The sequence below is a fragment of the Procambarus clarkii genome, chromosome 72 (assembly GCF_040958095.1).
Source record: "Procambarus clarkii isolate CNS0578487 chromosome 72, FALCON_Pclarkii_2.0, whole genome shotgun sequence".
NCBI classification, from domain to species: Eukaryota; Metazoa; Arthropoda; class Malacostraca; order Decapoda; family Cambaridae; genus Procambarus; species Procambarus clarkii.
Window position 1 is genome coordinate 17,393,496 of NC_091221.1, and position 70,491 is coordinate 17,463,986.

At 39.2% G+C, this 70,491-nt stretch overlaps 5 protein-coding genes across 5 annotated transcripts in view; all 5 read right to left on the reverse strand.

The window, feature by feature from the left end:
• Positions 1 to 3,723: 3,723 nt before the first annotated feature.
• Positions 3,724 to 4,497, reverse strand: LOC138356441 (general transcription factor IIF subunit 2-like). Its single transcript, XM_069312592.1, has one exon. The coding sequence runs from the start codon at positions 4,495 to 4,497 to the stop codon at positions 3,724 to 3,726; it is 774 nt and encodes a 257-aa protein (XP_069168693.1).
• Positions 4,498 to 7,872: 3,375 nt separating this feature from the next.
• On the reverse strand, positions 7,873 to 18,552 carry LOC138356442 (uncharacterized). Its single transcript, XM_069312593.1, has 2 exons — positions 16,992 to 18,552; positions 7,873 to 8,144 (listed from the first exon to the last, which is right to left on the reverse strand). Exons 1-2 carry the CDS (start codon positions 18,550 to 18,552, stop codon positions 7,873 to 7,875), a joined length of 1,833 nt encoding a protein of 610 aa, XP_069168694.1.
• Positions 18,553 to 27,359: 8,807 nt separating this feature from the next.
• Positions 27,360 to 28,133, reverse strand: LOC123749778 (general transcription factor IIF subunit 2-like). The gene has a single exon (XM_045731899.2). It carries the CDS (start codon positions 28,131 to 28,133, stop codon positions 27,360 to 27,362), a length of 774 nt encoding a protein of 257 aa, XP_045587855.2.
• A 7,541-nt stretch (positions 28,134 to 35,674) lies between these two features.
• Positions 35,675 to 50,520, reverse strand: LOC138356443 (uncharacterized). Its single transcript, XM_069312595.1, has 2 exons — positions 48,960 to 50,520; positions 35,675 to 35,946 (listed from the first exon to the last, which is right to left on the reverse strand). The coding sequence occupies exons 1-2, from the start codon at positions 50,518 to 50,520 to the stop codon at positions 35,675 to 35,677; spliced, it is 1,833 nt and encodes a 610-aa protein (XP_069168696.1).
• A 15,609-nt stretch (positions 50,521 to 66,129) lies between these two features.
• Positions 66,130 to 70,491, reverse strand: part of LOC123749751 (general transcription factor IIF subunit 2-like) — a 28,878-nt gene continuing 24,516 nt past the window's right edge. Inside the window, exon 3 of the mRNA XM_045731870.2 lies at positions 66,130 to 66,396. Within this exon, the coding sequence (XP_045587826.2) occupies positions 66,130 to 66,396 (267 nt within the window). The remainder of the gene's footprint in view (positions 66,397 to 70,491) is intronic.

Here is a 70,491-nt window from a genome sequence, read left to right on the forward strand (position 1 = left end):
GAAATCAGATTTAGCATAGAATGGAATAGACCAGTAGGAGAAAATTCTGTTAAAGTGCCAGATTTTCGAAAAGCTGATTTTAATAGCCTAAGAAATTTTTTGGGTCAAATTGATTGGAAAGGCTTGGGTATGGGGTGTGGGCCGGTCTTGGAGCGAGACATGAACCCAGCGATAGGTGACTTAAATGGGGATTTCGATGTGGATTCAATATATAACTTATTTAAGAATATTCTAAACAAAGCACAGGAACGTAGTATACCATACAAATTGAATAGATCGTATACTAATGACCCAAAGTGGATAACAAAGACTTTGAAGAACCTTATAGGTAAAAAGAGAGCTTGGTACAAAAGGATTAAAAATGGGGAGGTCACTTTAGAACAGGAATTCGTACAACTGGTTAGAAATGTTAAAAAAGAGATAAGGAAAGCAAAAAGAAACTATGAAGTTCGCATAGCAGGGCAAGCAAAGACAAATCCTAAAGGGTTTTTTCAGTTATATCGTACTAAGACTAGGGAAAGGATAGGTCCATTAAAAACTGAGACAGGTCAAATAACAGATAGTGATGAAGAGATGAGTAGTATTTTTAATAAATATTTTGTATCTGTATTTACTAAAGAGGAACTTAACAATATGCCTTCAGCCGAACAAGTCTATGTGGGTGGGGACGAGGACAGGTTGACGAGTTTAGCAGTTACCAGGGAGGATGTTCTTAAACAAATAGTAAAACTCAAACCAAACAAATCCCCAGGGCCGGATGAAGTGTTTGCTAGGGTGCTTAAAGAATGCAAAGAGGAGCTTTGTGACCCACTGTCAACCATATTTAATAAATCAATAGAGTCAGGCAGAGTGCCAGAGTTTTGGAAAGTTGCTAATGTGATACCAGTTTTTAAGAAAGGAGATAGATCACTTGCGTCTAACTATCGACCAATTAGCCTAACGTCTATTGTGGGAAAGTTACTCGAATCTATAATAGCAAATAAAATTCGTCTTCATCTTGAAAAACATAAATTAATAATTGAGTCGCAACATGGTTTTATAAATGGCCGTTCATGTTTAACAAATTTGTTATCTTTTTATTCTAGCATTGTTGAGGCAGTTGATAGTGGTAAGGATTGCGATGTTGTATACCTTGACTTTAGCAAAGCTTTTGATACAGTGCCACATGAAAGACTGATTAAAAAAATAGAGTCTCATGGTATTGGGGGTGCTGTATTAAGCTGGATTAGGGCATGGCTATACCAAAGGAAACAGAGAGTTAGTATAAATGGAATCAAGTCAGAGTGGGAAAATGTTGTAAGTGGAGTGCCTCAAGGCTCTGTCCTGGGACCTCTGTTGTTTATAATATATATAAATGATTTAGATTCAGGTTTGAGTAGCAACATTTGCAAATTTGCCGATGATACGAAAATCGGTAGGGAAATTAATTCGGAGGAGGACTCACTATCACTTCAAGTTGATCTAGATAGGGTTTTGAAATGGTCAAAGGATTGGCAGATGCAGTTTAATGCTGATAAATGTAAAGTTCTGAGGTTAGGTAATGATGATAGAGTTACAAGATACGAGCTAGATGGTGTTGTGATTGCGAAGTCGGATTGCGAAAGGGATCTGGGAGTTATGATTAGTAAGAATTTAAAACAAAAGGATCAATGCATAAATGTTCGTAATAAGGCAAATCGGACACTTGGATTTATTAATCGCAGCGTTAGTAACAAGACACCTGGTGTGGTTCCTCAGCTATATCTTGCTCTGGTTAGGCCCCATTTAGATTATACAGTTGAGTTTTGGTCGCCATACTATAGAATGGATATAAATTCACTTGAACGTGTCCAGCATAGAATGACTAAGTTAATTCCCCAAATTAGAAATCTTTCATATGAAGAAAGATTAACAAAGCTTAACTTGCATCACTGGAAAGGCGAAGAGTTAGGTGATACATGATAGAGGTTTACAAGTGGGTGAATGGACAAAACAAAGGGGATATTAATAGGGTATTAAAAGTATCAACACAAGACAGAACACGAAACAATGGTTATAAATTGGATAAGTTTAGATTTAGAAAAGACTTGGGTAAATACTGGTTCAGTAACAGGGTTGTTGATTTGTGAAACCAATTGCCGCGTAACATTGTGGAGGTGGGGTCCCTCGATTGTTTCAAGCGTGGGTTGGACATGTATATGAGTGGGATTGGGTGGTTATAAGTAGGAGCTGCCTCGTATGGGCCAACAGGCCTTCTGCAGTTGCCTTTGTTCTTATGTTCCTATCCTTAGTGGCTTAGCACAAATCAATAGATTAGGCTAGATTGAGCAACATTTAGTTGGGCTCCTGCCTAACTACAGTTAAGGTTTGGCAATAAATTTATATACCATAATAATGAGGAGTAATGGAATAGTGCTATGTATTTTGTTTGGTTTTATATAAAAGACTCTTATTTTGAGTGATGTATATATAATTAGTATGGGGTAATCTCTTCAACTCTGGTATTTGATGAGTATTTATTAATATGTTATTGACCCTAACACGAAAATAATCCACACAATTAATTGATAAATTTACGTGAGTGCTTAGTCTTATGGTTGGATATTAATGTGCGCGTCAACTCCGCGGATTTAAAACCACTATTTTCCATGGATTTAAACACAAAATGACGCACTTAATTAATTTAGAGGTGCATAGCTACACTATGCATTATATTTATTGATAATTTTTATTTATTTCCTTACCTGTATTGAGGTTTGAAACTATTTTTGCTTTTTATTCCCCTTCCCTCGCCGTTTGAAACTCATAATCACAACTGTTAAATAATTTGTTAAAAAAAAGCAGTCATCGCACGTGGTAACTGACGCAATTGCACGGTTATGGATTTCTAGAAAACTTCTGACATTCACCTACTTGAAATTAATGGTTAGTAAAATTAGTTTCTGGTCACAACCAATTTATGTTGTGGTGACAGGGGTTAATAATTTGGGTGTCAGGATTCCCAACATATAACACGGCAATCGAAACTAAACTGCATGATGTTAATGGGGCCTAACCAGAGCAGGATATAACTGAAGAATAACACAAGGTGTTTTATTACTAATGCTTTGATAAATAAAGCCCAGTGTCCTATTTGCCTTATTTCGTCAACAGATCACTGTAAGCAGCGATTTTCCATTTTTCTTATATTCTTAGTCAAAACATTGATCTAAAATAGGTTAAGCAAGAAGAAGTTCTGTATAAGTATTTATTTTTATGATATCTATACAATGAACACGTGATTATGATACATTGAATCTGTGATATATTCAAGGTGTCATAAAAGTAAGTTAAAGGCGATGCTGCTTCTATGGTGGTGACAGTGTCGACGTTCATCACCATCAGGGGCTTAGTCACCTCCACCACCTTCACCTCAATCATTACCAGCTGCAGGGCTGGTGCCGTCACCGTCTGGACTGTGACGGAGGTCACGGGAACATCACTGACTTGGAACACGGTGTTGAGGAGGATCTGGTTGATGGGAAACACCACGATCTCTGTGACATTCTGCCACTCGTCCTGATACTGCACAGTCTGGAAGACGGGACAGAGCAGCGGCCGTGGCTTGCAGTAAAGGGTAGCAGATAGAGGCACAAGCACCGCAAGGTAGATCATAACCTCAGACTTGGAGTATGAGGCTAATATTTGCCTGGATCTTTCACGTTTTCTTTACCTTTGTACTGTGAAACAAAGTTTAGTATGAACCTAATCATACATTGAATTTTCCACAGCCTTTTCGGCAAGCTTGTAATGACGGTACTCGGGCTTGAGTTCCCACATATTCTTGTGAGGATTCTTAACATTATAGTTACATAGGTCTTTCAGGATCTCCTTTAGATATGTGATTGGTTGTCGGGTAATCTTGTGGAGATCCTTAATATTGTAATACTGATGCTTTTCAAATGCAGCAAACAACAACTCCATGACCTTATCTTTATCATCACGAATCGTCTTGCCTTCTGCCTTCTTCTTCTGCTCTAAATAAACATTATGTTTATGGTGTGAAATAGGCTTATAGCCGTTGAGGGGTCTGTCAATAAGCTTTACCGTATGAAGAGACTGGGCAGCTTTCTTCACAGCTTCCCTTTTCTGATTGATATAGTAGTCGTCCACTACAGGCTGACATTCTAGTTTGTGGATGACTTGTCCCTCAAAGGACAATTGCTGTGTCTCGGAAACTGCAGCATCCGAGCTGCTGCTGCCGAGATCTGGTTCAGAAAGAACTCCGAGTGTCATTTCTTTTAAACTATGAGAAATTACCTTGTGCTCCCGAGGAATTTTCCCGTCCTTCAAGGTGTGTTCACTAGATTTAAAGGTTATTGTCGGAGGTTTACCAGGCACCTTGGTAATCTTAAGCTTTCCAACGTCATGGCCAGCACAGTCTGCCCATTTGTCCCCCAAATATTTAGGTACCTTGACCAGCCACAGCCCACGGCTGCAATTCGTAATATCCAAGTCCATCTTAGACTGTTGGCTCATGATGGAAAACACGAGAATATATAGTTACTTGACCTCTTTATAAAACGTCTTTCCGACACGTGCTAGTGTTTCAGAAAATATCTCTAATAGGGCTGGTGAAGTTTGTCGATGTGGTGGTTGTTGTTGAATACACCTGGTGATTGGTGGTTGGGAGTGGTGTTGGTAAGGGAACACAGGTGATGGAGAGAGTGACTGCAGTGGTGGTACTGCTTGTGACCAACCTTGTAGTCTGTGAGCTAAATGAGTAATGAGCTAACCCGTTGTGGCCACCGGGGGGTTATGTAGCAGCTATCTCAGGTGACTGATGTTGCTGGATGATGGAACTTGTTTATTTGGTCATTTCTCGATGCCGATAAATATTCAAATTGCTAAGAACATTAGAATAAAGTTGACAATACGAGGCATGTATGTTTATACATGTGCATGAGTAGACTGTTTATGAATATGAATCAAAATATTTTTAACAAGTTAAAATATACGTTTTCTGATATAAATTCACTAGAACACGCCCAGCGTAGGATAACAAAGTTAATCCTGCAAATTAGAAACTTGTCATATGAAGAAAGATTAACTAAGTAGTACAAATTTGCATTCTCTAGAACGGCCAAGAATTCGGAGTGACTTAGTAGAGGTGTGCAAGTGGATGGATGGACACATCAAACGGGATATTAATAGGGTATTAGGAACATAAGAATGAAGGTAACTGCAGAAGGCCTATTGGCCCATACGAGAATAACAAAGTTAATCCTGCATATGAGAAACTTGTCATATGAAGAAAGATTGACTAAGTAGTACTAATTTGCATTCTCTAGAAAGGCCAAGAATTCGGAGTGACTTAGTAGAGGTGTGCAAGTGGATGGATGGACACATCAAACGGGATATTAATAGGGAATTAGGAACAAGAATGAAGGTAACTGCAGAAAGCCTATTGGCCCATACGAGGCAGCACCTATTTATATCTTCCCAATCCCATCAATATATAAGTCCAACGCATACTTGAAACAATCAAGGGATCCTACTTCTATCAAGATATGCGATAATTGGTTCCACAAATCAACAACCATGTTACCGAACCACTATTTTCCCAGGTATTTCCTAAATCTAAACGTAGGAAAATAAGAATAAACGTAACTGCAGATTTCCTACTGGCCCCACACAAGAAAGCTGCTATTTATAACCACCTAATCTCATTCATATATGTCTAAGAACATAAGAATAAAGGTAAGTGTTGAGATTGCGAAGTCGGATTGCGAAAGGGATCTGGGAGTTATGATTAGTAAGAATTTAAAACAAAAAGATCAATGCCTGAATGTTCGTAATAAGGCAAATAGGACACTAGGGTTTATTAATCGAAGCGTAATTAACAAGACACCTGGTGTGGTTCCTCAGCTATATCTTGCTCTGGTTAGGCCCCATTTAGATTATACAGTTGAGTTTTGGTCGCCATACTATAGAATGGATATAAATTCACTTGAACGTGTCCAGCATAGAATGACTAAGTTAATTCCCCAAATTAGAAATCTTTCATATGAAGAAAGATTAACAAAGCTTAACTTGCATCACTGGAAAGGCGAAGAGTTAGGTGATACATGATAGAGGTTTACAAGTGGGTGAATGGACAAAACAAAGGGGATATTAATAGGGTATTAAAAGTATCAACACAAGACAGAACACGAAACAATGGTTATAAATTGGATAAGTTTAGATTTAGAAAAGACTTGGGTAAATACTGGTTCAGTAACAGGGTTGTTGATTTGTGAAACCAATTGCCGCGTAACATTGTGGAGGTGGGGTCCCTCGATTGTTTCAAGCGTGGGTTGGACATGTATATGAGTGGGATTGGGTGGTTATAAGTAGGAGCTGCCTCGTATGGGCCAACAGGCCTTCTGCAGTTGCCTTTGTTCTTATGTTCCTATCCTTAGTGGCTTAGCACAAATCAATAGATTAGGCTAGATTGAGCAACATTTAGTTGGGCTCCTGCCTAACTACAGTTAAGGTTTGGCAATAAATTTATATACCATAATAATGAGGAGTAATGGAATAGTGCTATGTATTTTGTTTGGTTTTATATAAAAGACTCTTATTTTGAGTGATGTATATATAATTAGTATGGGGTAATCTCTTCAACTCTGGTATTTGATGAGTATTTATTAATATGTTATTGACCCTAACACGAAAATAATCCACACAATTAATTGATAAATTTACGTGAGTGCTTAGTCTTATGGTTGGATATTAATGTGCGCGTCAACTCCGCGGATTTAAAACCACTATTTTCCATGGATTTAAACACAAAATGACGCACTTAATTAATTTAGAGGTGCATAGCTACACTATGCATTATATTTATTGATAATTTTTATTTATTTCCTTACCTGTATTGAGGTTTGAAACTATTTTTGCTTTTTATTCCCCTTCCCTCGCCGTTTGAAACTCATAATCACAACTGTTAAATAATTTGTTAAAAAAAAGCAGTCATCGCACGTGGTAACTGACGCAATTGCACGGTTATGGATTTCTAGAAAACTTCTGACATTCACCTACTTGAAATTAATGGTTAGTAAAATTAGTTTCTGGTCACAACCAATTTATGTTGTGGTGACAGGGGTTAATAATTTGGGTGTCAGGATTCCCAACATATAACACGGCAATCGAAACTAAACTGCATGATGTTAATGGGGCCTAACCAGAGCAGGATATAACTGAAGAATAACACAAGGTGTTTTATTACTAATGCTTTGATAAATAAAGCCCAGTGTCCTATTTGCCTTATTTCGTCAACAGATCACTGTAAGCAGCGATTTTCCATTTTTCTTATATTCTTAGTCAAAACATTGATCTAAAATAGGTTAAGCAAGAAGAAGTTCTGTATAAGTATTTATTTTTATGATATCTATACAATGAACACGTGATTTTGATACATTGAATCTGTGATATATTCAAGGTGTCATAAAAGTAAGTTAAAGGCGATGCTGCTTCTATGGTGGTGACAGTGTCGACGTTCATCACCATCAGGGGCTTAGTCACCTCCACCACCTTCACCTCAATCATTACCAGCTGCAGGGCTGGTGCCGTCACCGTCTGGACTGTGACGGAGGTCACGGGAACATCACTGACTTGGAACACGGTGTTGAGGAGGATCTGGTTGATGGGAAACACCACGATCTCTGTGACATTCTGCCACTCGTCCTGATACTGCACAGTCTGGAAGACGGGACAGAGCAGCGGCCGTGGCTTGCAGTAAAGGGTAGCAGATAGAGGCACAAGCACCGCAAGGTAGATCATAACCTCAGACTTGGAGTATGAGGCTAATATTTGCCTGGATCTTTCACGTTTTCTTTACCTTTGTACTGTGAAACAAAGTTTAGTATGAACCTAATCATACATTGAATTTTCCACAGCCTTTTCGGCAAGCTTGTAATGACGGTACTCGGGCTTGAGTTCCCACATATTCTTGTGAGGATTCTTAACATTATAGTTACATAGGTCTTTCAGGATCTCCTTTAGATATGTGATTGGTTGTCGGGTAATCTTGTGGAGATCCTTAATATTGTAATACTGATGCTTTTCAAATGCAGCAAACAACAACTCCATGACCTTATCTTTATCATCACGAATCGTCTTGCCTTCTGCCTTCTTCTTCTGCTCTAAATAAACATTATGTTTATGGTGTGAAATAGGCTTATAGCCGTTGAGGGGTCTGTCAATAAGCTTTACCGTATGAAGAGACTGGGCAGCTTTCTTCACAGCTTCCCTTTTCTGATTGATATAGTAGTAGTCCACTACAGGCTGACATTCTAGTTTGTGGATGACTTGTCCCTCAAAGGACAATTGCTGTGTCTCGGAAACTGCAGCATCCGAGCTGCTGCTGCCGAGATCTGGTTCAGAAAGAACTCCGAGTGTCATTTCTTTTAAACTATGAGAAATTACCTTGTGCTCCCGAGGAATTTTCCCGTCCTTCAAGGTGTGTTCACTAGATTTAAAGGTTATTGTCGGAGGTTTACCAGGCACCTTGGTAATCTTAAGCTTTCCAACGTCATGGCCAGCACAGTCTGCCCATTTGTCCCCCAAATATTTAGGTACCTTGACCAGCCACAGCCCACGGCTGCAATTCGTAATATCCAAGTCCATCTTAGACTGTTGGCTCATGATGGAAAACACGAGAATATATAGTTACTTGACCTCTTTATAAAACGTCTTTCCGACACGTGCTAGTGTTTCAGAAAATATCTCTAATAGGGCTGGTGAAGTTTGTCGATGTGGTGGTTGTTTTTGAATACACCTGGTGATTGGTGGTTGGGAGTGGTGTTGGTAAGGGAACACAGGTGATGGAGAGAGTGACTGCAGTGGTGGTACTGCTTGTGACCAACCTTGTAGTCTGTGAGCTAAATGAGTAATGAGCTAACCCGTTGTGGCCACCGGGGGGTTATGTAGCAGCTATCTCAGGTGACTGATGTTGCTGGATGATGGAACTTGTTTATTTGGTCATTTCTCGATGCCGATAAATATTCAAATTGCTAAGAACATTAGAATAAAGTTAAACTGACAATACGAGGCATGTATGTTTATACATGTGCTTGAGTAGACTGTTTATGAATATGAATCAAAATATTTTTAACAAGTTAAAATATACGTTTTCTGATATAAATTCACTAGAACACGCCCAGCGTAGGATAACAAAGTTAATCCTGCAAATTAGAAACTTGTCATATGAAGAAAGATTAACTAAGTAGTACAAATTTGCATTCTCTAGAACGGCCAAGAATTCGGAGTGACTTAGTAGAGGTGTGCAAGTGGATGGATGGACACATCAAACGGGATATTAATAGGGTATTAGGAACATAAGAATGAAGGTAACTGCAGAAGGCCTATTGGCCCATACGAGAATAACAAAGTTAATCCTGCATATGAGAAACTTGTCATATGAAGAAAGATTGACTAAGTAGTACTAATTTGCATTCTCTAGAAAGGCCAAGAATTCGGAGTGACTTAGTAGAGGTGTGCAAGTGGATGGATGGACACATCAAACGGGATATTAATAGGGAATTAGGAACAAGAATGAAGGTAACTGCAGAAAGCCTATTGGCCCATACGAGGCAGCACCTATTTATATCTTCCCAATCCCATCAATATATAAGTCCAACGCATACTTGAAACAATCAAGGGATCCTACTTCTATCAAGATATGCGATAATTGGTTCCACAAATCAACAACCATGTTACCGAACCACTATTTTCCCAGGTATTTCCTAAATCTAAACGTAGGAAAATAAGAATAAACGTAACTGCAGATTTCCTACTGGCCCCACACAAGAAAGCTGCTATTTATAACCACCTAATCTCATTCATATATGTCTAAGAACATAAGAATAAAGGTAAGTGTTGAGATTGCGAAGTCGGATTGCGAAAGGGATCTGGGAGTTATGATTAGTAAGAATTTAAAACAAAAAGATCAATGCCTGAATGTTCGTAATAAGGCAAATAGGACACTAGGGTTTATTAATCGAAGCGTAATTAACAAGACACCTGGTGTGGTTCCTCAGCTATATCTTGCTCTGGTTAGGCCCCATTTAGATTATACAGTTGAGTTTTGGTCGCCATACTATAGAATGGATATAAATTCATTTGAACGTGTCCAGCATAGAATGACTAAGTTAATTCCCCAAATTAGAAATCTTTCATATGAAGAAAGATTAACAAAGCTTAACTTGCATCACTGGAAAGGCGAAGAGTTAGGTGTGACATGATAGAGGTTTACAAGTGGGTGAATGGACAAAACAAAGGGGATATTAATAGGGTATTAAAAGTATCAACACAAGACAGAACACGAAACAATGGTTATAAATTGGATAAGTTTAGATTTAGAAAAGACTTGGGTAAATACTGGTTCAGTAACAGGGTTGTTGATTTGTGAAACCAATTGCCGCGTAACATTGTGGAGGTGGGGTCCCTCGATTGTTTCAAGCGTGGGTTGGACATGTATATGAGTGGGATTGGGTGGTTATAAATAGGAGCTGCCTCGTATGGGCCAACAGGCCTTCTGCAGTTGCCTTTGTTCTTATGTTCTTATGTTCCTATCCTTAGTGGCTTAGCACAAATCAATAGATTAGGCTAGATTGAGCAACATTTAGTTGGGCTCCTGCCTAACTACAGTTAAGGTTTGGCAATAAATTTATATACCATAATAATAGCGGAATAAACTGGTTGAACAAAACAGGGAATAGTGAAGCAGAAGATTTTCTAGAATTATTTGACGATTGCTTTCTTACGCAACACATTAAGGAAACCAACACGGGAAAATAATATTTTAGATTTAGTGTTAACTAACAGGGAAACGCAAATTAATGACATCGAAATAGGGAGTGAGCTAGGGAGCAGTGATCACAAAGAAATCAGATTTAGCATAGAATGGAATAGACCAGTAGGAGAAAATTCTGTTAAAGTGCCAGATTTTCGAAAAGCTGATTTTAATAGCCTAAGAAATTTTTTGGGTCAAATTGATTGGAAAGGCTTGGGTATGGGGTGTGGGCCGGTCTTGGAGCGAGACATGAACCCAGCGATAGGTGACTTAAATGGGGATTTCGATGTGGATTCAATATATAACTTATTTAAGAATATTCTAAACAAAGCACAGGAACGTAGTATACCATACAAATTGAATAGATCGTATACTAATGACCCAAAGTGGATAACAAAGACTTTGAAGAACCTTATAGGTAAAAAGAGAGCTTGGTACAAAAGGATTAAAAATGGGGAGGTCACTTTAGAACAGGAATTCGTACAACTGGTTAGAAATGTTAAAAAAGAGATAAGGAAAGCAAAAAGAAACTATGAAGTTCGCATAGCAGGGCAAGCAAAGACAAATCCTAAAGGGTTTTTTCAGTTATATCGTACTAAGACTAGGGAAAGGATAGGTCCATTAAAAACTGAGACAGGTCAAATAACAGATAGTGATGAAGAGATGAGTAGTATTTTTAATAAATATTTTGTATCTGTATTTACTAAAGAGGAACTTAACAATATGCCTTCAGCCGAACAAGTCTATGTGGGTGGGGACGAGGACAGGTTGACGAGTTTAGCAGTTACCAGGGAGGATGTTCTTAAACAAATAGTAAAACTCAAACCAAACAAATCCCCAGGGCCGGATGAAGTGTTTGCTAGGGTGCTTAAAGAATGCAAAGAGGAGCTTTGTGACCCACTGTCAACCATATTTAATAAATCAATAGAGTCAGGCAGAGTGCCAGAGTTTTGGAAAGTTGCTAATGTGATACCAGTTTTTAAGAAAGGAGATAGATCACTTGCGTCTAACTATCGACCAATTAGCCTAACGTCTATTGTGGGAAAGTTACTCGAATCTATAATAGCAAATAAAATTCGTCTTCATCTTGAAAAACATAAATTAATAATTGAGTCGCAACATGGTTTTATAAATGGCCGTTCATGTTTAACAAATTTGTTATCTTTTTATTCTAGCATTGTTGAGGCAGTTGATAGTGGTAAGGATTGCGATGTTGTATACCTTGACTTTAGCAAAGCTTTTGATACAGTGCCACATGAAAGACTGATTAAAAAAATAGAGTCTCATGGTATTGGGGGTGCTGTATTAAGCTGGATTAGGGCATGGCTATACCAAAGGAAACAGAGAGTTAGTATAAATGGAATCAAGTCAGAGTGGGAAAATGTTGTAAGTGGAGTGCCTCAAGGCTCTGTCCTGGGACCTCTGTTGTTTATAATATATATAAATGATTTAGATTCAGGTTTGAGTAGCAACATTTGCAAATTTGCCGATGATACGAAAATCGGTAGGGAAATTAATTCGGAGGAGGACTCACTATCACTTCAAGTTGATCTAGATAGGGTTTTGAAATGGTCAAAGGATTGGCAGATGCAGTTTAATGCTGATAAATGTAAAGTTCTGAGGTTAGGTAATGATGATAGAGTTACAAGATACGAGCTAGATGGTGTTGTGATTGCGAAGTCGGATTGCGAAAGGGATCTGGGAGTTATGATTAGTAAGAATTTAAAACAAAAGGATCAATGCATAAATGTTCGTAATAAGGCAAATCGGACACTTGGATTTATTAATCGCAGCGTTAGTAACAAGACACCTGGTGTGGTTCTCAAGCTATATCTTGCTCTAGTTAGGCCCCATTTAGATTATGCAGTTCAGTTTTGGTCGCCATATTATAGAATGGATATAAATTCACTTGAACGTGTCCAGCGTAGGATGACTAAGTTAATTCCCCAAATTAGAAATCTTTCATATGAAGAAAGATTAACAAAGCTTAAGTTGCATTCACTGGAAAGGCGAAGAGTTAGGGGTGACATGATAGAGGTTTACAAGTGGATGAATGGACATAACCGGGGGGATATTAATAGGGTATTAAAAGTATCAACACAGGACAGAACACGAAACAATGGATATAAATTGGATAAGTTTAGATTTAGGAAAGACTTGGGTAAATACTGGTTCAGTAACAGGGTTGTTGATTTGTGGAACCAATTGCCGCGTAACATTGTGGAGGTGGGGTCCCTCGATTGTTTCAAGCACGGGTTGGACAAGTATATGAGTGGGATTGGGTGGTTATAGAATAGGAGCTGCCTCGTATGGGCCAATAGGCCTTCTGCAGTTACCTTTGTTCTTATGTTCTTATGTTCTTATGAATGGACATAACCGGGGGGATATTAATAGGGTATTAAAAGTATCAACACAGGACAGAACACGAAACAATGGGTATAAATTGGATAAGTTTAGATTTAGGAAAGACTTGGGTAAATACTGGTTCAGTAACAGGGTTGTTGATTTGTGGAACCAATTGCCGCGTAACATTGTGGAGGTGGGGTCCCTCGATTGTTTCAAGCACGGGTTGGACAAGTACATGAGTGGGATTGGGTGGTTATAGAATAGGAGCTGCCTCGTATGGGCCAATAGGCCTTCTGAAGTTACCTTTGTTCTTATGTTCTTATGTTCTTATGATTGATTGATAAAGATTAAGACACCCAAAAGGTGGCACGGGCATGAATAGCCCGTAAGTGGTGGCCCTTTTGAGCCATTACCAGTATCAAGAGCTGATACTGGAGATTTGTGGAGGTGCAACTGCACCCTGCGTGACGGGAGATGTCTCCCGTAATTATTAATTTTTTTTCTTTTTTCTTTTTTTTTTCCCCCAGTATTCTGAGTTTGCATTTAACCATCAAGCTGTTATCGTGGGGGAGGATACTGCTTCACAGTCTTTATGAGGGTGTCCAGCTGCTGGACACCTTTGTTGACCAGGAGAGTGGCTGTGTTGATGGCTTCAGGGTGGCCACTGCATGATTCAGGAACTCTTAAAGCTCTTCTAAGGTCATTGGTTGCTTCACATTCCAGAAGATAGTGAAGTAAGAACATAAGAACATAAGAACAAAGGTAACTGCAGAAGGCCTATTGGCCCATACGAGGCAGCTCCTATTCTATAACCACCCAATCCCACTCATATACTTGTCCAACCCGTGCTTGAAACAATCGAGGGACCCCACCTCCACAATGTTACGCGGCAATTGGTTCCACAAATCAACAACCCTGTTACTGAACCAGTATTTACCCAAGTCTTTCCTAAATCTAAACTTATCCAATTTATATCCATTGTTTCGTGTTCTGTCCTGTGTTGATACTTTTAATACCCTATTAATATCCCCCCGGTTATGTCCATTCATCCACTTGTAAACCTCTATCATATCACCCCTAACTCTTCGCCTTTCCAGTGAATGCAACTTAAGCTTTGTTAATCTTTCTTCATATGAAAGATTTCTAATTTGGGGAATTAACTTAGTCATCCTACGCTGGACACGTTCAAGTGAATTTATATCCATTCTATAATATGGCGACCAAAACTGAACTGCATAATCTAAATGGGGCCTAACTAGAGCAAGATATAGCTTGAGAACCACACCAGGTGTCTTGTTACTAACGCTGCGATTAATAAATCCAAGTGTCCGATTTGCCTTATTACGAACATTTATGCATTGATCCTTTTGTTTTAAATTCTTACTAATCATAACTCCCAGATCCCTTTCGCAATCCGACTTCGCAATCACAACACCATCTAGCTCGTATCTTGTAACTCTATCATCATTACCTAACCTCAGAACTTTACATTTATCAGCATTAAACTGCATCTGCCAATCCTTTGACCATTTCAAAACCCTATCTAGATCAACTTGAAGTGATAGTGAGTCCTCCTCCGAATTAATTTCCCTACCGATTTTCGTATCATCGGCAAATTTGCAAATGTTGCTACTCAAACCTGAATCTAAATCATTTATATATATTATAAACAACAGAGGTCCCAGGACAGAGCCTTGAGGCACTCCACTTACAACATTTTCCCAGTCTGACTTCATTCCATTTATACTAACTCGCTGTTTCCTTTGGTATAGCCATGCCCTAATCCAGCTTAATATAGCACCCCCAATACCATGAGACTCTATTTTTTTAATCAGTCTTTCATGTGGCACTGTATCAAAAGCTTTGCTAAAGTCAAGGTATACAACATCGCAATCCTTACCACTATCAACTGCCTCAACAAAGCTAGAATAAAAAGATAACAAATTTGTTAAACATGAACGGCCATTTATAAAACCATGTTGCGACTCAATTATTAATTTATGTTTTTCAAGATGAAGACGAATTTTATTTGCTATTATAGATTCGAGTAACTTTCCCACAATAGACGTTAGGCTAATTGGTCGATAGTTAGACGCAAGTGATCTATCTCCTTTCTTAAAAACTGGTATCACATTAGCAACTTTCCAAAACTCTGGCACTCTGCCTGACTCTATTGATTTATTAAATATGGTTGACAGTGGGTCACAAAGCTCCTCTTTGCATTCTTTAAGCACCCTAGCAAACACTTCATCCGGCCCTGGGGATTTGTTTGGTTTGAGTTTTACTATTTGTTTAAGAACATCCTCCCTGGTAACTGCTAAACTCGTCAACCTGTCCTCGTCCCCACCCACATAGACTTGTTCGGCTGAAGGCATATTGTTAAGTTCCTCTTTAAGAACATAAGAACATAAGAACATAAGAACAAAGGTAACTGCAGAAGGCCTATTGGCCCATACGAGGCAGCTCCTATTCTATAACCACCCAATCCCACTCATATACTTGTCCAACCCGTGCTTGAAACAATCGAGGGACCCCACCTCCACAATGTTACGCGGCAATTGGTTCCACAAATCAACAACCCTGTTACTGAACCAGTATTTACCCAAGTCTTTCCTAAATCTAAACTTATCCAATTTATATCCATTGTTTCGTGTTCTGTCCTGTGTTGATACTTTTAATACCCTATTAATATCCCCCCGGTTATGTCCATTCATCCACTTGTAAACCTCTATCATGTCACCCCTAACTCTTCGCCTTTCCAGTGAATGCAACTTAAGCTTTGTTAATCTTTCTTCATATGAAAGATTTCTAATTTGGGGAATTAACTTAGTCATCCTACGCTGGACACGTTCAAGTGAATTTATATCCATTCTATAATATGGCGACCAAAACTGAACTGCATAATCTAAATGGGGCCTAACTAGAGCAAGATATAGCTTGAGAACCACACCAGGTGTCTTGTTACTAACGCTGCGATTAATAAATCCAAGTGTCCGATTTGCCTTATTACGAACATTTATGCATTGATCCTTTTGTTTTAAATTCTTACTAATCATAACTCCCAGATCCCTTTCGCAATCCGACTTCGCAATCACAACACCATCTAGCTCGTATCTTGTAACTCTATCATCATTACCTAACCTCAGAACTTTACATTTATCAGCATTAAACTGCATCTGCCAATCCTTTGACCATTTCAAAACCCTATCTAGATCAACTTGAAGTGATAGTGAGTCCTCCTCCGAATTAATTTCCCTACCGATTTTCGTATCATCGGCAAATTTGCAAATGTTGCTACTCAAACCTGAATCTAAATCATTTATATATATTATAAACAACAGAGGTCCCAGGACAGAGCCTTGAGGCACTCCACTTACAACATTTTCCCACTCTGACTTGATTCCATTTATACTAACTCTCTGTTTCCTTTGGTATAGCCATGCCCTAATCCAGCTTAATATAGCACCCCCAATACCATGAGACTCTATTTTTTTTTTAATCAGTCTTTCATGTGGCACTGTATCAAAAGCTTTGCTAAAGTCAAGGTATACAACATCGCAATCCTTACCACTATCAACTGCCTCAACAATGCTAGAATAAAAAGATAACAAATTTGTTAAACATGAACGGCCATTTATAAAACCATGTTGCGACTCAATTATTAATTTATGTTTTTCAAGATGAAGACGAATTTTATTTGCTATTATAGATTCGAGTAACTTTCCCACAATAGACGTTAGGCTAATTGGTCGATAGTTAGACGCAAGTGATCTATCTCCTTTCCTAAAAACTGGTATCACACTAGCAACCCTCCAAAACTCTGGCACTCTGCCCGACTCCACCGATTTACCAAACATGGTTGTCAGTGGGTCACAAAGCTCCCCCTTGCACTCCCCAAGCACCCTGGCAAACACTTCACCCGGCCCTGGGGACCTGTTTGGTTCGAGCCCCACCATCTGTCTAAGAACATCCTCCCTGGCAACTGCCAAACCCGTCAACCGCTCCTCGTCCCCACCCACATAGACTTGCTCGGCTGAAGGCACATTGTTAAGTTCCTCTTTAGTAAATACAGATACAAAACATTTACCAAAAACACCACTCATCTCTCCATCACCATCCGCTACCTGACCCGTCTCAGCCTTCAATGGACCCATCCCCTCCCCAGTCCCAGCACGATACAACTGAAAAAACCCTCCAGGACCCGTCCCCGCCCGCCCCGCTATGCGAACTTCACAGTTTCTCTTTGCTTTCCCCATCCCTTCTTTAACATTTCCAACCAGTTGCACGAACTCCCGCTCCAAAGTGACCTCCCCACTCTCAATCCCCTTGCACCAAGCTCTCCCCCCACCTATAAGGCTCCTCAAACTCCCTGTTATCCACTCCGGGTCATTAGCGCTCGATCCATTCAATTTGTATGGTACACTACGCTCCTGTGCTCTGCCTAGAATATTCCCAAACAAGTTATACATTGAATCCACATCGAAATCCCCATTTAAGTCACCCATCGCTGGGCTCATGTCCCGCTCCAAGACCGGCCCACACCCCACACCCAAGACCCCCCAATCAATTCGACCCAAGAAATTTCTTAGGCTACTAAAATCAGCCCCTCGAAAATCTGGCACTCCAACAGAACCCTCTCCCACTGGTCCACTCCACTCCACGCCAAATCTGATTTCTCCGTGATCACTGCTCCCCAGCCCACTCCCCATTTCGATGTCACCAATTTGCGTTTCCCTGCTAGTCAACACCAAATCCAAAATATTATTCTCCCGCGTTGGTTCCCCAACGTGTTGCGTAAGAAAGCAATCGCCAACTAATTCCAGAAAATCCTCCGCTTCACCACTCCCTGCCTTGTTCAACCAGCTCACTCCGCCAAAACCAAAGTCACCCACGACACAAACACTGTTAGATCCAGACGCTCCAGATACCCCATCCCACAGATGCCCCGCCCCCACCCTGTCCAAATTTGGTGGCCTATATACTACTCCTATTATAATATTATCAGCTCCTTCGCTCAACTCAATCCAAACAGTTTCCGTGTGCGGCTCTGTTTTGATTCCCTCTTTGAGACTACATTTCAAATTGTCCCCAACATATATGGCTACTCCACCTCCTCGTCCAATACATCTATCTGCGCGAAACAGCTTAAATCCATATACTTGACACTCAGCTAACAGTTCTCTATTTTCCACACTCATCCACGTTTCGGCAAGTGCAACAATATCCATTTTTTCTGTGCAGACAAGAGCACCCAATTCGTCAATTTCATTTCTCAGACCTCCACTGTCAGTGTAATACACCCCAAGTGAATTGTTCCTTTGCGGACCTCCTCTCTCCCCGATCGTCCCGCCAACTCCCCTCTCCCACAAACAAATACCCTTACTACCTCCCTCCTCCAAATCAATTCCCATACCTCCACCCACCAACAGTCCAAACCCAAACAAACACCTCCAACCACTTCTTCCAACGAGCTCGCAACAGCAACAACCCCAGCCCTCGATAGATGCACCCCATCACGAGCACACACCTCACTTCCTCCATAGAAGCGCTCCCAGCTGTCTATGAAAGACACCGCACTTGATTCGCAATATCCCTCCAGCCGGCAATTGACACCAAGTGCCCCCAAATATTTTATTTGGGGGCACCCAAATATTTGGGATATAATAATATTTGGGATATAATAATATTTGGGATATAATAATATTTGGGATATTTACTGTATCTGTATTTAGTAAATACAGATACAAAATATTTATTAAAAATACTACTCATCTCTTCATCACTATCTGTTATTTGACCTGTCTCAGTTTTTAATGGACCTATCCTTTCCCTAGTCTTAGTACGATATAACTGAAAAAACCCTTTAGGATTTGTCTTTGCTTGCCCTGCTATGCGAACTTCATAGTTCCTTTTTGCTTTCCTTATCTCTTTTTTAACATTTCTAACCAGTTGTACGAATTCCTGTTCTAAAGTGACCTCCCCATTTTTAATCCTTTTGTACCAAGCTCTCTTTTTACCTATAAGGTTCTTCAAATTCTTTGTTATCCACTTTGGGTCATTAGTATTCGATCTATTCAATTTGTATGGTATACTACGTTCCTGTGCTTTGTTTAGAATATTCTTAAATAAGTTATATATTGAATCCACATCGAAATCCCCATTTAAGTCACCTATCGCTGGGTTCATGTCTCGCTCCAAGACCGGCCCACACCCCATACCCAAGACTTTCCAATCAATTTGACCCAAAAAATTTCTTAGGCTATTAAAATCAGCTTTTCGAAAATCTGGCACTTTAACAGAATTTTCTCCTACTGGTCTATTCCATTCTATGCTAAATCTGATTTCTTTGTGATCACTGCTCCCTAGCTCACTCCCTATTTCGATGTCATTAATTTGCGTTTCCCTGTTAGTTAACACTAAATCTAAAATATTATTTTCCCGTGTTGGTTCCTTAATGTGTTGCGTAAGAAAGCAATCACAATTAATTTTAGAAAATCTTCTGCTTCACTATTCCCTGTTTTGTTCAACCAGTTTATTCCGCTAAAATTAAAGTCACCCATGACATAAATACTGTTAGATCTAGATGCTCTAGATATTTCATCCCATAGATGCTTTGCTTCCATTTTGTCTAAATTTGGTGGCCTATATATTACTCCTATTATAATATTATTAGCTTTTTCGTTTAATTCAATCCAAATAGTTTCTGTGTGTGGCTCTGTTTTGATTCCCTCTTTGAGACTACATTTCAAATTGTCCCTAACATATATGGCTACTCCACCTCCTCGTCTAATATATCTATCTGTGTGAAATAGTTTAAATCCATATATTTGATATTCAGCTAATAGTTCTCTATTTTCTACATTCATCCACGTTTCGGTAAGTGCAATAATATCTATTTTTTCTGTGCAGACAAGAGCATTTAATTCGTTAATTTTATTTCTTAGACTTCTACTGTTAGTGTAATATACCCTAAGTGAATTGTTATTTTGCGGACCTTCTCTTTCCCTGATCGTTTTGCCAATTCCTTTCTCCCACAAACACATACTTTTATTACCTCCTTCCTCCAAATCAATTCCCATACCTCTATCTACTAACAGTTTAAACCCAAACAAACACCTCTAACCACTTCTTCTAGCGAGTTCGCAACAGCAACAACCCCAGCTCTCGATAGATGCACCCCATCACGAGCATACATTTCATTTCTTCCATAGAAGTGTTCCCAGTTGTCAATGAAAGATATTGCATTTGATTTGCAATATCTTTCCAGCCGGCAATTGACACCAAGTGCCCTCGATATCCATTCATTTCCCACTCCCTTTCTTGGAAGAATGCCACATATGATCGGGATTCCTCCCTTGCTCCTAACTAACTCTATGGCTGTTTTATACCTCTGAATCAGTTCCTCACTCCTGACTCGACCAACATCATTTCCTCCCACGCTAATGCAAATAATGGGATTGTTCCCATTACCAGCCATAATATCATTCATGTTGTTTATAATATCACCAATGCCAGCTCCGGGATAGCAAACCCTTAACCTGTTCCCCCTATCTCTAGCACAAAACGTTCTATCCAAATACCTTATCTGGGAATCTCCCACAACTAATGTTTGCTTAGGTACTTCCTTTACTTTCTGAGGGGCCTGCGCTTCCTTTCTCTTCGTTGCTTTCCCTTTTGCGCGATCCACAGTCTCTCCACAGCACTCGTCCTCCAAAACGTCAAATGAATTTGAAGTTGCTATGGCGTTTGAAGGCGGCTTTATCAAAGTCTTCTTAAGGCCCCTGTCTTTCGCAACTCTCCAAGACGAGGTCCCTTTACTGCTGGTCTCCTCCTTCGTTACTTCTCGTTGTTTTTTAAGCTGACGCACCTCCTCCCGCAGAGAGTCCAACTCTGTCCTCAGGGCTCCCACTAGAGTCACCAGGTCCTTCACTACAACTTCCATATTGCTATGATAATATAACAAAGTAAAAAGTAATGGCTTTTCTGTGACAGTTTGGCAGAAGATGCACTCTCTCTGTCGGGGTTCACCAATCTCCCAGTTGCATCTGTAACCTAGATGTAGTCAAGGTCAAATAACAGATAGTGATGAAGAGATGAGTAGTATTTTTAATAAATATTTTGTATCTGTATTTACTAAAGAGGAACTTAACAATATGCCTTCAGCCGAACAAGTCTATGTGGGTGGGGACGAGGACAGGTTGACGAGTTTAGCAGTTACCAGGGAGGATGTTCTTAAACAAATAGTAAAACTCAAACCAAACAAATCCCCAGGGCCGGATGAAGTGTTTGCCAGGGTGCTTAAAGAATGCAAAGAGGAGCTTTGTGACCCACTGTCAACCATATTTAATAAATCAATAGAGTCAGGCAGAGTGCCAGAGTTTTGGAAAGTTGCTAATGTGATACCAGTTTTTAAGAAAGGAGATAGATCACTTGCGTCTAACTATCGACCAATTAGCCTAACGTCTATTGTGGGAAAGTTACTCGAATCTATAATAGCAAATAAAATTCGTCTTCATCTTGAAAAACATAAATTAATAATTGAGTCGCAACATGGTTTTATAAATGGCCGTTCATGTTTAACAAATTTGTTATCTTTTTATTCTAGCATTGTTGAGGCAGTTGATAGTGGTAAGGATTGCGATGTTGTATACCTTGACTTTAGCAAAGCTTTTGATACAGTGCCACATGAAAGACTGATTAAAAAGATAGAGTCTCATGGTATTGGGGGTGCTATATTAAGCTGGATTAGGGCATGGCTATACCAAAGGAAACAGAGAGTTAGTATAAATGGAATCAAGTCAGAGTGGGAAAATGTTGTAAGTGGAGTGCCTCAAGGCTCTGTCCTGGGACCTCTGTTGTTTATAATATATATAAATGATTTAGATTCAGGTTTGAGTAGCAACATTTGCAAATTTGCCGATGATACGAAAATCGGTAGGGAAATTAATTCGGAGGAGGACTCACTATCACTTCAAGTTGATCTAGATAGGGTTTTGAAATGGTCAAAGGATTGGCAGATGCAGTTTAATGCTGATAAATGTAAAGTTCTGAGGTTAGGTAATGATGATAGAGTTACAAGATACGAGCTAGATGGTGTTGTGATTGCGAAGTCGGATTGCGAAAGGGATCTGGGAGTTATGATTAGTAAGAATTTAAAACAAAAGGATCAATGCATAAATGTTCGTAATAAGGCAAATCGGACACTTGGATTTATTAATCGCAGCGTTAGTAACAAGACACCTGGTGTGGTTCTCAAGCTATATCTTGCTCTAGTTAGGCCCCATTTAGATTATGCAGTTCAGTTTTGGTCGCCATATTATAGAATGGATATAAATTCACTTGAACGTGTCCAGCGTAGGATGACTAAGTTAATTCCCCAAATTAGAAATCTTTCATATGAAGAAAGATTAACAAAGCTTAAGTTGCATTCACTGGAAAGGCGAAGAGTTAGGGGTGACATGATAGAGGTTTACAAGTGGATGAATGGACATAACCGGGGGGATATTAATAGTGTATTAAAAGTATCAACACAGGACAGAACACGAAACAATGGGTATAAATTGGATAAGTTTAGATTTAGGAAAGACTTGGGTAAATACTGGTTCAGTAACAGGGTTGTTGATTTGTGGAACCAATTGCCGCGTAACATTGTGGAGATGGGGTCCTTCGATTGTTTCAAGCGTGGGTTGGACATGTATATGAGTGGGATTGGGTGGTTATAGAATAGGAGCTGCCTCGTATGGGCCAATAGGCCTTCTGCAGTTACCTTTGTTCTTATGTTCTTATGTAGTCTATATAGCCTAACTGCTATTTCCCTGTGGATTCCTTTTGGGATATTTAACCTTTCTAATTTGGTTGCCTGAAGATACCATGTTGCAGATGGCGAACCTTCAGCTATTCTCTGGTGTAGGTAGGCTTTGTTGAGATGTGAGAGTTTTTTGGTGATGATGTTTTTTATGTTCTCTAGGCTGGGTTGAATTGTTTTATGTATCACTCCTGTATCACTGGATGACGAGTTGCCAATTTAGCAATTTCATCAGCTTTTTCATTTAATGGGATTCCAATATGGGATGGGATCCAGTTTAAAGTTATGTTGAGGCCTTTGCCTTTAGCGACTGCTCCTTGATACAAAATGGTGGTAATTATTTCCACATTATCTTTCCACTGTTTTTGTCCTAGTATTTGAAGTGCAGCTTTTGAGTCTGTGTGTATGATTGCATTTTGAGTGTTTTGTGCAATCACATATGCGAATGCCTGTTGTATGGCGAACAGCTCAGTTTGGGTTGATGATACTAGTCCTCCCAGTCTCCAATATGCCTGAACGCTGGTCGTGCAAAGAGCAGCGCCAGCACTCTCATTTTCTGTGTCCACCGATCCGTCTGTGAAGATGTGGGTGGCTCCTGCTACTGCTATGCTATACATTTGCTCTTCTATTATGCGCCTTAGGATTGTCGGATCATAGGCAGCCTTTTTCATTGGGAGACTTTCTATTACTATTTTGAAAGTAGGCTCTTCCCACGGCGCGGAAGGAGTGTAATTTGGGTGTGGATGATCACCCTCTCTATCAAGAATCATGTTTTTTAAATGTAGTCTGTTTAGGACTTTTCCTGCTCTTGCAACCCAAGAGTTTCCATTGTTTTGGCTTAGTCCAACCACCAAAGCCTGCCGTACTGGGATTGGATCAGAAGAAATAATTATCTTACTGATAATTGTAGCTGTCCTTTGTGATATTCTTTCTTGTAGAGAGGGCAAACCCGTCTCCAGTCTAAGAGTTTCAAGCCTGGTCCACATGGGGGCTCCCAGTGCAGCTCTCATAGCATTGTTTTGGGCAACTTCAAGCTTTTTCCACTGTTGGTGTGATAGATTTGTGAGTGCAGGTGCGGCATAATCGATCACTGATCTGACTGCCTGTACATAGTATGTGCGAAGGACTTGCAGATTGGCTCCTCCAGAAAGGGAGGTTAGCGACCTGAGGATTGCCGTCCGGGCCGCAGTTCGCTCTCTCAAGTATGTGACCTCAGCATTAAAATTCATGTGTGTGTCCAGGAGGCTCATGATGGAAAACACGAGAATATATAGTTACTTGACCTCTTTATAAAACGTCTTTCCGACACGTGCTAGTGTTTCAGAAAATATCTCTAATAGGGCTGGTGAAGTTTGTCGATGTGGTGGTTGTTGTTGAATACACCTGGTGATTGGTGGTTGGGAGTGGTGTTGGTAAGGGAACACAGGTGATGGAGAGAGTGACTGCAGTGGTGGTACTGCTTGTGACCAACCTTGTAGTCTGTGAGCTAAATGAGTAATGAGCTAACCCGTTGTGGCCACCGGGGGGTTATGTAGCAGCTATCTCAGGTGACTGATGTTGCTGGATGATGGAACTTGTTTATTTGGTCATTTCTCGATGCCGATAAATATTCAAATTGCTAAGAACATTAGAATAAAGTTAAACTGACAATACGAGGCATGTATGTTTATACATGTGCATGAGTAGACTGTTTATGAATATGAATCAAAATATTTTTAACAAGTTAAAATATACGTTTTCTGATATAAATTCACTAGAACACGCCCAGCGTAGGATAACAAAGTTAATCCTGCAAATTAGAAACTTGTCATATGAAGAAAGATTAACTAAGTAGTACTAATTTGCATTCTCTAGAAAGGCCAAGAATTCGGAGTGACTTAGTAGAGGTGTGCAAGTGGATGGATGGACACATCAAACGGGATATTAATAGGGAATTAAAAACAAGAATGAAGGTAACTGCAGAAAGCCTATTGGCCCATACGAGGCAGCACCTATTTATATCTTCCCAATCCCATCAATATATAAGTCCAACGCATACTTGAAACAATCAAGGGATCCTACTTCTATCAAGATATGCGATAATTGGTTCCACAAATCAACACCCATGTTACCGAACCACTATTTTCCCAGGTATTTCCTAAATCTAAACGTAGGAAAATAAGAATAAACGTAACTGCAGATTTCCTACTGGCCCCACACAAGAAAGCTGCTATTTATAACCACCTAATCTCATTCATATATGTCTAAGAACATAAGAATAAAGGTAAGTGTTGAGATTGCGAAGTCGGATTGCGAAAGGGATCTGGGAGTTATGATTAGTAAGAATTTAAAACAAAAAGATCAATGCCTGAATGTTCGTAATAAGGCAAATAGGACACTAGGGTTTATTAATCGAAGCGTAATTAACAAGACACCTGGTGTGGTTCCTCAGCTATATCTTGCTCTTGTTAGGCCCCATTTAGATTATACAGTTGAGTTTTGGTCGCCATACTATAGAATGGATATAAATTCACTTGAACGTGTCCAGCATAGAATGACTAAGTTAATTCCCCAAATTAGAAATCTTTCATATGAAGAAAGATTAACAAAGCTTAACTTGCATCACTGGAAAGGCGAAGAGTTAGGTGTGACATGATAGAGGTTTACAAGTGGGTGAATGGACAAAACAAAGGGGATATTAATAGGGTATTAAAAGTATCAACACAAGACAGAACACGAAACAATGGTTATAAATTGGATAAGTTTAGATTTAGAAAAGACTTGGGTAAATACTGTTTCAGTAACAGGGTTGTTGATTTGTGAAACCAATTGCCGCGTAACATTGTGGAGGTGGGGTCCCTCGATTGTTTCAAGCGTGGGTTGGACATGTATATGAGTGGGATTGGGTGGTTATAAATAGGAGCTGCCTCGTATGGGCCAACAGGCCTTCAGCAGTTGCCTTTGTTCTTATGTTCCTATCCTTAGTGGCTATAAATCAATAGATTAGGCTAGATTGAGCAACATTTAGTTGGGCTCCTGCCTAACTACAGTTAAGGTTTGGCAATAAATTTATATACCATAATAATGAGGAGTAATGGAATAGTGCTATGTATTTTGTTTGGTTTTATATAAAAGACTCTTATTTTGAGTGATGTATATATAATTAGTATGGGGTAATCTCTTCAACTCTGGTATTTGATGAGTATTTATTAATATGTTATTGACCCTAACACGAAAATAATCCACACAATTAATGGATAAATTTACGTGAGTGCTTAGTCTTATGGTTGGATATTAATGTGCGCGTCAACTCCGCGGATTTAAAACCACTATTTTCCATGGATTTAAACACAAAATGACGCACTTAATTAATTTAGAGGTGCATAGCTACACTATGCATTATATTTATTGATAATTTTTATTTATTTCCTTACCTGTATTGAGGTTTGAAACCATTTTTGCTTTTTATTCCCCTTCCCTCGCCGTTTGAAACTCATAATCACAACTGTTAAATAATTTGTTAAAAAAAAGCAGTCATCGCACGTGGTAACTGACGCAATTGCACGGTTATGGATTTCTAGAAAACTTCTGACATTCACCTACTTGAAATTAATGGTTAGTAAAATTAGTTTCTGGTCACAACCAATTTATGTTGTGGTGACAGGGGTTAATAATTTGGGTGTCAGGATTCCCAACATATAACACGGCAATCGAAACTAAACTGCATGATGTAAATGGGGCCTAACCAGAGCAGGATATAACTGAAGAATAACACAAGGTGTTTTATTACTAATGCTTTGATAAATAAATCCCGGTGTCCTAGTTGCCTTATTTCGTCAACAGATCACTGTAAGCAGCGATTTTCCATTTTTCTTATATTCTTAGTCAAAACATTGATCTAAAATAGGTTAAGCAAGAAGAAGTTCTGTATAAGTATTTATTTTTATGATATCTATACAATGAACACGTGATTTTGATACATTGAATCTGTGATATATTCAAGGTGTCATAAAAGTAAGTTAAAGGCGATGCTGCTTCTATGGTGGTGACAGTGTCGACGTTCATCACCATCAGGGGCTTAGTCACCTCCACCACCTTCACCTCAATCATTACCAGCTGCAGGGCTGGTGCCGTCACCGTCTGGACTGTGACGGAGGTCACGGGAACATCACTGACTTGGAACACGGTGTTGAGGAGGATCTGGTTGATGGGAAACACCACGATCTCTGTGACATTCTGCCACTCGTCCTGATACTGCACAGTCTGGAAGACGGGACAGAGCAGCGGCCGTGGCTTGCAGTATAGGGTAGCGGATAGAGGCACAAGCACCGCAAGGTAGATCATAACCTCAGACTTGGAGTATGAGGCTAATATTTGCCTGGATCTTTCACGTTTTCTTTACCTTTGTACTGTGAAACAAAGTTTAGTATGAACCTAATCATACATTGAATTTTCCACAGCCTTTTCGGCAAGCTTGTAATGGCGGTACTCGGGCTTGAGTTCCCACATAGTCTTGTGAGGATTCTTAACATTATAGTTACATAGGTCTTTCAGGATCTCCTTTAGATATGTGATTGGTTGTCGGGTAATCTTGTGGAGATCCTTAATATTGTAATACTGATGCTTTTCAAATGCAGCAAACAACAACTCCATGACCTTATCTTTATCATCACGAATCGTCTTGCCTTCTGCCTTCTTCTTCTGCTCTAAATAAACATTATGTTTATGGTGTGAAATAGGCTTATAGCCGTTGAGGGGTCTGTCAATAAGCTTTACCGTATGAAGAGACTGGGCAGCTTTCTTCACAGCTTCCCTTTTCTGATTTATATAGTAGTCGTCCACTACAGGCTGACATTCTAGTTTGTGGATGACTTGTCCCTCAAAGGACAATTGCTGTGTCTCGGAAACTGCAGCATCCGAGCTGCTGCTGCCGAGATCTGGTTCAGAAAGAACTCCGAGTGTCATTTCTTTTAAACTATGAGAAATTACCTTGTGCTCCCGAGGAATTTTCCCGTCCTTCAAGGTGTGTTCACTAGATTTAAAGGTTATTGTCGGAGGTTTACCAGGCACCTTGGTAATCTTAAGCTTTCCAACGTCATGGCCAGCACAGTCTGTCCATTTGTCCCCCAAATATTTAGGTACCTTGACCAGCCACAGCCCACGGCTGCAATTCGTAATATCCAAGTCCATCTTAGGCTGTTGGCTCATGATGGAAAACACGAGAATATATAGTTACTTGACCTCTTTATAAAACGTCTTTCCGACACGTGCTAGTGTTTCAGTAAATATCTCTAATAGGGCTGGTGAAGTTTGTCGATGTGGTGGTTGTTGTTGAATACACCTGGTGATTGGTGGTTGGGAGTGGTGTTGGTAAGGAAACACAGGTGATGGAGAGAGTGACTGCAGTGGTGGTACTGCTTGTGACCAACCTTGTAGTCTGTGAGCTAAATGAGTAATGAGCTAACCCGTTGTGGCCACCGGGGGGTTATGTAGCAGCTATCTCAGGTGACTGATGTTGCTGGATGATGGAACTTGTTTATTTGGTCATTTCTCGATGCCGATAAATATTCAAATTGCTAAGAACATTAGAATAAAGTTAAACTGACAATACGAGGCATGTATGTTTATACATGTGCATGAGTAGACTGTTTATGAATATGAATCAAAATATTTTTAACAAGTTAAAATATACGTTTTCTGATATAAATTCACTAGAACACGCCCAGCGTAGGATAACAAAGTTAATCCTGCAAATTAGAAACTTGTCATATGAAGAAAGATTAACTAAGTAGTACAAATTTGCATTCTCTAGAACGGCCAAGAATTCGGAGTGACTTAGTAGAGGTGTGCAAGTGGATGGATGGACACATCAAACGGGATATTAATAGGGTATTAGGAACATAAGAATGAAGGTAACTGCAGAAGGCCTATTGGCCCATACGAGAATAACAAAGTTAATCCTGCATATTAGAAACTTGTCATATGAAGAAAGATTGACTAAGTAGTACTAATTTGCATTATCTAGAAAGGCCAAGAATTCGGAGTGACTTAGTAGAGGTGTGCAAGTGGATGGATGGACACATCAAACGGGATATTAATAGGGAATTAGGAACAAGAATGAAGGTAACTGCAGAAAGCCTATTGGCCCATACGAGGCAGCACCTATTTATATCTTCCCAATCCCATCAATATATAAGTCCAACGCATACTTGAAACAATCAAGGGATCCTACTTCTATCAAGATATGCGATAATTGGTTCCACAAATCAACAACCATGTTACCGAACCACTATTTTCCCAGGTATTTCCTAAATCTAAACGTAGGAAAATAAGAATAAACGTAACTGCAGATTTCCTACTGGCCCCACACAAGAAAGCTGCTATTTATAACCACCTAATCTCATTCATATATGTCTAAGAACATAAGAATAAAGGTAAGTGTTGAGATTGCGAAGTCGGATTGCGAAAGGGATCTGGGAGTTATGATTAGTAAGAATTTAAAACAAAAAGATCAATGCCTGAATGTTCGTAATAAGGCAAATAGGACACTAGGGTTTATTAATCGAAGCGTAATTAACAAGACACCTGGTGTGGTTCCTCAGCTATATCTTGCTCTAGTTAGGCCCCATTTAGATTATACAGTTGAGTTTTGGTCGCCATACTATAGAATGGATATAAATTCACTTGAACGTGTCCAGCATAGAATGACTAAGTTAATTCCCCAAATTAGAAATCTTTCATATGAAGAAAGATTAACAAAGCTTAACTTGCATCACTGGAAAGGCGAAGAGTTAGGTGTGACATGATAGAGGTTTACAAGTGGGTGAATGGACAAAACAAAGGGGATATTAATAGGGTATTAAAAGTATCAACACAAGACAGAACACGAAACAATGGTTATAAATTGGATAAGTTTAGATTTAGAAAAGACTTGGGTAAATACTGGTTCAGTAACAGGGTTGTTGATTTGTGAAACCAATTGCCGCGTAACATTGTGGAGGTGGGGTCCCTCGATTGTTTCAAGCGTGGGTTGGACATGTATATGAGTGGGATTGGGTGGTTATAAATAGGAGCTGCCTCGTATGGGCCAACAGGCCTTCTGCAGTTGCCTTTGTTCTTATGTTCTTATGTTCCTATCCTTAGTGGCTTAGCACAAATCAATAGATTAGGCTAGATTGAGCAACATTTAGTTGGGCTCCTGCCTAACTACAGTTAAGGTTTGGCAATAAATTTATATACCATAATAATGAGGAGTAATGGAATAGTGCTATGTATTTTGTTTGGTTTTATATAAAAGACTCTTATTTTGAGTGATGTATATATAATTAGTATGGGGTAATCTCTTCAACTCTGGTATTTGATGAGTATTTATTAATATGTTATTGACCCTAACACGAAAATAATCCACACAATTAATGGATAAATTTACGTGAGTGCTTAGTCTTATGGTTGGATATTAATGTGCGCGTCAACTCCGCGGATTTAAAACCACTATTTTCCATGGATTTAAACACAAAATGACGCACTTAATTAATTTAGAGGTGCATAGCTACACTATGCATTATATTTATTGATAATTTTTATTTATTTCCTTACCTGTATTGAGGTTTGAAACCATTTTTGCTTTTTATTCCCCTTCCCTCGCCGTTTGAAACTCATAATCACAACTGTTAAATAATTTGTTAAAAAAAAGCAGTCATCGCACGTGGTAACTGACGCAATTGCACGGTTATGGATTTCTAGAAAACTTCTGACATTCACCTACTTGAAATTAATGGTTAGTAAAATTAGTTTCTGGTCACAACCAATTTATGTTGTGGTGACAGGGGTTAATAATTTGGGTGTCAGGATTCCCAACATATAACACGGCAATCGAAACTAAACTGCTTGATGTAAATGGGGCCTAACCAGAGCAGGATATAACTGAAGAAAACCACATGGTGTTTTATTACTAATGCTTTGATAAATAAATCCCAGTGTCCTATTTGCCTTATTTCGTCAACAGATCACTGTAAGCAGCGATTTTCCATTTTTCTTATATTCTTAGTCAAAACATTGATCTAAAATAGGTTAAGCAAGAAGAAGTTCTGTATAAGTATTTATTTTTATGATATCTATACAATGAACACGTGATTTTGATACATTGAATCTGTGATATATTCAAGGTGTCATAAAAGTAAGTTAAAGGCGATGCTGCTTCTATGGTGGTGACAGTGTCGACGTTCATCACCATCAGGGGCTTAGTCACCTCCACCACCTTCACCTCAATCATTACCAGCTGCAGGGCTGGTGTCGTCACTGTCTGGACTGTGACGGAGGTCACGGGAACATCACTGACTTGGAACACGGTGTTGAAGAGGATCTGGTTGATGGGAAACACCACGATCTCTGTGACATTCTGCCACTCGTCCTGATACTGCACAGTCTGGAAGACGGGACAGAGCAGCGGCCGTGGCTTGCAGTAAAGGGTAGCGGATAGAGGCACAAGCACCGCAAGGTAGATCATAACCTCAGACTTGGAGTATGAGGCTAATATTTGCCTGGATCTTTCACGTTTTCTTTACCTTTGTACTGTGAAACAAAGTTTAGTATGAACCTAATCATACATTGAATTTTCCACAGCCTTTTCGGCAAGCTTGTAATGACGGTACTCGGGCTTGAGTTCCCACATATTCTTGTGAGGATTCTTAACATTATAGTTACATAGGTCTTTCAGGGTCTCCTTTAGATATGTGATTGGTTGTCGGGTAATCTTGTGGAGATCCTTAATATTGTAATACTGATGCTTTTCAAATGCAGCAAACAACAACTCCATGACCTTATCTTTATCATCACGAATCGTCTTGCCTTCTGCCTTCTTCTTCTGCTCTAAATAAACATTATGTTTATGGTGTGAAATAGGCTTATAGCCGTTGAGGGGTCTGTCAATAAGCTTTACCGTATGAAGAGACTGGGCAGCTTTCTTCACAGCTTCCCTTTTCTGATTGATATAGTAGTCGTCCACTACAGGCTGACATTCTAGTTTGTGGATGACTTGTCCCTCAAAGGATAATTGCTGTGTCTCGGAAACTGCAGCATCCGAGCTGCTGCTGCCGAGATCTGGTTCAGAAAGAACTCCGAGTGTCATTTCTTTTAAACTATGAGAAATTACCTTGTGCTCCCGAGGAATTTTCCCGTCCTTCAAGGTGTGTTCACTAGATTTAAAGGTTATTGTCGGAGGTTTACCAGGCACCTTGGTAATCTTAAGCTTTCCAACGTCATGGCCAGCACAGTCTGCCCATTTGTCCCCCAAATATTTAGGTACCTTGACCAGCCACAGCCCACTGCTGCAATTCGTAATATCCAAGTCCATCTTAGACTGTTGGCTCATGATGGAAAACACGAGAATATATAGTTACTTGACCTCTTTATAAAACGTCTTTCCGACACGTGCTAGTGTTTCAGAAAATATCTCTAATAGGGCTGGTGAAGTTTGTCGATGTGGTGGTTGTTGTTGAATACACCTGGTGATTGGTGGTTGGGAGTGGTGTTGGTAAGGGAACACAGGTGATGGAGAGAGTGACTGCAGTGGTGGTACTGCTTGTGACCAACCTTGTAGTCTGTGAGCTAAATGAGTAATGAGCTAACCCGTTGTGGCCACCGGGGGGTTATGTAGCAGCTATCTCAGGTGACTGATGTTGCTGGATGATGGAACTTGTTTATTTGGTCATTTCTCGATGCCGATAAATATTCAAATTGCTAAAGTTATAGAATAAAGTTAAACTGACAATACGAGGCATGTATGTTTATACATGTGCATGAGTAGACTGTTTATGAATATGAATCAAAATATTTTTAACAAGTTAAAATATACGTTTTCTGATATAAATTCACTAGAACACGCCCAGCGTAGGATAACAAAGTTAATCCTGCAAATTAGAAACTTGTCATATGAAGAAAGATTAACTAAGTAGTACAAATTTGCATTCTCTAGAACGGCCAAGAATTCGGAGTGACTTAGTAGAGGTGTGCAAGTGGATGGATGGACACATCAAACGGGATATTAATAGGGTATTAGGAACATAAGAATGAAGGTAACTGCAGAAGGCCTATTGGCCCATACGAGAATAACAAAGTTAATCCTGCATATTAGAAACTTGTCATATGAAGAAAGATTGACTAAGTAGTACTAATTTGCATTCTCTAGAAAGGCCAAGAATTCGGAGTGACTTAGTAGAGGTGTGCAAGTGGATGGATGGACACATCAAACGGGATATTAATAGGGAATTAGGAACAAGAATGAAGGTAACTGCAGAAAGCCTATTGGCCCATACGAGGCAGCACCTATTTATATCTTCCCAATCCCATCAATATATAAGTCCAACGCATACTTGAAACAATCAAGGGATCCTACTTCTATCAAGATATGCGATAATTGGTTCCACAAATCAACAACCATGTTACCGAACCACTATTTTCCCAGGTATTTCCTAAATCTAAACGTAGGAAAATAAGAATAAACGTAACTGCAGATTTCCTACTGGCCCCACACAAGAAAGCTGCTATTTATAACCACCTAATCTCATTCATATATGTCTAAGAACATAAGAATAAAGGTAAGTGTTGAGATTGCGAAGTCGGATTGCGAAAGGGATCTGGGAGTTATGATTAGTAAGAATTTAAAACAAAAAGATCAATGCCTGAATGTTCGTAATAAGGCAAATAGGACACTAGGGTTTATTAATCGAAGCGTAATTAACAAGACACCTGGTGTGGTTCCTCAGCTATATCTTGCTCTGGTTAGGCCCCATTCAGATTATACAGTTGAGTTTTGGTCGCCATACTATAGAATGGATATAAATTCACTTGAACGTGTCCAGCATAGAATGACTAAGTTAATTCCCCAAATTAGAAATCTTTCATATGAAGAAAGATTAACAAAGCTTAACTTGCATCACTGGAAAGGCGAAGAGTTAGGTGTGACATGATAGAGGTTTACAAGTGGGTGAATGGACAAAACAAAGGGGATATTAATAGGGTATTAAAAGTATCAACACAAGACAGAACACGAAACAATGGTTATAAATTGGATAAGTTTAGATTTAGAAAAGACTTGGGTAAATACTGGTTCAGTAACAGGGTTGTTGATTTGTGAAACCAATTGCCGCGTAACATTGTGGAGGTGGGGTCCCTCGATTGTTTCAAGCGTGGGTTGGACATGTATATGAGTGGGATTGGGTGGTTATAAGTAGGAGCTGCCTCGTATGGGCCAACAGGCCTTCTGCAGTTGCCTTTGTTCTTATGTTCCTATCCTTAGTGGCTTAGCACAAATCAATAGATTAGGCTAGATTGAGCAACATTTAGTTGGGCTCCTGCCTAACTACAGTTAAGGTTTGGCAATAAATTTATATACCATAATAATGAGGAGTAATGGAATAGTGCTATGTATTTTGTTTGGTTTTATATAAAAGACTCTTATTTTGAGTGATGTATATATAATTAGTATGGGGTAATCTCTTCAACTCTGGTATTTGATGAGTATTTATTAATATGTTATTGACCCTAACACGAAAATAATCCACACAATTAATTGATAAATTTACGTGAGTGCTTAGTCTTATGGTTGGATATTAATGTGCGCGTCAACTCCGCGGATTTAAAACCACTATTTTCCATGGATTTAAACACAAAATGACGCACTTAATTAATTTAGAGGTGCATAGCTACACTATGCATTATATTTATTGATAATTTTTATTTATTTCCTTACCTGTATTGAGGTTTGAAACCATTTTTGCTTTTTATTCCCCTTCCCTCGCCGTTTGAAACTCATAATCACAACTGTTAAATAATTTGTTAAAAAAAAGCAGTCATCGCACGTGGTAACTGACGCAATTGCACGGTTATGGATTTCTAGAAAACTTCTGACATTCACCTACTTGAAATTAATGGTTAGTAAAATTAGTTTCTGGTCACAACCAATTTATGTTGTGGTGACAGGGGTTAATAATTTGGGTGTCAGGATTCCCAACATATAACACGGCAATCGAAACTAAACTGCATGATGTTAATGGGGCCTAACCAGAGCAGGATATAACTGAAGAATAACACAAGGTGTTTTATTACTAATGCTTTGATAAATAAAGCCCAGTGTCCTATTTGCCTTATTTCGTCAACAGATCACTGTAAGCAGCGATTTTCCATTTTTCTTATATTCTTAGTCAAAACATTGATCTAAAATAGGTTAAGCAAGAAGAAGTTCTGTATAAGTATTTATTTTTATGATATCTATACAATGAACACGTGATTTTGATACATTGAATCTGTGATATATTCAAGGTGTCATAAAAGTAAGTTAAAGGCGATGCTGCTTCTATGGTGGTGACAGTGTCGACGTTCATCACCATCAGGGGCTTAGTCACCTCCACCACCTTCACCTCAATCATTACCAGCTGCAGGGCTGGTGCCGTCACCGTCTGGACTGTGACGGAGGTCACGGGAACATCACTGACTTGGAACACGGTGTTGAGGAGGATCTGGTTGATGGGAAACACCACGATCTCTGTGACATTCTGCCACTCGTCCTGATACTGCACAGTCTGGAAGACGGGACAGAGCAGCGGCCGTGGCTTACAGTAAAGGGTAGCAGATAGAGGCACAAGCACCGCAAGGTAGATCATAACCTCAGACTTGGAGTATGAGGCTAATATTTGCCTGGATCTTTCACGTTTTCTTTACCTTTGTACTGTGAAACAAAGTTTAGTATGAACCTAATCATACATTGAATTTTCCACAGCCTTTTCGGCAAGCTTGTAATGACGGTACTCGGGCTTGAGTTCCCACATATTCTTGTGAGGATTCTTAACATTATAGTTACATAGGTCTTTCAGGATCTCCTTTAGATATGTGATTGGTTGTCGGGTAATCTTGTGGAGATCCTTAATATTGTAATACTGATGCTTTTCAAATGCAGCAAACAACAACTCCATGACCTTATCTTTATCATCACGAATCGTCTTGCCTTCTGCCTTCTTCTTCTGCTCTAAATAAACATTATGTTTATGGTGTGAAATAGGCTTATAGCCGTTGAGGGGTCTGTCAATAAGCTTTACCGTATGAAGAGACTGGGCAGCTTTCTTCACAGCTTCCCTTTTCTGATTGATATAGTAGTCGTCCACTACAGGCTTGAATTTGAATTTAAATTCAAATTCTAGATAAATATTCAAATGAATAAATATTCATTCTAGTTTGTGGATGACTTGTCCCTCAAAGGACAATTGCTGTGTCTCGGAAACATAAGAAGAACATAAGAACATAAGAACAAAGGTAACTGCAGAAGGCCTATTGGCCCATACGAGGCAGCTCCTATTCTATAACCACCCAATCCCACTCATATACTTGTCCAACCCGTGCTTGAAACAATCGAGGGACCCCACCTCCACAATGTTACGCGGCAATTGGTTCCACAAATCAACAACCCTGTTACTGAACCAGTATTTACCCAAGTCTTTCCTAAATCTAAACTTATCCAATTTATATCCATTGTTTCGTGTTCTGTCCTGTGTTGATACTTTTAATACCCTATTAATATCCCCCCGGTTATGTCCATTCATCCACTTGTAAACCTCTATCATGTCACCCCTAACTCTTCGCCTTTCCAGTGAATGCAACTTAAGCTTTGTTAATCTTTCTTCATATGAAAGATTTCTAATTTGGGGAATTAACTTAGTCATCCTACGCTGGACACGTTCAAGTGAATTTATATCCATTCTATAATATGGCGACCAAAACTGAACTGCATAATCTAAATGGGGCCTAACTAGAGCAAGATATAGCTTGAGAACCACACCAGGTGTCTTGTTACTAACGCTGCGATTAATAAATCCAAGTGTCCGATTTGCCTTATTACGAACATTTATGCATTGATCCTTTTGTTTTAAATTCTTACTAATCATAACTCCCAGATCCCTTTCGCAATCCGACTTCGCAATTACAACACCATCTAGCTCGTATCTTGTAACTCTATCGTCATTACCTAACCTCAGAACTTTACATTTATCAGCATTAAACTGCATCTGCCAATCCTTTGACCATTTCAAAACCCTATCTAGATCAACTTGAAGTGATAGTGAGTCCTCCTCCGAATTAATTTCCCTACCGATTTTCGTATCATCGGCAAATTTGCAAATGTTGCTACTCAAACCTGAATCTAAATCATTTATATATATTATAAACAACAGAGGTCCCAGGACAGAGCCTTGAGGCACTCCACTTACAACATTTTCCCACTCTGACTTGATTCCATTTATACTAACTCTCTGTTTCCTTTGGTATAGCCATGCCCTAATCCAGCTTAATATAGCACCCCCAATACCATGAGACTCTATTTTTTTAATCAGTCTTTCATGTGGCACTGTATCAAAAGCTTTGCTAAAGTCAAGGTATACAACATCGCAATCCTTACCACTATCAACTGCCTCAACAATGCTAGAATAAAAAGATAACAAATTTGTTAAACATGAACGGCCATTTATAAAACCATGTTGCGACTCAATTATTAATTTATGTTTTTCAAGATGAAGACGAATTTTATTTGCTATTATAGATTCGAGTAACTTTCCCACAATAGACGTTAGGCTAATTGGTCGATAGTTAGACGCAAGTGATCTATCTCCTTTCTTAAAAACTGGTATCACATTAGCAACTTTCCAAAACTCTGGCACTCTGCCTGACTCTATTGATTTATTAAATATGGTTGACAGTGGGTCACAAAGCTCCTCTTTGCATTCTTTAAGCACCCTAGCAAACACTTCATCCGGCCCTGGGGATTTGTTTGGTTTGAGTTTTACTATTTGTTTAAGAACATCCTCCCTGGTAACTGCTAAACTCGTCAACCTGTCCTCGTCCCCACCCACATAGACTTGTTCGGCTGAAGGCATATTGTTAAGTTCCTCTTTAGTAAATACAGATACAAAATATTTGTTAAAAATACTACTCATCTCTTCATCACTATCTGTTATTTGACCTGTCTCAGTTTTTAATGGACCTATCCTTTCCCTAGTCTTAGTACGATATAACTGAAAAAAACCCTTTAGGATTTGTCTTTGCTTGCCCTGCTATGCGAACTTCATAGTTTCTTTTTGCTTTCCTTATCTCTTTTTTAACATTTCTAACCAGTTGTACGAATTCCTGTTCTAAAGTGACCTCCCCATTTTTAATCCTTTTGTACCAAGCTCTCTTTTTACCTATAAGGTTCTTCAAATTCTTTGTTATCCACTTTGGGTCATTAGTATACGATCTATTCAATTTGTATGGTATACTACGTTCCTGAGCTTTGTTTAGAATATTCTTAAATAAGTTATATATTGAATCCACATCGAAATCCCCATTTAAGTCACCTATCGCTGGGTTCATGTCTCGCTCCAAGACCGGCCCACACCCCATACCCAAGCCATTCCAATCAATTTGACCCAAAAAATTTCTTAGGCTATTAAAATCAGCTTTTCGAAAATCTGGCACTTTAACAGAATTTTCTCCTACTGGTCTATTCCATTCTATGCTAAATCTGATTTCTTTGTGATCACTGCTCCCTAGCTCACTCCCTATTTCGATGTCATTAATTTGCGTTTCCCTGTTAGTTAACACTAAATCTAAAATATTATTTTCCCGTGTTGGTTCCTTAATGTGTTGCGTAAGAAAGCAATCGTCAATTAATTCTAGAAAATCTTCTGCTTCACTATTCCCTGTTTTGTTCAACCAGTTTATTCCGCTAAAATTAAAGTCACCCATGACATAAATACTGTTAGATCTAGATGCTCTAGATATTTCATCCCATAGATGCTTTGCTTCCATTCTGTCTAAATTTGGTGGCCTATATATTACTAAACTGCAGCATCCGAGCTGCTGCTGCCGAGATCTGGTTCAGAAAGAACTCCGAGTGTCATTTCTTTTAAACTATGAGAAATTACCTTGTGCTCCCGAGGAATTTTCCCGTCCTTCAAGGTGTGTTCACTAGATTTAAAGGTTATTGTCGGAGGTTTACCAGGCACCTTGGTAATCTTAAGCTTTCCAACGTCATGGCCAGCACAGTCTGCCCATTTGTCCCCCAAATATTTAGGTACCTTGACCAGCCACAGCCCACGGCTGCAATTCGTAATATCCAAGTCCATCTTAGACTGTTGGCTCATGATGGAAAACACGAGAATATATAGTTACTTGACCTCTTTATAAAACGTCTTTCCGACACGTGCTAGTGTTTCAGAAAATATCTCTAATAGGGCTGGTGAAGTTTGTCGATGTGGTGGTTGTTTTTGAATACACCTGGTGATTGGTGGTTGGGAGTGGTGTTGGTAAGGGAACACAGGTGATGGAGAGAGTGACTGAAGTGGTGGTACTGCTTGTGACCAACCTTGTAGTCTGTGAGCTAAATGAGTAATGAGCTAACCCGTTGTGGCCACCGGGGGGTTATGTAGCAGCTATCTCAGGTGACTGATGTTGCTGGATGATGGAACTTGTTTATTTGGTCATTTCTCGATGCCGATAAATATTCAAATTGCTAAGAACATTAGAATAAAGTTAAACTGACAATACGAGGCATGTATGTTTATACATGTGCTTGAGTAGACTGTTAATGAATATGAATCAAAATATTTTTAACAAGTTAAAATATACGTTTTCTGATATAAATTCACTAGAACACGCCCAGCGTAGGATAACAAAGTTAATCCTGCAAATTAGAAACTTGTCATATGAAGAAAGATTAACTAAGTAGTACAAATTTGCATTCTCTAGAACGGCCAAGAATTCGGAGTGACTTAGTAGAGGTGTGCAAGTGGATGGATGGACACATCAAACGGGATATTAATAGGGTATTAGGAACATAAGAATGAAGGTAACTGCAGAAGGCCTATTGGCCCATACGAGAATAACAAAGTTAATCCTGCATATGAGAAACTTGTCATATGAAGAAAGATTGACTAAGTAGTACTAATTTGCATTCTCTAGAAAGGCCAAGAATTCGGAGTGACTTAGTAGAGGTGTGCAAGTGGATGGATGGACACATCAAACGGGATATTAATAGGGAATTAGGAACAAGAATGAAGGTAACTGCAGAAAGCCTATTGGCCCATACGAGGCAGCACCTATTTATATCTTCCCAATCCCATCAATATATAAGTCCAACGCATACTTGAAACAATCAAGGGATCCTACTTCTATCAAGATATGCGATAATTGGTTCCACAAATCAACAACCATTTTACCGAACCACTATTTTCCCAGGTATTTCCTAAATCTAAACGTAGGAAAATAAGAATAAACGTAACTGCAGATTTCCTACTGGCCCCACACAAGAAAGCTGCTATTTATAACCACCTAATCTCATTCATATATGTCTAAGAACATAAGAATAAAGGTAAGTGTTGAGATTGCGAAGTCGGATTGCGAAAGGGATCTGGGAGTTATGATTAGTAAGAATTTAAAACAAAAAGATCAATGCCTGAATGTTCGTAATAAGGCAAATAGGACACTAGGGTTTATTAATCGAAGCGTAATTAACAAGACACCTGGTGTGGTTCCTCAGCTATATCTTGCTCTGGTTAGGCCCCATTTAGATTATACAGTTGAGTTTTGGTCACCATACTATAGAATGGATATAAATTCATTTGAACGTGTCCAGCATAGAATGACTAAGTTAATTCCCCAAATTAGAAATCTTTCATATGAAGAAAGATTAACAAAGCTTAACTTGCATCACTGGAAAGGCGAAGAGTTAGGTGTGACATGATAGAGGTTTACAAGTGGGTGAATGGACAAAACAAAGGGGATATTAATAGGGTATTAAAAGTATCAACACAAGACAGAACACGAAACAATGGTTATAAATTGGATAAGTTTAGATTTAGAAAAGACTTGGGTAAATACTGGTTCAGTAACAGGGTTGTTGATTTGTGAAACCAATTGCCGCGTAACATTGTGGAGGTGGGGTCCCTCGATTGTTTCAAGCGTGGGTTGGACATGTATATGAGTGGGATTGGGTGGTTATAAATAGGAGCTGCCTCGTATGGGCCAACAGGCCTTCTGCAGTTGCCTTTGTTCTTATGTTCTTATGTTCCTATCCTTAGTGGCTTAGCACAAATCAATAGATTAGGCTAGATTGAGCAACATTTAGTTGGGCTCCTGCCTAACTACAGTTAAGGTTTGGCAATAAATTTATATACCATAATAATAGCGGAATAAACTGGTTGAACAAAACAGGGAATAGTGAAGCAGAAGATTTTCTAGAATTATTTGACGATTGCTTTCTTACGCAACACATTAAGGAACCAACACGGGAAAATAATATTTTAGATTTAGTGTTAACTAACAGGGAAACGCAAATTAATGACATCGAAATAGGGAGTGAGCTAGGGAGCAGTGATCACAAAGAAATCAGATTTAGCATAGAATGGAATAGACCAGTAGGAGAAAATTCTGTTAAAGTGCCAGATTTTCGAAAAGCTGATTTTAATAGCCTAAGAAATTTTTTGGGTCAAATTGATTGGAAAGGCTTGGGTATGGGGTGTGGGCCGGTCTTGGAGCGAGACATGAACCCAGCGATAGGTGACTTAAATGGGGATTTCGATGTGGATTCAATATATAACTTATTTAAGAATATTCTAAACAAAGCATAGGAACGTAGTATACCATACAAATTGAATAGATCGTATACTAATGACCCAAAGTGGATAACAAAGAATTTGAAGAACCTTATAGGTAAAAAGAGAGCTTGGTACAAAAGGATTAAAAATGGGGAAGTCACTTTAGAACAGGAATTCGTACAACTGGTTAGAAATGTTAAAAAAGAGATAAGGAAAGCTAAAAGAAACTATGAAGTTCGCATAGCAGGGCAAGCAAAGACAAATCCTAAAGGGTTTTTTCAGTTATATCGTACTAAGACTAGGGAAAGGATAGGTCCATTAAAAACTGAGACAGGTCAAATAACAGATAGTGATGAAGAGATGAGTAGTATTTTTAATAAATATTTTGTATCTGTATTTACTAAAGAGGAACTTAACAATATGCCTTCAGCCGAACAAGTCTATGTGGGTGGGGACGAGGACAGGTTGACGAGTTTAGCAGTTACCAGGGAGGATGTTCTTAAACAAATAGTAAAACTCAAACCAAACAAATCCCCAGGGCCGGATGAAGTGTTTGCCAGGGTGCTTAAAAAATGCAAAGAGGAGCTTTGTGACCCACTGTCAACCATATTTAATAAATCAATAGAGTCAGGCAGAGTGCCAGAGTTTTGGAAAGTTGCTAATGTGATACCAGTTTTTAAGAAAGGAGATAGATCACTTGCGTCTAACTATCGACCAATTAGCCTAACGTCTATTGTGGGAAAGTTACTCGAATCTATAATAGCAAATAAAATTCGTCTTCATCTTGAAAAACATAAATTAATAATTGAGTCGCAACATGGTTTTATAAATGGCCGTTCATGTTTAACAAATTTGTTATCTTTTTATTCTAGCATTGTTGAGGCAGTTGATAGTGGTAAGGATTGCGATGTTGTATACCTTGACTTTAGCAAAGCTTTTGATACAGTGCCACATGAAAGACTGATTAAAAAAATAGAGTCTCATGGTATTGGGGGTGCTATATTAAGCTGGATTAGGGCATGGCTATACCAAAGGAAACAGAGAGTTAGTATAAATGGAATCAAGTCAGAGTGGGAAAATGTTGTAAGTGGAGTGCCTCAAGGCTCTGTCCTGGGACCTCTGTTGTTTATAATATATATAAATGATTTAGATTCAGGTTTGAGTAGCAACATTTACAAATTTGCCGATGATACGAAAATCGGTAGGGAAATTAATTCGGAGGAGGACTCACTATCACTTCAAGTTGATCTAGATAGGGTTTTGAAATGGTCAAAGGATTGGCAGATGCAGTTTAATGCTGATAAATGTAAAGTTCTGAGGTTAGGTAATGATGATAGAGTTACAAGATACGAGCTAGATGGTGTTGTGATTGCGAAGTCGGATTGCGAAAGGGATCTGGGAGTTATGATTAGTAAGAATTTAAAACAAAAGGATCAATGCATAAATGTTCGTAATAAGGCAAATCGGACACTTGGATTTATTAATCGCAGCGTTAGTAACAAGACACCTGGTGTGGTTCTCAAGCTATATCTTGCTCTAGTTAGGCCCCATTTAGATTATGCAGTTCAGTTTTGGTCGCCATATTATAGAATGGATATAAATTCACTTGAACGTGTCCAGCGTAGGATGACTAAGTTAATTCCCCAAATTAGAAATCTTTCATATGAAGAAAGATTAACAAAGCTTAAGTTGCATTCACTGGAAAGGCGAAGAGTTAGGGGTGACATGATAGAGGTTTACAAGTGGATGAATGGACATAACCGGGGGGATATTAATAGGGTATTAAAAGTATCAACACAGGACAGAACACGAAACAATGGATATAAATTGGATAAGTTTAGATTTAGGAAAGACTTGGGTAAATACTGGTTCAGTAACAGGGTTGTTGATTTGTGGAACCAATTGCCGCGTAACATTGTGGAGGTGGGGTCCCTCGATTGTTTCAAGCACGGGTTGGACAAGTATATGAGTGGGATTGGGTGGTTATAGAATAGGAGCTGCCTCGTATGGGCCAATAGGCCTTCTGCAGTTACCTTTGTTCTTATGTTCTTATGATTAAAAAGATAGAGTCTCATGGTATTGGGGGTTCTATATTAAGCTGGATTAGGGCATGGCTATACCAAAGGAAACAGAGAGTTAGTATAAATGGAATCAAGTCAGAGTGGGAAAATGTTGTAAGTGGAGTGCCTCAAGGCTCTGTCCTGGGACCTCTGTTGTTTATAATATATATAAATGATTTAGATTCAGGTTTGAGTAGCAACATTTGCAAATTTGCCGATGATACGAAAATCGGTAGGGAAATTAATTCGGAGGAGGACTCACTATCACTTCAAGTTGATCTAGATAGGGTTTTGAAATGGTCAAAGGATTGGCAGATGCAGTTTAATGCTGATAAATGTAAAGTTCTGAGGTTAGGTAATGATGATAGAGTTACAAGATACGAGCTAGATGGTGTTGTGATTGCGAAGTCGGATTGCGAAAGGGATCTGGGAGTTATGATTAGTAAGAATTTAAAACAAAAGGATCAATGCATAAATGTTCGTAATAAGGCAAATCGGACACTTGGATTTATTAATCGCAGCGTTAGTAACAAGACACCTGGTGTGGTTCTCAAGCTATATCTTGCTCTAGTTAGGCCCCATTTAGATTATGCAGTTCAGTTTTGGTCGCCATATTATAGAATGGATATAAATTCACTTGAACGTGTCCAGCGTAGGATGACTAAGTTAATTCCCCAAATTAGAAATCTTTCATATGAAGAAAGATTAACAAAGCTTAAGTTGCATTCACTGGAAAGGCGAAGAGTTAGGGGTGACATGATAGAGGTTTACAAGTGGACTGGGAACACTTCTATGGAAGAAATGAAATGTATGCTCGTGATGGGGTGCATCTATCGAGAGCTGGGGTTGTTGCTGTTGCGAACTCGCTAGAAGAAGTGGTTAGAGGTGTTTGTTTGGGTTTAAACTGTTAGTAGATAGAGGTATGGGAATTGATTTGGAGGAAGGAGGTAATAAAAGTATGTGTTTGTGGGAGAAAGGAATTGGCAAAACGATCAGGGAAAGAGAAGGTCCGCAAAATAACAATTCACTTAGGGTATATTACACTAACAGTAGAAGTCTAAGAAATAAAATTAACGAATTAAATGCTCTTGTCTGCACAGAAAAAATAGATATTATTGCACTTACCGAAACGTGGATGAATGTAGAAAATAGAGAACTATTAGCTGAATATCAAATATATGGATTTAAACTATTTCACACAGATAGATATATTAGACGAGGAGGTGGAGTAGCCATATATGTTAGGGACAATTTGAAATGTAGTCTCAAAGAGGGAATCAAAACAGAGCCACACACAGAAACTATTTGGATTGAATTAAACGAAAAAGCTAATAATATTATAATAGGAGTAATATATAGGCCACCAAATTTAGACAGAATGGAAGCAAAGCATCTATGGGATGAAATATCTAGAGCATCTAGATCTAACAGTATTTATGTCATGGGTGACTTTAATTTTAGCGGAATAAACTGGTTGAACAAAACAGGGAATAGTGAAGCAGAAGATTTTCTAGAATTAATTGACGATTGCTTTCTTACGCAACACATTAAGGAACCAACACGGGAAAATAATATTTTAGATTTAGTGTTAACTAACAGGGAAACGCAAATTAATGACATCGAAATAGGGAGTGAGCTAGGGAGCAGTGATCACAAAGAAATCAGATTTAGCATAGAATGGAATAGACCAGTAGGAGAAAATTCTGTTAAAGTGCCAGATTTTCGAAAAGCTGATTTTAATAGCCTAAGAAATTTTTTGGGTCAAATTGATTGGAAAGGCTTGGGTATGGGGTGTGGGCCGGTCTTGGAGCGAGACATGAACCCAGCAATAGGTGACTTAAATGGGGATTTCGATGTGGATTCAATATATAACTTATTTAAGAATATTCTAAACAAAGCACAGGAACGTAGTATACCATACAAATTGAATAGATCGTATACTAATGACCCAAAGTGGATAACAAAGAATTTGAAGAACCTTATAGGTAAAAAGAGAGCTTGGTACAAAAGGATTAAAAATGGGGAGGTCACTTTAGAACAGGAATTCGTACAACTGGTTAGAAATGTTAAAAAAGAGATAAGGAAAGCAAAAAGAAACTATGAAGTTCGCATAGCAGGGCAAGCAAAGACAAATCCTAAAGGGTTTTTTCAGTTATATCGTACTAAGACTAGGGAAAGGATAGGTCCATTAAAAACTGAGACAGGTCAAATAACAGATAGTGATGAAGAGATGAGTAGTATTTTTAATAAATATTTTGTATCTGTATTTACTAAAGAGGAACTTAACAATATGCCTTCAGCCGAACAAGTCTATGTGGGTGGGGACGAGGACAGGTTGACGAGTTTAGCAGTTACCAGGGAGGATGTTCTTAAACAAATAGTAAAACTCAAACCAAACAAATCCCCAGGGCCGGATGAAGTGTTTGCTAGGGTGCTTAAAGAATGCAAAGAGGAGCTTTGTGACCCACTGTCAACCATATTTAATAAATCAATAGAGTCAGGCAGAGTGCCAGAGTTTTGGAAAGTTGCTAATGTGATACCAGTTTTTAAGAAAGGAGATAGATCACTTGCGTCTAACTATCGACCAATTAGCCTAACGTCTATTGTGGGAAAGTTACTCGAATCTATAATAGCAAATAAAATTCGTCTTCATCTTGAAAAACATAAATTAATAATTGAGTCGCAACATGGTTTTATAAATGGCCGTTCATGTTTAACAAATTTGTTATCTTTTTATTCTAGCATTGTTGAGGCAGTTGATAGTGGTAAGGATTGCGATGTTGTATACCTTGACTTTAGCAAAGCTTTTGATACAGTGCCACATGAAAGACTGATTAAAAAAATAGAGTCTCATGGTATTGGGGGTGCTATATTAAGCTGGATTAGGCCTCAGAACTTTACATTTATCAGCATTAAACTGCATCTGCCAATCCTTTGACCATTTCAAAACCCTATCTAGATCAACTTGAAGTGATAGTGAGTCCTCCTCCGAATTAATTTCCCTACCGATTTTCGTATCATCGGCAAATTTGCAAATGTTGCTACTCAAACCTGAATCTAAATCATTTATATATATTATAAACAACAGAGGTCCCAGGACAGAGCCTTGAGGCACTCCACTTACAACATTTTCCCACTCTGACTTGATTCCATTTATACTAACTCTCTGTTTCCTTTGGTATAGCCATGCCCTAATCCAGCTTAATATAGCACCCCCAATACCATGAGACTCTATTTTTTTAATCAGTCTTTCATGTGGCACTGTATCAAAAGCTTTGCTAAAGTCAAGGTATACAACATCGCAATCCTTACCACTATCAACTGCCTCAACAATGCTAGAATAAAAAGATAACAAATTTGTTAAACATGAACGGCCATTTATAAAACCATGTTGCGACTCAATTATTAATTTATGTTTTTCAAGATGAAGACGAATTTTATTTGCTATTATAGATTCGAGTAACTTTCCCACAATAGACGTTAGGCTAATTGGTCGATAGTTAGACGCAAGTGATCTATCTCCTTTCTTAAAAACTGGTATCACATTAGCAACTTTCCAAAACTCTGGCACTCTGCCTGACTCTATTGATTTATTAAATATGGTTGACAGTGGGTCACAAAGCTCCTCTTTGCATTCTTTAAGCACCCTAGCAAACACTTCATCCGGCCCTGGGGATTTGTTTGGTTTGAGTTTTACTATTTGTTTAAGAACATCCTCCCTGGTAACTGCTAAACTCGTCAACCTGTCCTCGTCCCCACCCACATAGACTTGTTCGGCTGAAGGCATATTGTCAAGTTCCTCTTTAGTAAATACAGATACAAAATATTTATTAAAAATACTACTCATCTCTTCATCACTATCTGTTATTTGACCTGTCTCAGTTTTTAATGGACCTATCCTTTCCCTAGTCTTAGTACGATATAACTGTGGGTACGATATAACTGCAGAAGGCCTATTGGCCCATACGAGGCAGCTCCTATTCTATAACCACCCAATCCCACTCATATACTTGTCCAACCCGTGCTTGAAACAATCGAGGGACCCCACCTCCACAATGTTACGCGGCAATTGGTTCCACAAATCAACAACCCTGTTACTGAACCAGTATTTAAGTCTTTCCTAAATCTAAACTTATCCAATTTATATCCATTGTTTCGTGTTCTGTCCTGTGTTGATACTTTTAATACCCTATTAATATCCCCCCGGTTATGTCCATTCATCCACTTGTAAACCTGTATCATGTCACCCCTAACTCTTCGCCTTTCCAGTGAATGCAACTTAAGCTTTGTTAATCTTTCTTCATATGAAAGATTTCTAATTTGGGGAATTAACTTAGTCATCCTACGCTGGACACGTTCAAGTGAATTTATATCCATTCTATAATATGGCGACCAAAACTGAACTGCATAATCTAAATGGGGCCTAACTAGAGCAAGATATAGCTTGAGAACCACACCAGGTGTCTTGTTACTAACGCTGCGATTAATAAATCCAAGTGTCCGATTTGCCTTATTACGAACATTTATGCATTGATCCTTTTGTTTTAAATTCTTACTAATCATAACTCCCAGATCCCTTTCGCAATCCGACTTCGCAATCACAACACCATCTAGCTCGTATCATGTAACTCTATCATCATTACCTAACCTCAGAACTTTACATTTATCAGCATTAAACTGCATCTGCCAATCCTTTGACCATTTCAAAACCCTATCTAGATCAACTTGAAGTGATAGTGAGTCCTCCTCCGAATTAATTTCCCTACCGATTTTCGTATCATCGGCAAATTTGCAAATGTTGCTACTCAAACCTGAATCTAAATCATTTATATATATTATAAACAACAGAGGTCCCAGGACAGAGCCTTGAGGCACTCCACTTACAACATTTTCCCACTCTGACTTGATTCCATTTATACTAACTCTCTGTTTCCTTTGGTATAGCCATGCCCTAATCCAGCTTAATATAGCACCCCCAATACCATGAGACTCTATTTTTTTTTTAATCAGTCTTTCATGTGGCACTGTATCAAAAGCTTTGCTAAAGTCAAGGTATACAACATCGCAATCCTTACCACTATCAACTGCCTCAACAATGCTAGAATAAAAAGATAACAAATTTGTTAAACATGAACGGCCATTTATAAAACCATGTTGCGACTCAATTATTAATTTATGTTTTTCAAGATGAAGACGAATTTTATTTGCTATTATAGATTCGAGTAACTTTCCCACAATAGACGTTAGGCTAATTGGTCGATAGTTAGACGCAAGTGATCTATCTCCTTTCCTAAAAACTGGTATCACACTAGCAACCCTCCAAAACTCTGGCACTCTGCCCGACTCCACCGATTTACCAAACATGGTTGTCAGTGGGTCACAAAGCTCCCCCTTGCACTCCCCAAGCACCCTGGCAAACACTTCACCCGGCCCTGGGGACCTGTTTGGTTCGAGCCCCACCATCTGTCTAAGAACATCCTCCCTGGCAACTGCCAAACCCGTCAACCGCTCCTCGTCCCCACCCACATAGACTTGCTCGGCTGAAGGCACATTGTTAAGTTCCTCTTTAGTAAATACAGATACAAAACATTTACCAAAAACACCACTCATCTCTCCATCACCATCCGCTACCTGACCCGTCTCAGCCTTCAATGGACCCATCCCCTCCCCAGTCCCAGCACGATACAACTGAAAAAACCCTCCAGGACCCGTCCCCGCCCGCCCCGCTATGCGAACTTCACAGTTTCTCTTTGCTTTCCCCATCCCTTCTTTAACATTTCCAACCAGTTGCACGAACTCCCGCTCCAAAGTGACCTCCCCACTCTCAATCCCCTTGCACCAAGCTCTCCCCCCACCTATAAGGCTCCTCAAACTCCCTGTTATCCACTCCGGGTCATTAGCGCTCGATCCATTCAATTTGTATGGTACACTACGCTCCTGTGCTCTGCCTAGAATATTCCCAAACAAGTTATACATTGAATCCACATCGAAATCCCCATTTAAGTCACCCATCGCTGGGCTCATGTCCCGCTCCAAGACCGGCCCACACCCCACACCCAAGACCCCCCAATCAATTCGACCCAAGAAATTTCTTAGGCTACTAAAATCAGCCCCTCGAAAATCTGGCACTCCAACAGAACCCTCTCCCACTGGTCCACTCCACTCCACGCCAAATCTGATTTCTCCGTGATCACTGCTCCCCAGCCCACTCCCCATTTCGATGTCACCAATTTGCGTTTCCCTGCTAGTCAACACCAAATCCAAAATATTATTCTCCCGCGTTGGTTCCCCAACGTGTTGCGTAAGAAAGCAATCGCCAACTAATTCCAGAAAATCCTCCGCTTCACCACTCCCTGCCTTGTTCAACCAGCTCACTCCGCCAAAACCAAAGTCACCCACGACACAAACACTGTTAGATCCAGACGCTCCAGATACCCCATCCCACAGATGCCCCGCCCCCACCCTGTCCAAATTTGGTGGCCTATATACTTCTCCTATTATAATATTATCAGCTCCTTCGCTCAACTCAATCCAAACAGTTTCCGTGTGCGGCTCTGTTTTGATTCCCTCTTTGAGACTACATTTCAAATTGTCCCCAACATATATGGCTACTCCACCTCCTCGTCCAATACATCTATCTGCGCGAAACAGCTTAAATCCATATACTTGACACTCAGCTAACAGTTCTCTATTTTCCACACTCATCCACGTTTCGGCAAGTGCAACAATATCCATTTTTTCTGTGCAGACAAGAGCACCCAATTCGTCAATTTCATTTCTCAGACCTCCACTGTCAGTGTAATACACCCCAAGTGAATTGTTCCTTTGCGGACCTCCTCTCTCCCCGATCGTCCCGCCAACTCCCCTCTCCCACAAACAAATACCCTTACTACCTCCCTCCTCCAAATCAATTCCCATACCTCCACCCACCAACAGTCCAAACCCAAACAAACACCTCCAACCACTTCTTCCAACGAGCTCGCAACAGCAACAACCCCAGCCCTCGATAGATGCACCCCATCACGAGCACACACCTCACTTCCTCCATAGAAGCGCTCCCAGCTGTCTATGAAAGACACCGCACTTGATTCGCAATATCCCTCCAGCCGGCAATTGACACCAAGTGCCCCCAAATATTTTATTTGGGGGCACCCAAATATTTGGGATATAATAATATTTGGGATATAATAATATTTGGGATATAATAATATTTGGGATATAATAATATTTGGGATATAATAATATTTGGGATATAATAATATTTGGGATATTTACTGTATCTGTATTTAGTAAATACAGATACAAAATATTTATTAAAAATACTACTCATCTCTTCATCACTATCTGTTATTTGACCTGTCTCAGTTTTTAATGGACCTATCCTTTCCCTAGTCTTAGTACGATATAACTGAAAAAACCCTTTAGGATTTGTCTTTGCTTGCCCTGCTATGCGAACTTCATAGTTCCTTTTTGCTTTCCTTATCTCTTTTTTAACATTTCTAACCAGTTGTACGAATTCCTGTTCTAAAGTGACCTCCCCATTTTTAATCCTTTTGTACCAAGCTCTCTTTTTACCTATAAGGTTCTTCAAATTCTTTGTTATCCACTTTGGGTCATTAGTATTCGATCTATTCAATTTGTATGGTATACTACGTTCCTGTGCTTTGTTTAGAATATTCTTAAATAAGTTATATATTGAATCCACATCGAAATCCCCATTTAAGTCACCTATCGCTGGGTTCATGTCTCGCTGCAAGACCGGCCCACACCCCATACCCAAGCCTTTCCAATCAATTTGACCCAAAAAATTTCTTAGGCTATTAAAATCAGCTTTTCGAAAATCTGGCACTTTAACAGAATTTTCTCCTACTGGTCTATTCCATTCTATGCTAAATCTGATTTCTTTGTGATCACTGCTCCCTAGCTCACTCCCTATTTCGATGTCATTAATTTGCGTTTCCCTGTTAGTTAACACTAAATCTAAAATATTATTTTCCCGTGTTGGTTCCTTAATGTGTTGCGTAAGAAAGCAATCGTCAATTAATTCTAGAAAATCTTCTGCTTCACTATTCCCTGTTTTGTTCAACCAGTTTATTCCGCTAAAATTAAAGTCACCCATGACATAAATACTGTTAGATCTAGATGCTCTAGATATTTCATCCCATAGATGCTTTGCTTCCATTCTGTCTAAATTTGGTGGCCTATATATTACTCCTATTATAATATTATTAGCTTTTTCGTTTAATTCAATCCAAATAGTTTCTGTGTGTGGCTCTGTTTTGATTCCCTCTTTGAGACTACATTTCAAATTGTCCCTAACATATATGGCTACTCCACCTCCTCGTCTAATATATCTATCTGTGTGAAATAGTTTAAATCCATATATTTGATATTCAGCTAATAGTTCTCTATTTTCTACATTCATCCACGTTTCGGTAAGTGCAATAATATCTATTTTTTCTGTGCAGACAAGAGCATTTAATTCGTTAATTTTATTTCTTAGACTTCTACTGTTAGTGTAATATACCCTAAGTGAATTGTTATTTTGCGGACCTTCTCTTTCCCTGATCGTTTTGCCAATTCCTTTCTCCCACAAACACATACTTTTATTACCTCCTTCCTCCAAATCAATTCCCATACCTCTATCTACTAACAGTTTAAACCCAAACAAACACCTCTAACCACTTCTTCTAGCGAGTTCGCAACAGCAACAACCCCAGCTCTCGATAGATGCACCCCATCACGAGCATACATTTCATTTCTTCCATAGAAGTGTTCCCAGTTGTCTATGAAAGATATTGCATTTGATTTGCAATATCTTTCCAGCCGGCAATTGACACCAAGTGCCCTCGATATCCATTCATTTCCCACTCCCTTTCTTGGAAGAATGCCACATATGATCGGGATTCCTCCCTTGCTCCTAACTAACTCTATGGCTGTTTTATACCTCTGAATCAGTTCCTCACTCCTGACTCGACCAACATCATTTCCTCCCACGCTAATGCAAATAATGGGATTGTTCCCATTACCAGCCATAATATCATTCATGTTGTTTATAATATCACCAATGCCAGCTCCGGGATAGCAAACCCTTAACCTGTTCCCCCTATCTCTAGCACAAAACGTTCTATCCAAATACCTTATCTGGGAATCTCCCACAACTAATGTTTGCTTAGGTACTTCCTTTACTTTCTGAGGGGCCTGCGCTTCCTTTCTCTTCGTTGCTTTCCCTTTTGCGCGATCCACAGTCTCTCCACAGCACTCGTCCTCCAAAACGTCAAATGAATTTGAAGTTGCTATGGCGTTTGAAGGCGGCTTTATCAAAGTCTTCTTAAGGCCCCTGTCTTTCGCAACTCTCCAAGACGAGGTCCCTTTACTGCTGGTCTCCTCCTTCGTTACTTCTCGTTGTTTTTTAAGCTGACGCACCTCCTCCCGCAGAGAGTCCAACTCTGTCCTCAGGGCTCCCACTAGAGTCACCAGGTCCTTCACTACAACTTCCATATTGCTATGATAATATAACAAAGTAAAAAGTAATGGCTTTTCTGTGACAGTTTGGCAGAAGATGCACTCTCTCTGTCGGGGTTCACCAATCTCCCAGTTGCATCTGTAACCTAGACGTAGTCTATATAGCCTAACTGCTATTTCCCTGTGGATTCCTTTTGGGATATTTATCCTTTCTAATTTGGTTGCCTGAAGATACCATGTTGCAGATGGCGAACCTTCAGCTATTCTCTGGTGTAGGTAGGCTTTGTTGAGATGTGAGAGTTTTTTGGTGATGATGTTTTTTATGTTCTCTAGGCTGGGTTGAATTGTTTTATGTATCACTCCTGTATCACTGGATGACGAGTTGCCAATTTAGCAATTTCATCAGCTTTTTCATTTAATGGGATTCCAATATGGGATGGGATCCAGTTTACAGTTATGTTGAGGCCTTTGCCTTTAGCGACTGCTCCTTGATACAAAATGGTGGTAATTATTTCCACATTATCTTTCCACTGTTTTTGTCCTAGTATTTGAAGTGCAGCTTTTGAGTCTGTGTGTATGATTGCATTTTGAGTGTTTTGTGCAATCACATATGCGAATGCCTGTTGTATGGCGAACAGCTCAGTTTGGGTTGATGATACTAGTCCTCCCAGTCTCCAATATGCCTGAACGCTGGTCGTGCAAAGAGCAGCGCCAGCACTCTCATTTTCTGTGTCCACCGATCCGTCTGTGAAGATGTGGGTGGCTCCTGCTACTGCTATGCTATACATTTGCTCTTCTATTATGCGCCTTAGGATTGTCGGATCATAGGCAGCCTTTTTCATTGGGAGACTTTCTATTACTATTTTGAAAGTAGGCTCTTCCCACGGCGCGGAAGGAGTGTAATTTGGGTGTGGATGATCACCCTCTCTATCAAGAATCATGTTTTTTAAATGTAGTCTGTTTAGGACTTTTCCTGCTCTTGCAACCCAAGAGTTTCCATTGTTTTGGCTTAGTCCAACCACCAAAGCCTGCCGTACTGGGATTGGATCAGAAGAAATAATTATCTTACTGATAATTGTAGCTGTCCTTTGTGATATTCTTTCTTGTAGAGAGGGCAAACCCGTCTCCAGTCTAAGAGTTTCAAGCCTGGTCCACATGGGGGCTCCCAGTGCAGCTCTCATAGCATTGTTTTGGGCAACTTCAAGCTTTTTCCACTGTTGGTGTGATAGATTTGTGAGTGCAGGTGCGGCATAATCGATCACTGATCTGACTGCCTGTACATAGTATGTGCGAAGGACTTGCAGATTGGCTCCTCCAGAAAGGGAGGTTAGCGACCTGAGGATTGCCGTCCGGGCCGCAGTTCGCTCTCTCAAGTATGTGACCTCAGCATTAAAATTCATGTGTGTGTCCAGGAGGCTCATGATGGAAAACACGAGAATATATAGTTACTTGACCTCTTTATAAAACGTCTTTCCGACACGTGCTAGTGTTTCAGAAAATATCTCTAATAGGGCTGGTGAAGTTTGTCGATGTGGTGGTTGTTGTTGAATACACCTGGTGATTGGTGGTTGGGAGTGGTGTTGGTAAGGGAACACAGGTGATGGAGAGAGTGACTGCAGTGGTGGTACTGCTTGTGACCAACCTTGTAGTCTGTGAGCTAAATGAGTAATGAGCTAACCCGTTGTGGCCACCGGGGGGTTATGTAGCAGCTATCTCAGGTGACTGATGTTGCTGGATGATGGAACTTGTTTATTTGGTCATTTCTCGATGCCGATAAATATTCAAATTGCTAAGAACATTAGAATAAAGTTAAACTGACAATACGAGGCATGTATGTTTATACATGTGCATGAGTAGACTGTTTATGAATATGAATCAAAATATTTTTAACAAGTTAAAATATACGTTTTCTGATATAAATTCACTAGAACACGCCCAGCGTAGGATAACAAAGTTAATCCTGCAAATTAGAAACTTGTCATATGAAGAAAGATTAACTAAGTAGTACTAATTTGCATTCTCTAGAAAGGCCAAGAATTCGGAGTGACTTAGTAGAGGTGTGCAAGTGGATGGATGGACACATCAAACGGGATATTAATAGGGTATTAGGAACATAAGAATGAAGGTAACTGCAGAAGGCCTATTGGCCCATACGAGAATAACAAAGTTAATCCTGCATATTAGAAACTTGTCATATGAAGAAAGATTGACTAAGTAGTACTAATTTGCATTATCTAGAAAGGCCAAGAATTCGGAGTGACTTAGTAGAGGTGTGCAAGTGGATGGATGGACACATCAAACGGGATATTAATAGGGAATTAGGAACAAGAATGAAGGTAACTGCAGAAAGCCTATTGGCCCATACGAGGCAGCACCTATTTATATCTTCCCAATCCCATCAATATATAAGTCCAACGCATACTTGAAACAATCAAGGGATCCTACTTCTATCAAGATATGCGATAATTGGTTCCACAAATCAACAACCATGTTACCGAACCACTATTTTCCCAGGTATTTCCTAAATCTAAACGTAGGAAAATAAGAATAAACGTAACTGCAGATTTCCTACTGGCCCCACACAAGAAAGCTGCTATTTATAACCACCTAATCTCATTCATATATGTCTAAGAACATAAGAATAAAGGTAAGTGTTGAGATTGCGAAGTCGGATTGCGAAAGGGATCTGGGAGTTATGATTAGTAAGAATTTAAAACAAAAAGATCAATGCCTGAATGTTCGTAATAAGGCAAATAGGACACTAGGGTTTATTAATCGAAGCGTAATTAACAAGACACCTGGTGTGGTTCCTCAGCTATATCTTGCTCTAGTTAGGCCCCATTTAGATTATACAGTTGAGTTTTGGTCGCCATACTATAGAATGGATATAAATTCACTTGAACGTGTCCAGCATAGAATGACTAAGTTAATTCCCCAAATTAGAAATCTTTCATATGAAGAAAGATTAACAAAGCTTAACTTGCATCACTGGAAAGGCGAAGAGTTAGGTGTGACATGATAGAGGTTTACAAGTGGGTGAATGGACAAAACAAAGGGGATATTAATAGGGTATTAAAAGTATCAACACAAGACAGAACACGAAACAATGGTTATAAGAACATAAGAACATAAGAACAAAGGTAACTGCAGAAGGCCTATTGGCCCATACGAGGCAGCTCCTATTCTATAACCACCCAATCCCACTCATATACTTGTCCAACCCGTGCTTGAAACAATCGAGGGACCCCACCTCCACAATGTTACGCGGCAATTGGTTCCACAAATCAACAACCCTGTTACTGAACCAGTATTTACCCAAGTCTTTCCTAAATCTAAACTTATCCAATTTATATCCATTGTTTCGTGTTCTGTCCTGTGTTGATACTTTTAATACCCTATTAATATCCCCCCGGTTATGTCCATTCATCCACTTGTAAACCTCTATCATGTCACCCCTAACTCTAACTCTAACTGTTGATAAATTGGATAAGTTTAGATTTAGAAAAGACTTGGGTAAATACTGGTTCAGTAACAGGGTTGTTGATTTGTGAAACCAATTGCCGCGTAACATTGTGGAGGTGGGGTCCCTCGATTGTTTCAAGCGTGGGTTGGACATGTATATGAGTGGGATTGGGTGGTTATAAATAGGAGCTGCCTCGTATGGGCCAACAGGCCTTCTGCAGTTGCCTTTGTTCTTATGTTCTTATGTTCCTATCCTTAGTGGCTTAGCACAAATCAATAGATTAGGCTAGATTGAGCAACATTTAGTTGGGCTCCTGCCTAACTACAGTTAAGGTTTGGCAATAAATTTATATACCATAATAATGAGGAGTAATGGAATAGTGCTATGTATTTTGTTTGGTTTTATATAAAAGACTCTTATTTTGAGTGATGTATATATAATTAGTATGGGGTAATCTCTTCAACTCTGGTATTTGATGAGTATTTATTAATATGTTATTGACCCTAACACGAAAATAATCCACACAATTAATGGATAAATTTACGTGAGTGCTTAGTCTTATGGTTGGATATTAATGTGCGCGTCAACTCCGCGGATTTAAAACCACTATTTTCCATGGATTTAAACACAAAATGACGCACTTAATTAATTTAGAGGTGCATAGCTACACTATGCATTATATTTATTGATAATTTTTATTTATTTCCTTACCTGTATTGAGGTTTGAAACCATTTTTGCTTTTTATTCCCCTTCCCTCGCCGTTTGAAACTCATAATCACAACTGTTAAATAATTTGTTAAAAAAAAGCAGTCATCGCACGTGGTAACTGACGCAATTGCACGGTTATGGATTTCTAGAAAACTTCTGACATTCACCTACTTGAAATTAATGGTTAGTAAAATTAGTTTCTGGTCACAACCAATTTATGTTGTGGTGACGGGTTAATAATTTGGGTGTCAGGATTCCCAACATATAACACGGCAATCGAAACTAAACTGCTTGATGTAAATGGGGCCTAACCAGAGCAGGATATAACTGAAGAAAACCACAAGGTGTTTTATTACTAATGCTTTGATAAATAAATCCCAGTGTCCTATTTGCCTTATTTCGTCAACAGATCACTGTAAGCAGCGATTTTCCATTTTTCTTATATTCTTAGTCAAAACATTGATCTAAAATAGGTTAAGCAAGAAGAAGTTCTGTATAAGTATTTATTTTTATGATATCTATACAATGAACACGTGATTTTGATACATTGAATCTGTGATATATTCAAGGTGTCATAAAAGTAAGTTAAAGGCGATGCTGCTTCTATGGTGGTGACAATGTCGACGTTCATCACCATCAGGGGCTTAGTCACCTCCACCACCTTCACCTCAATCATTACCAGCTGCAGGGCTGGTGTCGTCACTGTCTGGACTGTGACGGAGGTCACGGGAACATCACTGACTTGGAACACGGTGTTGAAGAGGATCTGGTTGATGGGAAACACCACGATCTCTGTGACATTCTGCCACTCGTCCTGATACTGCACAGTCTGGAAGACGGGACAGAGCAGCGGCCGTGGCTTGCAGTAAAGGGTAGCGGATAGAGGCACAAGCACCGCAAGGTAGATCATAACCTCAGACTTGGAGTATGAGGCTAATATTTGCCTGGATCTTTCACGTTTTCTTTACCTTTGTACTGTGAAACAAAGTTTAGTATGAACCTAATCATACATTGAATTTTCCACAGCCTTTTCGGCAAGCTTGTAATGACGGTACTCGGGCTTGAGTTCCCACATATTCTTGTGAGGATTCTTAACATTATAGTTACATAGGTCTTTCAGGGTCTCCTTTAGATATGTGATTGGTTGTCGGGTAATCTTGTGGAGATCCTTAATATTGTAATACTGATGCTTTTCAAATGCAGCAAACAACAACTCCATGACCTTATCTTTATCATCACGAATCGTCTTGCCTTCTGCCTTCTTCTTCTGCTCTAAATAAACATTATGTTTATGGTGTGAAATAGGCTTATAGCCGTTGAGGGGTCTGTCAATAAGCTTTACCGTATGAAGAGACTGGGCAGCTTTCTTCACAGCTTCCCTTTTCTGATTGATATAGTAGTCGTCCACTACAGGCTGACATTCTAGTTTGTGGATGACTTGTCCCTCAAAGGACAATTGCTGTGTCTCGGAAACTGCAGCATCCGAGCTGCTGCTGCCGAGATCTGGTTCAGAAAGAACTCCGAGTGTCATTTCTTTTAAACTATGAGAAATTACCTTGTGCTCCCGAGGAATTTTCCCGTCCTTCAAGGTGTGTTCACTAGATTTAAAGGTTATTGTCGGAGGTTTACCAGGCACCTTGGTAATCTTAAGCTTTCCAACGTCATGGCCAGCACAGTCTGCCCATTTGTCCCCCAAATATTTAGGTACCTTGACCAGCCACAGCCCACTGCTGCAATTCGTAATATCCAAGTCCATCTTAGACTGTTGGCTCATGATGGAAAACACGAGAATATATAGTTACTTGACCTCTTTATAAAACGTCTTTCCGACACGTGCTAGTGTTTCAGAAAATATCTCTGATAGGGCTGGTGAAGTTTGTCGATGTGGTGGTTGTTGTTGAATACACCTGGTGATTGGTGGTTGGGAGTGGTGTTGGTAAGGGAACACAGGTGATGGAGAGAGTGACTGCAGTGGTGGTACTGCTTGTGACCAACCTTGTAGTCTGTGAGCTAAATGAGTAATGAGCTAACCCGTTGTGGCCACCGGGGGGTTATGTAGCAGCTATCTCAGGTGACTGATGTTGCTGGATGATGGAACTTGTTTATTTGGTCATTTCTCGATGCCGATAAATATTCAAATTGCTAAAGTTATAGAATAAAGTTAAACTGACAATACGAGGCATGTATGTTTATACATGTGCATGAGTAGACTGTTTATGAATATGAATCAAAATATTTTTAACAAGTTAAAATATACGTTTTCTGATATAAATTCACTAGAACACGCCCAGCGTAGGATAACAAAGTTAATCCTGCAAATTAGAAACTTGTCATATGAAGAAAGATTGACTAAGTAGTACTAATTTGCATTCTCTAGAAAGGCCAAGAATTCGGAGTGACTTAGTAGAGGTGTGCAAGTGGATGGATGGACACATCAAACGGGATATTAATAGGGAATTAGGAACAAGAATGAAGGTAACTGCAGAAAGCCTATTGGCCCATACGAGGCAGCACCTATTTATATCTTCCCAATCCCATCAATATATAAGTCCAACGCATACTTGAAACAATCAAGGGATCCTACTTCTATCAAGATATGCGATAATTGGTTCCACAAATCAACAACCATGTTACCGAACCACTATTTTCCCAGGTATTTCCTAAATCTAAACGTAGGAAAATAAGAATAAACGTAACTGCAGATTTCCTACTGGCCCCACACAAGAAAGCTGCTATTTATAACCACCTAATCTCATTCATATATGTCTAAGAACATAAGAATAAAGGTAAGTGTTGAGATTGCGAAGTCGGATTGCGAAAGGGATCTGGGAGTTATGATTAGTAAGAATTTAAAACAAAAAGATCAATGCCTGAATGTTCGTAATAAGGCAAATAGGACACTAGGGTTTATTAATCGAAGCGTAATTAACAAGACACCTGGTGTGGTTCCTCAGCTATATCTTGCTCTGGTTAGGCCCCATTTTGATTATACAGTTGAGTTTTGGTCGCCATACTATAGAATGGATATAAATTCACTTGAACGTGTCCAGCATAGAATGACTAAGTTAATTCCCCAAATTAGAAATCTTTCATATGAAGAAAGATTAACAAAGCTTAACTTGCATCACTGGAAAGGCGAAGAGTTAGGTGTGACATGATAGAGGTTTACAAGTGGGTGAATGGACAAAACAAAGGGGATATTAATAGGGTATTAAAAGTATCAACACAAGACAGAACACGAAACAATGGTTATAAATTGGATAAGTTTAGATTTAGAAAAGACTTGGGTAAATATTGGTTCAGTAACAGGGTTGTTGATTTGTGAAACCAATTGCCGCGTAACATTGTGGAGGTGGGGTCCCTCGATTGTTTCATGCGTGGGTTGGACATGTATACGAGTGGGATTGGGTGGGATTGGGTGGATTGATAGGAGCTGCCTCGTATGGGCCAACAGGCCTTCTGCAGTTGCCTTTGTTCTTATGTTCCTATCCTTAGTGGCTTAGCACAAATCAATAGATTAGGCTAGATTGAGCAACATTTAGTTGGGCTCCTGCCTAACTACAGTTAAGGTTTGGCAATAAATTTATATACCATAATAATGAGGAGTAATGGAATAGTGCTATGTATTTTGTTTGGTTTTATATAAAAGACTCTTATTTTGAGTGATGTATATATAATTAGTATGGGGTAATCTCTTCAACTCTGGTATTTGATGAGTATTTATTAATATGTTATTGACCCTAACACGAAAATAATCCACACAATTAATGGATAAATTTATGTGAGTGCTTAGTCTTATGGTTGGATATTAATGTGCGCGTCAACTCCGCGGATTTAAAACCACTATTTTCCATGGATTTAAACACAAAATGACGCACTTAATTAATTTAGAGGTGCATAGCTACACTATGCATTATATTTATTTATAATTTTTATTTATTTCCTTACCTGTATTGAGGTTTGAAACCATTTTTGCTCTTTATTCCCCTTCCCTCGCCGTTTGAAACTCATAATCACAACTGTTAAATAATTTGTTAAAAAAAGCAGTCATCGCACGTGGTAACTGACGCAATTGCACGGTTATGGATTTCTAGAAAACTTCTGACATTCACCTACTTGAAATTAATGGTTAGTAAAATTAGTTTCTGGTCACAACCAATTTATGTTGTGGTGACGGGTTAATAATTTGGGTGTCAGGATTCCCAACATATAACACGGCAATCGAAACTAAACTGCTTGATGTAAATGGGGCCTAACCAGAGCAGGATATAACTGAAGAAAACCACAAGGTGTTTTATTACTAATGCTTTGATAAATAAATCCCAGTGTCCTATTTGCCTTATTTCGTCAACAGATCACTGTAAGCAGCGATTTTCCATTTTTCTTATATTCTTAGTCAAAACATTGATCTAAAATAGGTTAAGCAAGAAGAAGTTCTGTATAAGTATTTATTTTTATGATATCTATACAATGAACACGTGATTTTGATACATTGAATCTGTGATATATTCAAGGTGTCATAAAAGTAAGTTAAAGGCGATGCTGCTTCTATGGTGGTGACAATGTCGACGTTCATCACCATCAGGGGCTTAGTCACCTCCACCACCTTCACCTCAATCATTACCAGCTGCAGGGCTGGTGTCGTCACTGTCTGGACTGTGACGGAGGTCACGGGAACATCACTGACTTGGAACACGGTGTTGAAGAGGATCTGGTTGATGGGAAACACCACGATCTCTGTGACATTCTGCCACTCGTCCTGATACTGCACAGTCTGGAAGACGGGACAGAGCAGCGGCCGTGGCTTGCAGTAAAGGGTAGCGGATAGAGGCACAAGCACCGCAAGGTAGATCATAACCTCAGACTTGGAGTATGAGGCTAATATTTGCCTGGATCTTTCACGTTTTCTTTACCTTTGTACTGTGAAACAAAGTTTAGTATGAACCTAATCATACATTGAATTTTCCACAGCCTTTTCGGCAAGCTTGTAATGACGGTACTCGGGCTTGAGTTCCCACATATTCTTGTGAGGATTCTTAACATTATAGTTACATAGGTCTTTCAGGGTCTCCTTTAGATATGTGATTGGTTGTCGGGTAATCTTGTGGAGATCCTTAATATTGTAATACTGATGCTTTTCAAATGCAGCAAACAACAACTCCATGACCTTATCTTTATCATCACGAATCGTCTTGCCTTCTGCCTTCTTCTTCTGCTCTAAATAAACATTATGTTTATGGTGTGAAATAGGCTTATAGCCGTTGAGGGGTCTGTCAATAAGCTTTACCGTATGAAGAGACTGGGCAGCTTTCTTCACAGCTTCCCTTTTCTGATTGATATAGTAGTCGTCCACTACAGGCTGACATTCTAGTTTGTGGATGACTTGTCCCTCAAAGGACAATTGCTGTGTCTCGGAAACTGCAGCATCCGAGCTGCTGCTGCCGAGATCTGGTTCAGAAAGAACTCCGAGTGTCATTTCTTTTAAACTATGAGAAATTACCTTGTGCTCCCGAGGAATTTTCCCGTCCTTCAAGGTGTGTTCACTAGATTTAAAGGTTATTGTCGGAGGTTTACCAGGCACCTTGGTAATCTTAAGCTTTCCAACGTCATGGCCAGCACAGTCTGCCCATTTGTCCCCCAAATATTTAGGTACCTTGACCAGCCACAGCCCACTGCTGCAATTCGTAATATCCAAGTCCATCTTAGACTGTTGGCTCATGATGGAAAACACGAGAATATATAGTTACTTGACCTCTTTATAAAACGTCTTTCCGACACGTGCTAGTGTTTCAGAAAATATCTCTGATAGGGCTGGTGAAGTTTGTCGATGTGGTGGTTGTTGTTGAATACACCTGGTGATTGGTGGTTGGGAGTGGTGTTGGTAAGGGAACACAGGTGATGGAGAGAGTGACTGCAGTGGTGGTACTGCTTGTGACCAACCTTGTAGTCTGTGAGCTAAATGAGTAATGAGCTAACCCGTTGTGGCCACCGGGGGGTTATGTAGCAGCTATCTCAGGTGACTGATGTTGCTGGATGATGGAACTTGTTTATTTGGTCATTTCTCGATGCCGATAAATATTCAAATTGCTAAAGTTATAGAATAAAGTTAAACTGACAATACGAGGCATGTATGTTTATACATGTGCATGAGTAGACTGTTTATGAATATGAATCAAAATATTTTTAACAAGTTAAAATATACGTTTTCTGATATAAATTCACTAGAACACGCCCAGCGTAGGATAACAAAGTTAATCCTGCAAATTAGAAACTTGTCATATGAAGAAAGATTGACTAAGTAGTACTAATTTGCATTCTCTAGAAAGGCCAAGAATTCGGAGTGACTTAGTAGAGGTGTGCAAGTGGATGGATGGACACATCAAACGGGATATTAATAGGGAATTAGGAACAAGAATGAAGGTAACTGCAGAAAGCCTATTGGCCCATACGAGGCAGCACCTATTTATATCTTCCCAATCCCATCAATATATAAGTCCAACGCATACTTGAAACAATCAAGGGATCCTACTTCTATCAAGATATGCGATAATTGGTTCCACAAATCAACAACCATGTTACCGAACCACTATTTTCCCAGGTATTTCCTAAATCTAAACGTAGGAAAATAAGAATAAACGTAACTGCAGATTTCCTACTGGCCCCACACAAGAAAGCTGCTATTTATAACCACCTAATCTCATTCATATATGTCTAAGAACATAAGAATAAAGGTAAGTGTTGAGATTGCGAAGTCGGATTGCGAAAGGGATCTGGGAGTTATGATTAGTAAGAATTTAAAACAAAAAGATCAATGCCTGAATGTTCGTAATAAGGCAAATAGGACACTAGGGTTTATTAATCGAAGCGTAATTAACAAGACACCTGGTGTGGTTCCTCAGCTATATCTTGCTCTGGTTAGGCCCCATTTTGATTATACAGTTGAGTTTTGGTCGCCATACTATAGAATGGATATAAATTCACTTGAACGTGTCCAGCATAGAATGACTAAGTTAATTCCCCAAATTAGAAATCTTTCATATGAAGAAAGATTAACAAAGCTTAACTTGCATCACTGGAAAGGCGAAGAGTTAGGTGTGACATGATAGAGGTTTACAAGTGGGTGAATGGACAAAACAAAGGGGATATTAATAGGGTATTAAAAGTATCAACACAAGACAGAACACGAAACAATGGTTATAAATTGGATAAGTTTAGATTTAGAAAAGACTTGGGTAAATATTGGTTCAGTAACAGGGTTGTTGATTTGTGAAACCAATTGCCGCGTAACATTGTGGAGGTGGGGTCCCTCGATTGTTTCATGCGTGGGTTGGACATGTATACGAGTGGGATTGGGTGGGATTGGGTGGATTGATAGGAGCTGCCTCGTATGGGCCAACAGGCCTTCTGCAGTTGCCTTTGTTCTTATGTTCCTATCCTTAGTGGCTTAGCACAAATCAATAGATTAGGCTAGATTGAGCAACATTTAGTTGGGCTCCTGCCTAACTACAGTTAAGGTTTGGCAATAAATTTATATACCATAATAATGAGGAGTAATGGAATAGTGCTATGTATTTTGTTTGGTTTTATATAAAAGACTCTTATTTTGAGTGATGTATATATAATTAGTATGGGGTAATCTCTTCAACTCTGGTATTTGATGAGTATTTATTAATATGTTATTGACCCTAACACGAAAATAATCCACACAATTAATGGATAAATTTATGTGAGTGCTTAGTCTTATGGTTGGATATTAATGTGCGCGTCAACTCCGCGGATTTAAAACCACTATTTTCCATGGATTTAAACACAAAATGACGCACTTAATTAATTTAGAGGTGCATAGCTACACTATGCATTATATTTATTTATAATTTTTATTTATTTCCTTACCTGTATTGAGGTTTGAAACCATTTTTGCTCTTTATTCCCCTTCCCTCGCCGTTTGAAACTCATAATCACAACTGTTAAATAATTTGTTAAAAAAAGCAGTCATCGCACGTGGTAACTGACGCAATTGCACGGTTATGGATTTCTAGAAAACTTCTGACATTCACCTACTTGAAATTAATGGTTAGTAAAATTAGTTTCTGGTCACAACCAATTTATGTTGTGGTGACAGGGGTTAATAATTTGGGTGTCAGGATTCCCAACATATAACACGGCAATCGAAACTAAACTGCATGATGTAAATGGGGCCTAACCAGAGCAGGATATAACTGAAGAATAACACAAGGTGTTTTATTATTAATGCTTTGATAAATAAATCCCGGTGTCCTATTTGCCTTATTTCGTCAACAGATCACTGTAAGCAGCGATTTTCCATTTTTCTTATATTCTTAGTCAAAACATTGATCTAAAATAGGTTAAGCAAGAAGAAGTTCTGTATAAGTATTTATTTTTATGATATCTATACAATGAACACGTGATTTTGATACATTGAATCTGTGATATATTCAAGGTGTCATAAAAGTAAGTTAAAGGCGATGCTGCTTCTATGGTGGTGACAGTGTCGACGTTCATCACCATCAGGGGCTTAGTCACCTCCACCACCTTCACCTCAATCATTACCAGCTGCAGGGCTGGTGCCGTCACCGTCTGGACTGTGACGGAGGTCACGGGAACATCACTGACTTGGAACACGGTGTTGAGGAGGATCTGGTTGATGGGAAACACCACGATCTCTGACATTCTGCCACTCGTCCTGATACTGCACAGTCTGGAAGACGGGACAGAGCAGCGGCCGTGGCTTGCAGTATAGGGTAGCGGATAGAGGCACAAGCACCGCAAGGTAGATCATAACCTCAGACTTGGAGTATGAGGCTAATATTTGCCTGGATCTTTCACGTTTTCTTTACCTTTGTACTGTGAAACAAAGTTTAGTATGAACCTAATCATACATTGAATTTTCCACAGCCTTTTCGGCAAGCTTGTAATGGCGGTACTCGGGCTTGAGTTCCCACATATTCTTGTGAGGATTCTTAACATTATAGTTACATAGGTCTTTCAGGATCTCCTTTAGATATGTGATTGGTTGTCGGGTAATCTTGTGGAGATCCTTAATATTGTAATACTGATGCTTTTCAAATGCAGCAAACAACAACTCCATGACCTTATCTTTATCATCACGAATCGTCTTGCCTTCTGCCTTCTTCTTCTGCTCTAAATAAACATTATGTTTATGGTGTGAAATAGGCTTATAGCCGTTGAGGGGTCTGTCAATAAGCTTTACCGTATGAAGAGACTGGGCAGCTTTCTTCACAGCTTCCCTTTTCTGATTTATATAGTAGTCGTCCACTACAGGCTGACATTCTAGTTTGTGGATGACTTGTCCCTCAAAGGACAATTGCTGTGTCTCGGAAACTGCAGCATCCGAGCTGCTGCTGCCGAGATCTGGTTCAGAAAGAACTCCGAGTGTCATTTCTTTTAAACTATGAGAAATTACCTTGTGCTCCCGAGGAATTTTCCCGTCCTTCAAGGTGTGTTCACTAGATTTAAAGGTTATTGTCGGAGGTTTACCAGGCACCTTGGTAATCTTAAGCTTTCCAACGTCATGGCCAGCACAGTCTGCCCATTTGTCCCCCAAATATTTAGGTACCTTGACCAGCCACAGCCCACGGCTGCAATTCGTAATATCCAAGTCCATCTTAGGCTGTTGGCTCATGATGGAAAGCACGAGAATATATAGTTACTTGACCTCTTTATAAAACGTCTTTCCGACACGTGCTAGTGTTTCAGAAAATATCTCTAATAGGGCTGGTGAAGTTTGTCGATGTGGTGGTTGTTGTTGAATACACTTGGTGATTGGTGGTTGGGAGTGGTGTTGGTAAGGGAACACAGGTGATGGAGAGAGTGACTGCAGTGGTGGTACTGCTTGTGACCAACCTTGTAGTCTGTGAGCTAAATGAGTAATGAGCTAACCCGTTGTGGCCACCGGGGGGTTATGTAGCAGCTATCTCAGGTGACTGATGTTGCTGGATGATGGAACTTGTTTATTTGGTCATTTCTCGATGCCGATAAATATTCAAATTGCTAAGAACATTAGAATAAAGTTAAACTGACAATACGAGGCATGTATGTTTATACATGTGCATGAGTAGACTGTTTATGAATATGAATCAAAATATTTTTAACAAGTTAAAATATACGTTTTCTGATATAAATTCACTAGAACACGCCCAGCGTAGGATAACAAAGTTAATCCTGCAAATTAGAAACTTGTCATATGAAGAAAGATTAACTAAGTAGTACAAATTTGCATTCTCTAGAACGGCCAAGAATTCGGAGTGACTTAGTAGAGGTGTGCAAGTGGATGGATGGACACATCAAACGGGATATTAATAAGGTATTAGGAACATAAGAATGAAGGTAACTGCAGAAGGCCTATTGGCCCATACGAGAATAACAAAGTTAATCCTGCATATTAGAAACTTGTCATATGAAGAAAGATTGACTAAGTAGTACTAATTTGCATTCTCTAGAAAGGCCAAGAATTCGGAGTGACTTAGTAGAGGTGTGCAAGTGGATGGATGGACACATCAAACGGGATATTAATAGGGAATTAGGAACAAGAATGAAGGTAACTGCAGAAAGCCTATTGGCCCATACGAGGCAGCACCAATTTATATCTTCCCAATCCCATCAATATATAAGTCCAACGCATACTTGAAACAATCAAGGGATCCTACTTCTATCAAGATATGCGATAATTGGTTCCACAAATCAACAACCATGTTACCGAACCACTATTTTCCCAGGTATTTCCTAAATCTAAACGTAGGAAAATAAGAATAAACGTAACTGCAGATTTCCTACTGGCCCCACACAAGAAAGCTGCTATTTATAACCACCTAATCTCATAAGAACATAAGAACATAAGAACAAAGGTAACTGCAGAAGGCCTATTGGCCCATACGAGGCAGCTCCTATTCTATAACCACCCAATCCCACTCATATACTTGTCCAACCCGTGCTTGAAACAATCGAGGGACCCCACCTCCACAATGTTACGCGGCAATTGGTTCCACAAATCAACAACCCTGTTACTGAACCAGTATTTACCCAAGTCTTTCCTAAATCTAAACTTATCCAATTTATATCCATTGTTTCGTGTTCTGTCCTGTGTTGATACTTTTAATACCCTATTAATATCCCCCCGGTTATGTCCATTCATCCACTTGTAAACCTCTATCATGTCACCCCTAACTCTTCGCCTTTCCAGTGAATGCAACTTAAGCTTTGTTAATCTTTCTTCATATGAAAGATTTCTAATTTGGGTAATTAACTTAGTCATCCTACGCTGGACACGTTCAAGTGAATTTATATCCATTCTATAATATGGCGACCAAAACTGAACTGCATAATCTAAATGGGGCCTAACTAGAGCAAGATATAGCTTGAGAACCACACCAGGTGTCTTGTTACTAACGCTGCGATTAATAAATCCAAGTGTCCGATTTGCCTTATTACGAACATTTATGCATTGATCCTTTTGTTTTAAATTCTTACTAATCATAACTCCCAGATCCCTTTCGCAATCCGACTTCGCAATCACAACACCATCTAGCTCGTATCTTGTAACTCTATCATCATTACCTAACCTCAGAACTTTACATTTATCAGCATTAAACTGCATCTGCCAATCCTTTGACCATTTCAAAACCCTATCTAGATCAACTTGAAGTGATAGTGAGTCCTCCTCCGAATTAATTTCCCTACCGATTTTCGTATCATCGGCAAATTTGCAAATGTTGCTACTCAAACCTGAATCTAAATCATTTATATATATTATAAACAACAGAGGGCCCAGGACAGAGCCTTGAGGCACTCCACTTACAACATTTTCCCACTCTGACTTGATACCATTTATACTAACTCTGTTTCCTTTGGTATAGCCATGCCCTAATCCAGCTTAATATAGCACCCCCAATACCATGAGACTCTATTTTTTTAATCAGTCTTTCATGTGGCACTGTATCAAAAGCTTTGCTAAAGTCAAGGTATACAACATCGCAATCCTTACCACTATCAACTGCCTCAACAATGCTAGAATAAAAAGATAACAAATTTGTTAAACATGAACGGCCATTTATAAAACCATGTTGCGACTCAATCAATCTCATTCATATATGTCTAAGAACATAAGAATAAAGGTAAGTGTTGAGATTGCGAAGTCGGATTGCGAAAGGGATCTGGTAGTTATGATTAGTAAGAATTTAAAACAAAAAGATCAATGCCTGAATGTTCGTAATAAGGCAAATAGGACACTAGGGTTTATTAATCGAAGCGTAATTAACAAGACACCTGGTGTGGTTCCTCAGCTATATCTTGCTCTGGTTAGGCCCCATTTAGATTATACAGTTGAGTTTTGGTCGCCATACTATAGAATGGATATAAATTCACTTGAACGTGTCCAGCATAGAATGACTAAGTTAATTCCCCAAATTAGAAATCTTCATATGAAGAAAGATTAACAAAGCTTAACTTGCATCACTGGAAAGGCGAAGAGTTAGGTGTGACATGATAGAGGTTTACAAGTGGGTGAATGGACAAAACAAAGGGGATATTAATAGGGTATTAAAAGTATCAACACAAGACAGAACACGAAACAATGGTTATAAATTGGATAAGTTTAGATTTAGAAAAGACTTGGGTAAATACTGGTTCAGTAACAGGGTTGTTGATTTGTGAAACCAATTGCCGCGTAACATTGTGGAGGTGGGGTCCCTCGATTGTTTCAAGCGTGGGTTGGACATGTATATGAGTGGGATTGGGTGGTTATAAATAGGAGCTGCCTCGTATGGGCCAACAGGCCTTCTGCAGTTGCCTTTGTTCTTATGTTCTTATGTTCCTATCCTTAGTGGCTTAGCACAAATCAATAGATTAGGCTAGATTGAGCAACATTTAGTTGGGCTCCTGCCTAACTACAGTTAAGGTTTGGCAATAAATTTATATACCATAATAATGAGGAGTAATGGAATAGTGCTATGTATTTTTGTTTGGTTTTATATAAAAGACTCTTATTTTGAGTGATGTATATATAATTAGTATGGGGTAATCTCTTCAACTCTGGTATTTGATGAGTATTTATTAATATGTTATTGACCCTAACACGAAAATAATCCACACAATTAATGGATAAATTTACGTGAGTGCTTAGTCTTATGGTTGGATATTAATGTGCGCGTCAACTCCGCGGATTTAAAACCACTATTTTCCATGGATTTAAACACAAAATGACGCACTTAATTAA

Bases quoted from the DNA above. Each gene is read 5' to 3' on its own strand.
- LOC138356441 (XM_069312592.1), bottom strand. From the start codon at position 4,497: ATGAGCCAACAGTCTAAGATGGACTTGGATATTACGAATTGCAGCCGT.
- LOC138356442 (XM_069312593.1), bottom strand. From the start codon at position 18,552: ATGGGAATTGATTTGGAGGAGGGAGGTAGTAAGGGTATTTGTTTGTGG. The intron at 8,145-16,991 runs GTAAATCGGTGG...ATGTTTATTTAG, and splicing joins CCCACTGACAACCATGTTTG to AGCAGAAGAAGAAGGCAGAA.
- LOC123749778 (XM_045731899.2), bottom strand. From the start codon at position 28,133: ATGAGCCAACAGCCTAAGATGGACTTGGATATTACGAATTGCAGCCGT.
- LOC138356443 (XM_069312595.1), bottom strand. From the start codon at position 50,520: ATGGGAATTGATTTGGAGGAGGGAGGTAGTAAGGGTATTTGTTTGTGG. The intron at 35,947-48,959 runs GTAAATCGGTGG...ATGTTTATTTAG, and splicing joins CCCACTGACAACCATGTTTG to AGCAGAAGAAGAAGGCAGAA.